Source organism: Ranitomeya imitator, chromosome 9 (genome assembly GCF_032444005.1).
Source record: "Ranitomeya imitator isolate aRanImi1 chromosome 9, aRanImi1.pri, whole genome shotgun sequence".
In the NCBI taxonomy this organism is placed as follows: domain Eukaryota; kingdom Metazoa; phylum Chordata; class Amphibia; order Anura; family Dendrobatidae; genus Ranitomeya; species Ranitomeya imitator.
Window position 1 is genome coordinate 79,040,926 of NC_091290.1, and position 72,089 is coordinate 79,113,014.

A 72,089-nucleotide genomic window follows, 5' to 3' on the forward strand; every position below is an offset into this window, starting at 1 on the left:
CAGATGGTCTCTATTTTTTGCTCGTTTCGAATTTGAGTTACGCTTTCGGCCCGGCAACAAGAACCTTAAAGCAGATGCACTGTCCAGGTCCTTTCAGCCGCCGGACACGGAAGAACGGCCAGCGTACATTATCGACCCCGCCAAAATCATGACTGTGGCACCACTACAGTTGTTTTCCCCACCTCCAGGTAAAACCCTCATCTCGGACTGCAACAAGGTGAGAGTGTTGTCTTGGGGTCATTCCTCCAAACTGGCTGGACATGCGGGTTCTAAGAAGACTTTCCTTCTCATCTCGCGGTATTATTGGTGGCCTACTCTACGCCAAGATGTCAAAGAATTCGTCGCATCTTGTCCTTCCTGTGTTAGGAACAAAGTGCCCAGACAGTTACCTTTTGGCAATCTCCTTCCTCTACCGGTTCCGTCAGTACCTTGGCAGCATATAGCCATGGATTTCATTACCGATCTACCACGTTCTTCTGGTTGCACCATCATCCTTGTCGTAGTAGACCGGTTCTCCAAGATGGCTCACTTCATTCCTCTTCCCGGTTTACCGTCTGCTCCTGAGTTAGCTAAAATATTCATCCGGAACATTTTCAGACTCCATGGCTTTCCTCTTCATATCGTCTCCGACAGAGGAGCACAATTCACCTCTCAATTCTGGAGAGCTCTGTGCAAGCTCCTTAAAGTTTCTCTGGATTTCTCTTCCGCCTACCACCCTCAAACAAACGGTCAAGCTGAGCGGACTAACCAGACTTTATCCGCCTATCTGCGACACTTCACCAATGTTCATCATAGTGATTGGGTCGATCTACTTCCTTGGGTGGAGTTTGCTTTCAATAACCATTCCAGTGAAGCTTCTACGAAGACTCCTTTCTTTGTGGTGTTTGGTCAACATCCTGGTTTGCCCCTACCAGTCTCTTCTGTCTCCGGAGTTCCAGCAGCAGACTCGTCTGCTCGCAATTTCTCTATGATCTGGGGTGAGGTTAAAAAGTCGCTCGATAGAGCATCCTTAAAGATGAAGAGGCAAGCTGACAAGAAGCGCTTGGATTCTCCTCCTTTTGTGCCCGGTGACAAGGTCTGGCTTTCTTCGAAATACATCAGACTCAAGATTCCCTCCTATAAGCTTGGTCCACGCTACATTGGTCCATTTGAGATTCTGCGTCGAGTTAACGATGTCGCCTACAAGCTGAAGTTACCTGCCTCGCTCCGTATTCCCAATACTTTTCATGTCTCTCTTCTCAAACCAGTTATCTTTAACCGCTTCCATTCTCCGTCCACTTCTTCCTCGCAACCTGTCAGTGCAGATAATATTTTCGTTGTGAAGGATATCTTAGCGGTTAAGAAAATCCGTGGAAAGGATTTTTTCTTGGTTGATTGGAAAGGTTTTGGTCCTGAGGAGAGATCTTGGGAGCCCTACGAAAACATTAATGCTCCTCGTATTCTTAACAGATTTTTTGCCCGTTTACGTAAGGGGGGTTGTAAGGAGGGGGGTACTGTTACCGCTGTTGCTGCTGCAGCTCGCCGCGGTCCCGGTGTCGGGTCTGGTCGCGTCCGCTCGTCCTCTCCTGCTGGGGTCTCTGGTCGTCCTGCGGCGCGCTCTCGCCGCTCTGTTCCTTCCCCTGCAGCGGCCCGTTCCCGGCATTCCACTTCTGGGTTCGGGTGTCCCGCCGTCTCCGCGTCACTTCTGGAGTCTTCGGTCACTGAGGGCTTGCTGACCCTGCGCAGGCGCTCTGGCTTCCACAATAGGGGCAGGCGCATCGCACCCTATATGATTCCCAGGGATAGGTCAGTATAGTCTCAACCAATCCCTGCCCCTGTCCTTGCTATATTAGGCGTCCTCCTCTGTGCCTCTTTGCCTGATTGTCTTAGCATTTCCTGTGCTTCTGGCCCTCTCTCTCTTGTGCTCGTTCTTTGCCCGCTGTTCGCCGCCTCTTTGGCGGACTGCGTTCCATTCCGTTTTCGTCCTTTGTTCTTGTGGTACCCATTTCTGTTTTGCTTAGTATTCTAACCTTCCTTTTTGTTTGTTCCACAGTCTCTCGCTGGCGTCCGTGTTCCCCTTCTGGTTTACAGTGCTGCCGGGTTTCCTTCTGTGCCTTTTTGTTCTCTTCCCTGGAGCCGTCCCTCTAGGTACTTCCACTGTGGGTAAGTGACCTCTGGGCCTGCCCCTTACGGTCCCTGTATAGGGGTCGGTTCATCCCTAGGTCTGCTCGCCCAGGGGTAGGGCTGCCCACGGTCCAGAGGGTCCACTCTTAGTTCTAGTAGTGTCCGTTATAATGGATCCCAGGGCCTGAAGGAGAGTTTCCTGGGAACCAAAGAGGATACCTTCCGATATTTGTGTCCCATTGATTTGTATTGGTATCGGATATCGGTATCGGCGATATCCGATATTTTTCGGATATCGGCCGATACAATCCGATACCGATACTTTCAAATATCGGAAGGTATCGCTCAACACTAGGGTTGAGCGAAACGGGTCGAACATTTTCAAAAGTCGCCGACTTTTGGCGAAGTCGAGTTTCATGAAACCCGATCCGACCCCTGTGCGTGGTCGGCCATGCGGTACGCGACTTTCGCGCCAAAGTCGCGTTTCAATGACGCGAAAAGCGCCATTTCTCAGCCAATGAAGGTAAACGCAGAGTGTGGGCAGCGTGATGACATAGGTCCTGGTCCCCACCATCTTAGAGAAGGGTATTGCAGTGATTGGCTTGCTGTCTGCGGCGTCACAGGGGCTATAAAGGGGAGTTCCCGCCAACTGCCATGTTACTGCTGCTGATCTGAGCTTAGGGAGAGGTTGCTGCCGCTTCGTCAGAAGCAGGGATAGCGTTAGGCAGGGTCCATTAACCACAAAACCGCTTGTGCTGTAGCGATTTCCACTGCCCAACACCACCTTCGGTGTGCAGGGACAGTGGAAGCTCCTTTTTTTTTTTTTTTCCTCAGCGCTGTAGCTCATTGGGCTGCCCTAGAAGGCTCCCTGATAGCTGCATTGCTGTGTGTATGCCGCTGTGCAAACCAACTGCTTTTTTCAAAGCACAAATCCTCTTGTTCCTTCCTTTCTGCACAGCTATCTTGTTTGTTTGTCCACACTTTTTATTTAATTTGTGCATCAGTCCACTCCTTATTGCTGCCTGCCATACCTGGCTGAGATTACTGCAGGGAGATAGTAATTGAAGGACAGTTCCTTTTTTTTTTTTTTTTTTTGTGGGAGATTAAGATTGACATTTCTGCTAGAGTGCCATCTCTGTCTGTGTCATCTCTCACTCAGTGGGCCATAGAAAGCCTATTTATTTTTTTGCTTGATTTGGGTTCCAAAATCTACCAGAAAAAATCACAACATCAATCAGTGGGAGAAAAATATTGGCCTCAGGGCTTGTGTGCCACTCCTTACTCCTGTGTGTGCCATCTCTCACTCAGTGGGCCATAGAAAGCCTATTAATTTTTTTGCTTGATTTGGGTTCTAAATTCTACCTGAAAAAATCAATAAATCAATCAGTGGGAGATTAATATTGGCCTTTGGGCTTGTGTGCCAGTCCTAAGAGTGCCATCTCTCTCTCTCTCAGATAGTGGGCCATAGAAAGCCTATTTTTTTTATTATTTTATTGGGTTTATAAATTTTCCCTGGAAAAAAAAAAAAAAGTGGGAGATTAATATTGGCCTCTGGGCTTGTGTGCCAGTCCTGAGCGTGCCATCTCTCTCACAAATAGTGGGCCATAGAAAGCCTATTTATTTTTTTGGTTGATTTGGGTTCATAATTCTACCTGAAAAAATCAATCAATCAATCAGTGGGAGATTAATATTGGCCTCTGGGCTTGTGTGCCAGTCCTGAGCGTGCCATCTCTCTCACAAATAGTGGGCCATAGAAAGCCTATTTATTTTTTTGGTTGATTTGGGTTCATAATTCTACCTGAAAAAATCAATCAATCAATCAGTGGGAGAATAATATTGGCCTTTGGGCTTGTGTGCCAGTCCTAAGCGTGCCATCTCTCTCTCTCAGATAGTGGGCCATAGAAAGCCTATTTATTATTATTTTTTTTATTGGGTTTATAAATTTTCCCTGGAAAAAAAAAAAAGTGGGAGATTAATATTGGCCTCTGTGCTTGTGTGCCAGTCCTGAGCGTGCCATCTCTCTCACAAATAGTGGGCCATAGAAAGCCTATTTATTTTTTGGGTTGATTTGGGTTCCTAATTCTACCTGAAAAAATCAATCAATCAATCAGTGGGAGAAAAATATTGGCCTCAGGGCTTGTGTGCCACTCCTTACTCCTGTGTGTGCCATCTCTCACTCAGTGGGCCATAGAAAGCCTATTAATTTTTTTGCTTGATTTGGGTTCTAAATTCTACCTGAAAAAATCATTAAATCAATCAGTGGGAGATTAATATTGGGCTTTGGGCTTGTGTGCCAGTCCTAAGAGTGCCATCTCTCTCTCTCAGATAGTGGGCCATAGAAAGCCTATTTATTATTATTTTTTTTATTGGGTTTATAAATTTTCCCTGGAAAAAAAAAAATATGGGAGATTAATATTGGCCTCTGGGCTTGTGTGCCAGTCCTGAGCGTGCCATCTCTCTCACAAATAGTGGGCCATAGAAAGCCTATTAATTTTTTTGCTTGATTTGGGTTCCAAAATCTACCTGAAAAAAATCACTAAATCAATCAGTGGGAGATTAATATTGGCCTCTGGGCTTGTGTGCCACTCCTGACTCCTGTGTGCGTCATCTGTCACTCAGTGGGCCCTAGAAAGCCTATTTTTTGTTTTATTTGTTTTCTAAATTCTCCCTGAAACAATCATTTTATTTTCTTTGGTTTCTAAATTATTCCTGAAAAAAATCATTTTTTTTGTATTTTTTTTTCTCTCAAGTCTCCCTGAAAAAAAAAAAAAAAAAAAAAATCTGTGGGAGATTCATATTGCCCCTTCTGCTTGTGTGCCAGTCTTGACTCCTGGGTGTGCCATCTCTCTCTCTCTCCCCAATTGTGGGCCATAGAAAGCCTATTAATTTTTTTGCTTGATTTGGGTTCCAAAATCTACCAAAAAAAATCACTAAATCAATCAGTGGGAGATTAATATTGGCCTCTGGGCTTGTGTGCCACTCCTGACTCCTGTGTGCGTCATCTGTCACTCAGTGGGCCCTAGAAAGCCTATTTTTTGTTTTATTTGTTTTCTAAATTCTCCCTGAAACAATCATTTTATTTTCTTTGGTTTCTAAATTATTCCTGAAAAAAATCATTTTTTTTGTATTTTTTTTTCTCTCAAGTCTCCCTGAAAAAAAAAAAAAAAAAAAATCTGTGGGAGATTCATATTGCCCCTTCTGCTTGTGTGCCAGTCTTGACTCCTGGGTGTGCCATCTCTCTCTCTCTCCCCAATTGTGGGCCATAGAAAGCCTATTAATTTTTTTGCTTGATTTGGGTTCCAAAATCTACCAAAAAAAATCACTAAATCAATCAGTGGGAGATTAATATTGGCCTCTGGGCTTGTGTGCCACTCCTGACTCCTGTGTGCGTCATCTGTCACTCAGTGGGCCCTAGAAAGCCTATTTTTTGTTTTATTTGTTTTCTAAATTCTCCCTGAAACAATCATTTTATTTTCTTTGGTTTCTAAATTATTCCTGAAAAAAATCATTTTTTTTGTATTTTTTTTTCTCTCAAGTCTCCCTGAAAAAAAAAAAAAAAAAAAAAATCTGTGGGAGATTCATATTGCCCCTTCTGCTTGTGTGCCAGTCTTGACTCCTGGGTGTGCCATCTCTCTCTCTCTCCCCAATTGTGGGCCATAGAAAGCCTATTAATTTTTTTGCTTGATTTGGGTTCCAAAATCTACCAAAAAAAATCACTAAATCAATCAGTGGGAGATTAATATTGGCCTCTGGGCTTGTGTGCCACTCCTGACTCCTGTGTGCGTCATCTGTCACTCAGTGGGCCCTAGAAAGCCTATTTTTTGTTTTATTTGTTTTCTAAATTCTCCCTGAAACAATCATTTTATTTTCTTTGGTTTCTAAATTATTCCTGAAAAAAATCATTTTTTTTGTATTTTTTTTTCTCTCAAGTCTCCCTGAAAAAAAAAAAAAAAAAAAAATCTGTGGGAGATTCATATTGCCCCTTCTGCTTGTGTGCCAGTCTTGACTCCTGGGTGTGCCATCTCTCTCTCTCTCCCCAATTGTGGGCCATAGAAAGCCTATTAATTTTTTTGCTTGATTTGGGTTCCAAAATCTACCAAAAAAAATCACTAAATCAATCAGTGGGAGATTAATATTGGCCTCTGGGCTTGTGTGCCACTCCTGACTCCTGTGTGCGTCATCTGTCACTCAGTGGGCCCTAGAAAGCCTTTTTTTTTTCCTAAATTCTCCCTGAAACAATCATTTCATTCTATTTGTTTTATAAATTCTTCTGTAACACAAATCAGTGGGAGATAAATATTTACATTTGCGCTTCAGTGACAGTCCTGCGTGTGTGCCATCTCATTTGTTGCCAACAACAACAGAGTGTGTAACATTGTGGCTGATTTTCGTTGTGGTCTCACCCACCTGTAAAGGGGTAGCTAAATCATACTGAAGTTATAGCTCACCGTGTAAGTTGTGTGACAGCAACAAATACCGTTCGTTTGGTAACGTTTTTAAAACAATGAGGAAGTCTGGTGGAAGAGGTCGTGGCCGGGGGCGTTCATTGTCAGCTGGTAATGAGGGTAGTGGTAGTGGTGGAGCATCAGCTGGTCGTCTGGCTACACAAGGCCTCGAACGCTCCCTTTTCTGGGAGTAGGAAAACCGCTTTTAAAGCCGGAGCAGCAAGAGCAAGTTTTGGCTTATCTTGCTGACTCAGCCTCTAGCTCTTTTGCCTCCTCTCGTGAAACTGGTAAATGTCAAAGCAGCGCGTCGTTAGTGGATGTTCACGGTCAGGGACAAGTCGCTTCCTTGTCCTCTTCAGCAAAAACAACAACAGAGAAGAATGCAGCAGGCGACACAACGGGTTACTCCATGGAGCTCTTTACACATACCGTCCCTGGCTTAGAAAGTGAAGCAGTTAACAGTCCATGCCCATTACAAGTTGAATCTGACATGGAGTGCACTGATGCACAGCCACAGCCAGACTACTATCCTGGTCCTTTGACTCAGACCACAACATTGCCATCGCAGGGTGCTGATCAAGAATCAGACCCTGATGAGACTATGTTGCCCCATCACGAATGCTATACCACCGACCGACACGGTGACACAGACGAAGTTGCACACGAGCTACAAGAAGAGGTAATAGATGACCCAGTTCTTGACCCCGATTGGCAGCCATTGGGGGAACAGGGTGCAGGCGGCAGCAGTTCTGAAGCGGAGGAGGAGGGGCCGCAGCAGGCATCAACATCGCAACAGGTTCCATCTGCCGGGCCCGTATCTTGCCCAAAACGCGTGGCAAAGCTAAAACCTGTTGGAGGACAGCGTGGCCATCCGGTTAAAGCTCAGTCTGCAATGCCTGAAAAGGTATCCGATGCTAGAAAGAGTGCAGTCTGGCATTTTTTTAAACAACATCCAATTGATCAGCGCAAAGTCATCTGTCAAAAATGTTCAACTACCTTAAGCAGAGGACAGAATCTGAAAAGTCTCAATACAAGTTGCATGCATAGACATTTAACCACCATGCATTTGCAAGCCTGGACTAACTACCAAACGTCCCTTAAGGTTGTAGCACCCTCGGCCAATGAAGCTAGTCAGCAACGCAACATCCCTTCCGGCAGTGTAGGGCCACCATTTTCCGCACCACCTGCAGTATCTGTGCAGGTTTCTTTGCCAGCCAAAGCCGTCAGGGTCAGGGAATCACCAGTTTCGTAGTAGGAAACACTGCATCTAGGGCACCGGTGGCAACAATACCATCTCCCACCGTCTCTCAGTCTGCCATGTCCACCGGCACCCCCGCTAGTTCCACGATCTCCAGCTCTCCAGTCCAGCTCACCCTACATGAGACTATGGTTAGAAAAAGGAAGTACTTAGCCTCGCATCCGCGTACACAGGGTTTGAACGCACACATAGCTAGACTAATCTCGTTAGAGATGATGCCCTACTGGTTAGTTGAAAGCGAAGCTTTCAAAGCCCTGATGGACTACGCTGTACCACGCTACAAGCTACCCAGTCGACACTTTTTTCCAGAAAAGCCATCCCAGCCCTCCACCAGCATGTTAAAGAGCGCATCGTCCATGCACTCAGGCAATCTGTGAGCACAAAGGTGCACCTGACAACAGATGCATGGACCAGTAGGCATGGCCAGGGACGTTACGTGTCCATCACGGCACACTGGGTAAATGTGGTGGATGCAGGGTCCACAGGGGACAGCAAGTTTGGGACAGTTCTGCCTAGCCCACGGTCTAGGAAACAATTGGCTGTAGCCGTTCGCACCCCCTCCTCCTCCTCTTCGTCCTCCTGCAGAAGCGAGAGCTCGTCCACAGACCGCAGTCGCACAACCACTCCATCCGCAGCTGCCACTGTTGCACACCAGGTCTCCCATTATGGGGCAGCTACTGGCAAACGTCAGCAGGCTGTATTGGCTATGAAGTGTTTGGGCGACAACAGACACACCGCGGAAGTTCTGTCCGAGTTCTTGCAGAAAGAAACGCAGTCGTGGCTGGGCACTGTAGATCTTGAGGCAGGCAAGGTAGTGAGTGATAACGGAAGGAATTTCATGGCTGCCATCTCCCTTTCCCAACTGAAACACATTCCTTGCCTGGCTCACACCTTAAACCTGGTGGTGCAGTGCTTCCTGAAAAGTTATCCGGGGTTATCCGACCTGCTCCTCAAAGTGCGTGGACTTTGCTCACATATCCGCCGTTCGCCCGTACACTCCAGCCGTATGCAGACCTATCAGCGTTCTTTGAACCTTCCCCAGCATCGCCTAATCATAGACGTTGCAACAAGGTGGAACTCAACACTGCACATGCTTCAGAGACTGTGTGAACAGAGGCGGGCTGTTATGTTTTTGTGGGAGGATACACATACACGGGCAGGCAGTAGGATGGCAGACATGGAGTTGTCAGGTGTGCAGTGGTCGAAGATTCAAGACATGTGTCAAGTCCTTCAGTGTTTTGAGGAATGCACACGGCTGGTTAGTGCAGACAACGCCATAATAAGCATGAGCATCCCCCTAATGCGTCTGCTGATGCAAAGTTTGACGCACATAAAGGATCAGGCGTCTGCAGCTGAGGAAGAGGAAAGCCTTGATGACAGTCAGCCATTGTCTGGCCAGGGCAGTGTACAGGACGAGGTAGCGGGCGAAGAGGAGGAGGAGGACGAGGAGGATGATGGGAATGATTATATTTTTAATGAGGAAGCTTTTCCGGGGCAACTGGAAATTGGTGACGCGGCAAGGCCGGGTTCTGGTTTTTTGAGGGACACAAGTGACGTGGATTTGCCTGAAACTGCCCCTCAACCAAGCACAACCGCAGATTTGAGAACTGGAACTTTGGCCCACATGGCGGATTATGCCTTACGTATCCTCAAAAGGGACACACGCATAACTAAAATGATGAATGATGACGATTACTGGTTGGCCTGCCTCCTTGATCCTCGCTATAAAGGCAAATTGCAAAATATAATGCCACATGAGAACTTGGAACTAATATTAGCAACCAAACAATCAACTCTTGTTGACCGTTTGCTTCTGGCATTCCCTGCACACAGCGCCCGTGATCGTTTTCACACGAGCTGCAGGGGCCAGCAGACCAGAGGAGTTAGAGGGGCAGAAATCAGAAGTGGCGTTGGCCAGAGGGGTTTTCTGACCAGGTTGTGGAGTGATTTTGCTATGACCGCAGACAGGACAGGTACTGCAGCATCAATTCAAAGTGACAGGAGACAACATTTGTCCAGTATGGTTACAAACTATTTTTCATCCCTTATCGATGTTCTCCCTCAACCGTCATTCCCATTTGATTACTGGGCATCAAAATTAGACACCTGGCCAGAATTGGCAGAATATGCATTGCAGGAGCTTGCTTGCCCGGCAGCTAGTGTCCTATCAGAAAGAGTATTCAGTGCTGCAGGTTCAATACTAACAGAAAAAAGGACTCGTCTGGCTACCCAAAATGTAGATGATCTAACCTTCATTAAAATGAACCACAACTGGATTTCGAAATCTTTTGCCCCACCTTGCCCGGCTGACACCTAGCTTTCCTATGAAAAGGTCTTGCCTGTGGACTATTCTGAATGCCTTTTCCAATCTCGTAATTTTCAGCACCTGATTGTCCAGCATACGACATGTTTACACCTCACTAAATGGCCAAACTCCCCACACGGGGCCGTGGTATCGACACTTGGCGACAGCACCCGTGAGAGTGCAGTTTGTCTGAAGAGGTGGGTGAGCCCGCTTTTGGTCGACGGCACTGCCACTGGGTCCCTCCTAGTACAATAAAGTGTCTCTGGCGGTGGTGGTGCGCACCCAACGTCAGACACACCTTTGTAATATGAGGGGCCCTGGGCCTGTACCGCCGGCCACAAGACAGTTTCCCCCCACCCCAGCTCAAACAGTGCTCTACCACTTGCAAAATTATCTCACAGCTCCACCAATGTTTAGTCTATGCGCTGACATCCTTCAATGCCTGCCACTGACAATACCATTGTATTGACATTTTTGTTATGTTAGGCCTTCGATGCCTGTCTGTGGTCACTCCTTCCACTAGGCCTCCACTGACCACACCACTGCTGCCCGTGTACCCCTGGAACCAATTTAAAATTGCCTACAGCCATGTGTTATTATTTTAGGCCTTCGATGCCTGTCTGCGGTCCATTCTTTCAACTACTACTACACTGACCAGGGCACTGCTGCCCGTGTACCCCTGGAACCAATTTAAAATTGCCTACAGCCATGTGTTATTATTTTAGGCCTTCGATGCCTGTCTGCGGTCACTCCTTCCACTAGGCCTCCACTGACCACACCACTGCTGCCCGTGTACCCCTGGAACCAATTTAAAATTGCCTACAGCCATGTGTTATTATTTTAGGCCTTCGATGCCTGTCTGCGGTCACTCCTTCCACTAGGCCTCCACTGACCACACCACTGCTGTCCGTGTACCCCTGGAACCAATTTAAAATTGCCTACAGCCATGTGTTATTATTTTAGGCCTTCGATACCTGTCTGCGGTCCATTCTTTCAACTACTACTACACTGACCAGGGCACTGCTGCCCGTGTACCCCTGGAACCAATTTAAAATTGCCTACAGCCATGTGTTATTATTTTAGGCCTTCGATGCCTGTCTGCGGTCACTCCTTCCACTAGGCCTCCACTGACCACACCACTGCTGCCCGTGTACCCCTGGAACCAATTTAAAATTTCCTACAGCCAGCCCAATTTTTTTATTTTAGGCCTTCGATGCCTGTCTGCGGTCCATTCTTTCAACTGCTACTACACTGACCAGGTCACTGCTGCCCGTGTACCCCTGGAACCAATTTAAAATTGCCTACAGCCATGTGTTATTATTTTAGGCCTTCGATGCCTGTCTGCGGTCACTCCTTCCACTAGGCCTCCACTGACCACACCACTGCTGCCCGTGTACCCCTGGAACCAATTTAAAATTGCCTACAGCCAGCCCAATTTTTTTTTTTTAGGCCTTCGATGCCTGTGTGCGGTCCATTCTTTCAACTACTACTACACTGACCAGGTCACTGCTGCCCGTGTACCCCTGGAACCAATTTAAAATTGCCTACAGCCATGTGTTATTATTTTAGGCCTTCGATGCCTGTCTGCGGTCACTCCTTCCACTAGGCCTCCACTGACCACACCACTGCTGCCCGTGTACCCCTGGAACCAATTTAAAATTGCTTACAGCCATGTGTTATTATTTTAGGCCTTCGATGCCTGTCTGCGGTCACTCCTTCCACTAGGCCTCCACTGACCACACCACTGCTGCCCGTGTACCCCTGGAACCAATTTAAAATTGCCTACAGCCATGTGTTATTATTTTAGGCCTTCGATGCCTGTCTGCGGTCACTCCTTCCACTAGGCCTCCACTGACCACACCACTGCTGCCCGTGTACCCCTGGAACCAATTTAAAATTGCCTACAGCCATGTGTTATTATTTTAGGCCTTCGATGCCTGTCTGCGGTCACTCCTTCCACTAGGCCTCCACTGACCACACCACTGCTGCCCGTGTACCCCTGGAACCAATTTAAAATTGCCTACAGCCAGCCCAATTTTTTTATTTTAGGCCTTCGATGCCTGTCTGCGGTCCATTCTTTCAACTACTACTACACTGACCAGGGCACTGCTGCCCGTGTACCCCTGGAACCAACATCAGAAAATATAAAAATAAGTATTTTGCTTACAAAAAAGAAAATACTGGAGAGATATCAAATGCAGACATTTTAACATTAAAAACAAACACACAACTAAAATCTGGTACAGTACTAAAAATGGCCACCAGCTACAATTACTTTCTCCTGCAAGTAGTTAACTGAAAGGTTTTTTAAATTGAAAACACACATATGGCATCCACCGTGTGTTGTCCTGTCGCGTCTTCTTTATATTATTGCCGAGAAGATGCAAAACAATGAAAATAATAAAATCATTAATTACCAAAATAATAGAGAAAGTCAACACCACATTGCAAATAAACATTCATTCCAAATAAAGAAGCAGGGCGCGTCCGAGGGTGAGTATATACCTAATAAGAATATAATCACCCTCGGACGCGCAATGCTTATTTCCAACAGCCTTCCTTCCTAAGAATCAGCCCTTCCGTGGTGTAGAGAGACGTTGTGTTACACTCCAAGGTGTTCCCCAGGTTGCCTTTCCTGAGCTTCGATCTTCCGGCTCTCGTTTAGTAGTTGTTGGAAACTACGCTGCATTAGGCCTTCAAATTGGGTATGGGGTGTAGAGAGATGGTGTGTTCCACTCCAAGGTGTTCCCCAGGTTGCCTTTCCTGAGCTTCGATCTTCCGGCTCTCGTTTAGTAGTTCTTGGAAACTACACTGCATTAGGCCTTCAAATTGGGTATGGGGTGTAGAGAGAGGGTGTGTTACACTCCAAGGTGTTCCCCAGGTTGCCTTTCCTGAGCTTCGATCTTCATGCTCTCGTTTAGTAGTTGTCGGAAACTACGCTGCATTAGGCCTACAAATTGGGTATGGGGTGTAGAGAGAGGGTTTGTTACACTCCAAGGTGTTCCCCAGGTTGCCTTTCCTGAGCTTCGATATTCCGGCTCTCGTTTAGTAGTTGTTGGAAACTACACTGCATTAGGCCTACAAATTTGGTATGGGGGAAACATTGGCGCATCTGCGGTCCCTCCTTCCTCTAGGCCTCCACTGACCTGTCTACTGCTGCCCGTGTTCCCCTGGAACCAATTTTAAATTGCCTACAGGCAGCCCAATTTATTATGTTAGGGCTTCGAAGCCTGTCTGCGGTCCCTCCTTCCACTAGGCCTCCACTGACCTGTCTACTGCTGCCCGTGTACCCCTTGAACCAACATCATAAAATAAAAAAAAAAAGTATTTTGCTTATAAAAAAGAAAATACTGGTGAGATATCAAATGCAGACATTTTAACATTAAAAACAAACACACAACTAAAATCTGGTACAGTACTAAAAATGGCCACCAGCTACAATTACTTTCTCCTGCAAGTAGTTAACTGAAAGGTTTTTTAAATTGAAAACACACATATGGCATCCACCGAGTGTTGTCCTGTCGCGTCTTCTTTATATTATTGCCGAGAAGATGCAAAACAATGAAAATAATAAAATCATTAATTACCAAAATAATAGAGAAAGTCAACACCACATTGCAAATAAACATTCATTCCAAATAAAGAAGCAGGGCGCGTCCGAGGGTGAGTATATACCTAATAAGAATATAATCACCCTCGGACGCGCAATGCTTATTTCCAACAGCCTTCCTTCCTAAGAATCAGCCCTTCCGTGGTGTAGAGAGACGTTGTGTTACACTCCAAGGTGTTCCCCAGGTTGCCTTTCCTGAGCTTCGATCTTCCGGCTCTCGTTTAGTAGTTGTTGGAAACTACGCTGCATTAGGCCTTCAAATTGGGTATGGGGTGTAGAGAGATGGTGTGTTCCACTCCAAGGTGTTCCCCAGGTTGCCTTTCCTGAGCTTCGATCTTCCGGCTCTCGTTTAGTAGTTCTTGGAAACTACACTGCATTAGGCCTTCAAATTGGGTATGGGGTGTAGAGAGAGGGTGTGTTACACTCCAAGGTGTTCCCCAGGTTGCCTTTCCTGAGCTTCGATCTTCATGCTCTCGTTTAGTAGTTGTCGGAAACTACGCTGCATTAGGCCTACAAATTGGGTATGGGGTGTAGAGAGAGGGTTTGTTACACTCCAAGGTGTTCCCCAGGTTGCCTTTCCTGAGCTTCGATCTTCCGGCTCTCGTTTAGTAGTTGTTGGAAACTATGCTGCATTAGGCCTTCAAATTGGGTATGGGGTGTAAAGAGAGGGTGTGTTACACTCCAAGGTGTTCCCCAGGTTGCCTTTCCTGAGCTTCGATCTTCCGGCTCTCGTTTAGTAGTTCTTGGAAACTACACTGCATTAGGCCTTCAAATTGGGAATGGGGTGTAGAGAGAGGGTGTGTTACACTCCAAGGTGTTCCCCAGGTTGCCTTTCCTGAGCTTCGATATTCCGGCTCTTGTTTAGTAGTTGTTGGAAACTACACTGCATTAGGCCTACAAATTTGGTATGGGGGAAACATTGGCGCATCTGCGGTCCCTCCTTCCTCTAGGCCTCCACTGACCTGTCTACTGCTGCCCGTGTTCCCCTGGAACCAATTTTAAATTGCCTACAGGCAGCCCAATTTATTATGTTAGGGCTTCGAAGCCTGTCTGCGGTCCCTCCTTCCACTAGGCCTCCACTGACCTGTCTACTGCTGCCCGTGTACCCCTTGAACCAACATCATAAAATAAAAAAAAAAGTATTTTGCTTATAAAAAAGAAAATACTGGTGAGATATCAAATGCAGACATTTTAACATTAAAAACAAACACACAACTAAAATCTGGTACAGTACTAAAAATGGCCACCAGCTACAATTACTTTCTCCTGCAAGTAGTTAACTGAAAGGTTTTTTAAATTGAAAACACACATATGGCATCCACCGAGTGTTGTCCTGTCGCGTCTTCTTTATATTATTGCCGAGAAGATGCAAAACAATGAAAATAATAAAATCATTAATTACCAAAATAATAGAGAAAGTCAACACCACATTGCAAATAAACATTCATTCCAAATAAAGAAGCAGGGCGCGTCCGAGGGTGAGTATATACCTAATAAGAATATAATCACCCTCGGACGCGCAATGCTTATTTCCAACAGCCTTCCTTCCTAAGAATCAGCCCTTCCGTGGTGTAGAGAGACGTTGTGTTACACTCCAAGGTGTTCCCCAGGTTGCCTTTCCTGAGCTTCGATCTTCCGGCTCTCGTTTAGTAGTTGTTGGAAACTACGCTGCATTAGGCCTTCAAATTGGGTATGGGGTGTAGAGAGATGGTGTGTTCCACTCCAAGGTGTTCCCCAGGTTGCCTTTCCTGAGCTTCGATCTTCCGGCTCTCGTTTAGTAGTTCTTGGAAACTACACTGCATTAGGCCTTCAAATTGGGTATGGGGTGTAGAGAGAGGGTGTGTTACACTCCAAGGTGTTCCCCAGGTTGCCTTTCCTGAGCTTCGATCTTCATGCTCTCGTTTAGTAGTTGTCGGAAACTACGCTGCATTAGGCCTACAAATTGGGTATGGGGTGTAGAGAGAGGGTTTGTTACACTCCAAGGTGTTCCCCAGGATGCCTTTCCTGAGCTTCGATCTTCCGGCTCTCGTTTAGTAGTTGTTGGAAACTACGCTGCATTAGGCCTTCAAATTGGGTATGGGGTGTAGCGAGAGGGTGTGTTACACTCCAAGGTGTTCCCCAGGTTGCCTTTCCTGAGCTTCGATCTTCCGGCTCTCGTTTAGTAGTTCTTGGAAACTACACTGCATTAGGTCTTCAAATTGGGTATGGGGTGTAGAGAGAGGGTGTGTTACACTCCAAGGTGTTCCCCAGGTTGCCTTTCCTGAGCTTCGATCTTCCGGCTCTCGTTTAGTAGTTGTTGGAAACTACACTGCATTAGGCCTACAAATTGGGTATGGGGTGGAGAGAGATGGTGTGTTACACTCCAAGGTGTTCCCCAGGTTTCCTTGCCATTGCTTCGGTCTTCCGACTCTCGTTTAGTAGTTGTAGAAAAGTACACTGCATTAGGCCTACAAAATGGGTATGGGGTGGAGAGAGATGGTGTGTTACACTCCAAGGTGTTCCCCAGGTTGCCTTTCCTGAGCTTCTATCTTCAGGCTCTCATTAAATTGTGGTTAAATGGAACAACTGCATTTGGCGTACTAGTTGGTTTGGGGCCTACTATCGGTGTCTGCCACTCCTTGCTGTTCTCCTGGTTTCCTGTCCTGAAATTCCATTTTCAGGCTCTCGTTAAGTAGTTGTTAATGTTAGACTGCATTTGGCCTACTAGTTGGGTTGGGGCCTACTATCGGTGTCTGCCACTCCTTGCTGTTCTCCTCCACTGAACAAAGCTGTGCCGCCTGTTTACTACGGTTGCCAATTTTGAACTGCATTTCGACTACTTACTGATTTGGCCCTACTCTCTGTGTCAGCCTCTCATTCCAGTTGTCCTCCACTGCAATGCCCCCTGGTTATTCCTGTGTTACCAATTTTGAACTGCATTTAGCCCACTTTATTCTTTGGGCCTATATCTGTGTTTCCACTTCATCGTGCCCATTGCCCAGCCAGTGATAGATGAGTCTGCTGGTACATTGACCCATAACGCAACATTCCCCGTACATGCTACACAACAACATTGTGACCCTGCTGAAAGTCAGGTTGCTCTTCCCGCATACCATACCACCTTACACGGGGACAAAGAGGAAGGTGCAGATGAAAGTGCAGGTTCCTTCATCAGGTGGGGGGAGGAATACTAGTTGGCGACGTCACTGGCACAGGGCCTCTCATAGTACGCAAAAGTGTTGCTGCCGGTGGGAGGCGCCCCCGCCGTGCAAACACACCGCTGTACTTTGAGGGGCCCTGTGCCAGTGCCAATGCCAACAAGTGGGCCCCCCCTGCTTGCTCAGGATCACAGCACTTGCAAAGTTGAAATACTTACCTCTCTCTGCTCCACTGCCGTGACGTGGTCCAGATTTCCTGGGCCCACTAATTACTTGAACCAGCCCTACCCCACACAACTTTAGCCAAATGACCCCCAATTTCAAATGCCTTCCAATTATTATAAGGTAAATTACGCTTGACAAGCTTCATTAAGAAGAATGGATGGTTTTGACATTAAAATGGGCACTCTAGGTGTTTTCCTGGCCCCCACTCACTGCCGACTATGCTGCCCCATTGACTTGCATTGGGTTTCGTGTTTCGGTCGATCCCGACTTTACGTCATAATCGGCCGATTTCACTCGACCCGACTTTTGAGATAGTCGGGTTTCGCGAAACCCGGCTCGACTCTAAAAAGGTCAAGGTCGCTCAACTCTACTCAACACTATTAACAACTACTTAACGAGAGCCTGAAAATGGAAGTTCAGGACAGGAAAGCAGGAGAACAGCAAGGAGCGGCATACACCAGGGGTGTCAAACTCCATTCCTCAAGGGCCGCAAACCATGCGTGTTTTCAAGATGTCATTAGCATTGCACAAGGTGCTGTAATCATTATGCGTGTAGGTGATTAAATTATCACCTGTGCAGTACAAGGAAATCCTGAAAACATGACCTGTTTGCAGCCCTCGAGTAATGCAGTTTGACACCCCTGGCATACACCGTTAGTAAGCCCCAACCAAACTAGTAGGCCAAATGCAGTGTAATATTAACAACTACTTAACGAGAGCCTGAAAATGGAAGTTCAGGACAGGAAAGCAGGAGAACAGCAAGGAGCGGCAGACACCGTTAGTAGGCCCCAACCCAACTAGTAGGCCAAATGCAGTGTTATATTAACAACTACTTAATGAGGACCTGAAGATCGAAGCTCAGGACAGGAAAGCAGGAGAACAGCAAGGAGCGGCAGACACCGTTAGTAGGCCCCAACCAAACTAGTAGGCCAAATGCAGTGTAATATTAACAACTACTTAACGAGAGCCTGATAATGGAAGTTCAGGAAAGCAGGAGAACAGCAAGGAGCGGCAGACACCGTTAGTAGGCCCCAACCAAACTAGTAGGCCAAATGCAGTGTAATATTAACAACTACTTAATGAGAGCCTGAAAATGGAAGTTCAGGACAGGAAAGCAGGAGAACAGCATGGAGCGGCAGACACCGTTAGTAGGCCCCAACCAAACTAGTAGCCCCACTGCATTTGTTCCATTTAACAACTATTTAACAAGAGCCTGAAGATAGAAGCTCAGGAAAGGCAACCAGGAGAGCACTTTGGAGCAGCAGACACTGTTAGTAGGCCCCAACCAAACTTGGAGCCCCACTGCATTTGTTCCATATAACAACTATTTAACAAGAGCCTGAAGATAGAAGGTCAGGAAAGGCAACCTGGAGAACACCTTGGAGAGGCAGACACTGTTAGTAGGCCCCAACCAAACTAGTAGCCCCACTGCAGTTTTAAAATTCTGATAGGCTGAAAACCTGACAATTGCAGGTCATTTTTTTAAGAGGACAGCTGTATTGAGTGGCGCAGACAGACACTGCTAGTAGGCCTTACACCACAAAGTTGGCTCGATGCAGGTTTAAAAAAGGTTACATGGGTAGACGGTCAGCATTGGTGTGGTCAGTGGAGGACAATTGGAAGGAGGGACCGCAGACAGACTTAGTAGGCCTAAAATAAAAAAAATAGGCTCCATGCACATTTAAATAGGTTCCAGGGGTACACAGGCAGCATTGGTGTGGTCAGCGGAGGACTATTGGAAGGAGGGACCGCAGACAGACTTAGTAGGCCTAAAATTAAAAAAAGTAGGCTCTATGCACTTTTAAATAGGTTCCAGTGGTACACAGGCAGCATTGGTGTGGTCAGCGGAGGACAATTGGAAGGAGGGACCGCAGACAGACTTAGTAGGCCTTACATAAAAAAAGTAGGCTCAATGCAGTTTCAAATATCTTGCAAGGGTACACAGGCAGCATTGGTGTGGTCAGCGGAGGACTATTAGAAGGAGGGACAGCAGACAGACTTAGTAGGCCTAACATAAAAAAAGTAGGCTCGATGCAGTTTCAATTATCTTGCAGGGGTACACAGGCAGCATTGGTGTGGTCAGCGGAGGACTATTGGAAGGAGGGACCGCAGACAGACTTAGTAGGCTTAACATAAAAAAGTAGGCTCAATGCAGTTTCAATTATCTTGCAGGGGTACACAGGCAGCATTGGTGTGGTCAGCGGAAGACTATTGGAAGGAGGGACCGCAGACAGACTTAGTAGGCCTAAAATGAAACAAGTAGGCTCTATGCACTTTTAATTAGGTTCCAGGGTACACAGGCAGCATTGGTGTGGTCAGCAGAGGACTATTGGAAGGAGGGACCGCAGACAGACTTAGTAGATCTAACATAAAAAAGTAGGCTCAATGCAGTTTCAATTATCTTGCAAGGGTACACAGGCAGCATTGGTGTGGTCAGCGGAGGACTATTGGAAGGAGGGACCGCAGACAGACTTAGTAGGCCTAACATAAAAAAGTAGGCTCAATGCAGTTTCAATTATCTTGCAGGGGTACACAGGCAGCATTGGTGTGGTCAGCGGAGGACTATTGGAAGGGGGGACCGCAGACAGACTTAGTAGGTCTAACATAAAAAAAGTAGGCTCAATGCAGTTTCAATTATCTTGCAGGGGTACTGTTGTGAATTCTGTTTTCGGGCTCCCTCCTGTGGTCATGAATGGTACTTCGACTGGTTCTGTCCATGGACTTTCTCTGGTGCCTGTGGGTGTTTCTGAGTTTCCTTCCACAGGTGACGAGGCTAATTCGTTAGTGGGCTGCTCTATTTAACTCCACTTAGATCTTTGCCCCATGCCAGCTATCAATGTTGTAGCATTGGTCTTGTTCACTCCGGGATCTTTCTGGTTACCTGTTTCCTCCAGCAGAAGCTAAGTTTCGCTTTGCTTTTTTCTTGTTTGCTATTTTTTCTGTCCAGCATGCTTATGTGAATTTTGCCTTGCTTGCTGGAAGCTCTGGGACGCAGAGGGGCGCCTCCGCTCCCTTAGTCGGTGTGGAAGGTTTTTTTTCCCTGCACTCTCTTGTGGCTTTTGTAGGATTTTTTGCTGACTTCAAAGTGACCTTTCCTATCTTCTGTCTGTTTAGTAAGTCGGGCCTCTCTTTGCTAAATCTATTTCATCTCTGTGTTTGTGATTTTATCTTACTCACAGTCAATATTTGTGGGGGCTGCCTTTTCCTTTGGGCAATTTTCTCTGAGGCAAGATAGGCTTATTTTTCCTATCTCTAGGGCTAGCTAGTTCTGAGGCTGTGACGAGGTGCCTAGGTCATGATAGGAACGCTCCACGGCTATTTCTAGTGTGCATGATAGGATTAGGGATTGCAGTCAGCAGAGGTTCCACTTCCCAGAGCTTGTCCTATGTTAATGTACTATCAGGTCTTTCCTGGTGCTCTAACTACCAGGTCCACTATTTGTCCCAACCACCACATCATAACAGTACAGCTGGCCAAAAGTATTGATGCATCTCAATAGAGGGATAAGTGAAGCTCTGAGACCATTTTTTTTTCTTTGCAGCGTGTTCTGTCTCACTTTTCCCCTTTACCTCTGGGTGGTTCAGAACACAGGTGTAGACATGGACATTCAAGGTCTGTCCTCTTGGATGGATAATCTCACTACAAGGGTACAAAACATTCAAGATTTTGTGGTTCTGAATCCGATGTCAGAGCCTAGGATTCCAATTCCTGATTTATTTTTTGGTGATAGATCTAAGTTCTTGAATTTCAAAAATAATTGTAAATTGTTTCTAGCTTTGAAACCTCGCTCCTCAGGTGATCCTGTTCAACAAGTAAGGATCATTATTTCTTTGTTACGTGATGACCCTCAAGACTGGGCATTTTCCCTTGCGCCAGGAGATCCGGCATTGCGTGATGTGGATGCGTTTTTTCTGGCGCTCGGATTGCTTTATGACGAACCTAATTCAGTGGATCAGGCAGAGAAAATCTTGCTGGCTCTGTGTCAGGGTCAGGATGAAGCAGATATCTTGTCAGAAGTTTAGAAAGTGGTCTGTGCTCACTCAGTGGAATGAATGTGCCCTGGCAGCAATCTTCAGAAAGGGTCTCTCTGAAGCCCTTAAAGATGTCATGGTGGGATTTCCCATGCCTGCTGGTCTGAATGAGTCTATGTCTTTGTCTATTCAGATCGATTGGCGCTTGCGTGAGCGTAAAACTGTGCACCATTTGGCGGTACTATCTGAGCATGGGCCTGGGCCTATGCAGTGTGATAGGACTTTGACCAGAGCTGAACGGCAGGAACACAGACGTCGGAATGGGCTGCGTTTTTACTGTGGTGATTCCACTCATGCTATCTCCGATTGTCCTAAGCGCACTAAGCGGTTCGCTAGGTCTGCCACCATTGGTACGGTACAGTCAAAATTTCTATTGTCCGTTACTCTGATTTGCTCTTTGTCTTCCTACTCTGTTATGGCATTTGTGGATTCAGGCGCTGCCCTGAATTTGATGGACTTGGAGTATGCTAGGCACTGTGGTTTTTTCTTGGAGCCCTTGCAGCATCCTATTCCATTGAGAGGAATTGATGCTACGCCTTTGGCCAAGAATAAGCCTCAGTACTGGACCCAATTGACCATGTGCATGGCTCCTGCACATCAGGAGGATATCCGTTTTTTGGTGTTAGATAATCTGCATGATGTGGTCGTTTTAGGGTTACCATGGGTACAGGTCCATAATCCAGTATTGGACTGGAAATCTATGTCTGTGTCCAGATGGGGTTGCCAGGGGGTACATGGTGATGTTCCATTTTTGTCAATTTCGTCTTCTACTCCTTCTGAAGTTCCGGAGTTTTTGTCGGATTATCAGGATGTATTTGATGAGCCCAAAGCCAGTGCCCTACCTCCTCATAGGGATTGCGATTGTGCAATTAATTTGATTCCTGGTAGTAAGTTTCCTAAGGGCCGATTGTTCAATTTATCTGTGCCAGAACACGCCGCTATGCGGAGTTATATAAAGGAATCCTTGGAGAAAGGCCATATTCGCCCATCGTCATCACCGTTGGGAGCAGGGTTCTTTTTTGTGGCCAAGAAGGATGGTTCTTTGAGACCTTGTATTGATTACCGCCTTCTTAATAAAATTACAGTCAAGTTTCAGTATCCTTTGCCGTTGCTGTCCGACTTGTTTGCTCGTATTAAAGGGGCTAGTTGGTTTACCAAGATAGACCTTCGAGGGGCGTATAATCTTGTGCGTATTAAACGGGGCGATGAATGGAAAACAGCATTTAATACGCCCGAGGGCCATTTTGAGTACTTGGTTATGCCATTCGGGCTTTCCAATGCTCCATCAGTATTTCAGTCCTTTATGCATGACATCTTCTGAGAGTACCTGGATAAATTCCTGATTGTGTATTTGGATGATATTTTGGTCTTTTCGGATGATTGGGAGTCTCATGTGAAACAGGTCAGAATGGTGTTCCAGGTCCTTCGTGCTAATTCCTTGTTTGTGAAGGGGTCAAAGTGTCTCTTTGGAGTTCAGAAGGTTTCATTTTTGGGGTTCATTTTTTCCCCTTCTACTGTCGAGATGGACCCTGTTAAAGTCCAGGCCATTCATGATTGGACTCAGCCGACATCTGTGAAGAGCCTGCAAAAGTTCCTGGGCTTTGCTAATTTTTATCGTCGCTTCATCGCTAATTTTTCTAGTGTAGCTAAACCGTTGACTGATTTGACCAGAGGTTCCACTTCCCAGAGCTTGTCCTATGTTAATGTACTATCAGGTCTTTCCTGGTGCTCTAACTACCAGGTCCACTATTTGTCCTAACTACCAGATCATAACAGGGTACACAGGCAGCATTGGTGTGGTCAGCGGAGGACTATTGGAAGGAGGGACCGCAGACAGACTTAGTAGGCCTAACATAAAAAAGTAGGCTCAATGCAGTTTCAATTATCTTGCAGGGGTACACAGGCAGCATTGGTGTGGTCAGCGGAGGACTATTGGAAGGAGGGACCGCAGACAGACTTAGTAGGCCTAAAATGAAAAAAGTAGGCTCTATGCACTTTTAATTAGGTTCCAGGGGTACACAGGCAGCATTGGTGTGGTCAGCAGAGGACTATTGGAAGGAGGGACCGCAGACAGACTTAGTAGACCTAAGATAAAAAAGTAGGCTCAATGCAGTTTCAATTATCTTGCAGGGGTACACAGGCAGCATTGGTGTGGTCAGCGGAGGAATATTGGAAGGAGGGACCTGTTGTGAATTCTGTGGCTGAGTTCACTTCTGTGGTCACAAGTGGTATTGCAGTCTCTGGGCTTCCTCCCTCAGGTGTTTTGGTGAGCTCGTTGGCTGCCTTGCTATTTAGCTCCACCTGAGTCTGTCTTCCTTGCTCCTTGTCAATGTTCCAGTGTTGGATCTGAGCTACTGCATCTTTCCTTGGGCCTGCTGCTCTGCTAGATAAGTGCTTCTAGTTTGTTTTCTGTTTTTTTCTGTCCAGCTTGCTATTGTCTTTTGCTGGAAGCTCTGAGAAGCAGAGGGGTGCACCGCCGTGCTGTTAGTTCGGCACGGTGGGTCTTTTTGCCCCTTTGCGTGGTTTTCGTTTTAGGGTTTTTTGTAGACTGCATAGTTCTCTTTGCTATCCTCGCTCTGTCTAGAATATCGGGCCTCACTTTGCTGAATCTATTTCATTCCTACGTTTGTCTTTTCATCTTGCTAACAGTCATTATATGTGGGGGGCTGCCTATTCCTTTGGGGTATTTCTCTGAGGTAAGTCAGGCTTGTATTTCTATCTTCAGGCTAGTCAGCTCCTCAGGCAGTGCCGAGTTGCATAGGTAGTTGTTAGGCGCAATCCACTGCTGCTTTATAGTTGTGTGAGGATAGATCAGGTACTGCAGTCTACAGAGATTCCACGTCTCAGAGCTCGTCCTATTGTTTTTGGTTATTGCCAGATCTCTGTATGTGCGCTGATTACTGCACGCTGTGTTGCCTGATTGCCAGCCATAACAGTACAAGGAGCCACACCAATGATTCCCAATAGAGGGAAAAAAGAAATCCTGACATCATTTTTTTTTCTTAGCTCTGTCTTCAGTCTTTTTTTTCCCCTAGACATTAGAGTGCTTCAGGACACAGCTGTGGACATGGATATTCAGGCTCTGTGCTCCTCAATGAATAATCTCGTTGTAAATGTACAAAAGATTCAAGATACTATTGATCAGAAATCGATGCTAGAACCAAGAATTCCGATTCCTGATTTGTTTTTTGGTGACAGAACTAAGTTCCTGAGCTTCAGAAATAATTGTAAGCTATTTTTGGCCTTGAAACCTCATTCTTCTGGTAATCCTATTCAACAGGTTTTGATTATTATTTCTTTTTTGCGCGGCGACCCACAGGACTGGGCGTTTTCTCTTGCACCAGGAGATTCTGCATTGAGTAATGTTGATGCATTTTTCCTGGCGCTCGGATTGCTTTACGATGAGCCTAATTCAGTCGATCAGGCTGAGAAAAATCTGCTGGCTTTATGCCAGGGTCAGGATGATGTAGAAGTATATTGTCAGAAATTTAGGAAATGGTCAGTACTCACTCTGTGGAATGAATCTGCACTAGCGGCTTTGTTCAGAAAGGGTCTCTCTGAAGCTCTTAAGGATGTAATGGTGGGATTTCCTATGCCTGCTGGTTTGAATGAGTCTATGTCCTTGGCCATTCAGATCGGTCGTCGCTTGCGCGAGCGTAAATCTGTGCACCATCTGGCGGTACTGCCTGAGAGTAAACCTGAGCCTATGCAGTGCGACAGGACTATGACTAAAGTAGAACGGCAAGAACACAGACGTCTGAACAGACTGTGTTTCTATTGTGGTGATTCTACTCATGCTATTTCTAATTGTCCTAAACGCACTAGGCGGTTCGATAGCTCTGCCGTTATTGGTACTGTACAGTCCAAATTCCTTTTGTCCATTACCTTAATGTGCTCTTTGTCATCGTATTCTGTCATGGCGTTTGTGGATTCAGGCGCTGCCCTGAATCTGATGGATTTGGATTATGCTAAACGTTGTGGATTTTTCTTGGAGCCTTTGCGGTGTCCTATTCCGTTGAGAGGAATTGATGCTACACCTTTGGCCAAGAATAAGCCTCAGTACTGGGCCCAGCTGACCATGTGCATGGCTCCTGCACATCAGGAAGTTATTCGCTTTCTGGTACTGCATAATTTGCATGATGTGGTCGTGTTGGGGTTGCCATGGCTACAAACCCATAATCCAGTATTGGATTGGAACTCTATGTCGGTAACCAGCTGGGGTTGTCAGGGAGTACATGGTGATGTTCCATTTTTGTCTATTTCGTCATCCATTCCTTCTGACATCCCAGAGTTCTTGTCGGACTTTCAGGATGTATTTGAAGAGTCCAAGTCTGATGCCCTACCTCCGCATAGGAATTGTGATTGTGCTATCGATTTGATTCCTGGTAGTAAATTCCCTAAGGGTCGTTTATTTAATTTGTCCGTACCTGAACACACCGCTATGCGCAGTTATGTGAAGGAGTCCCTGGAGAAGGGACATATTCGCCCATCGTCGTCACCATTGGGAGCAGGGTTCTTTTTTGTAGCCAAGAAGGATGGTTCGCTAAGACCGTGTATTGATTACCGCCTTCTTAATAAGATCACTGTTAAGTTTCAGTATCCCTTGCCATTGATTTCTGACTTGTTTGCTCGGATTAAGGGGGCTAGTTGGTTTACTAAGATTGATCTTCGTGGTGCGTATAATCTGGTGAGAATCAGGCAGGGAGATGAATGGAAAACGGCATTTAATACGCCCGAGGGTCATTTTGAGTATCTGGTGATGCCGTTCGGACTTGCCAATGCTCCATCTGTTTTTCAGTCTTTTATGCATGACATTTTCCGTGAGTATCTGGATAAATTCTTGATTGTTTACTTGGATGACATTTTGATCTTCTCAGATGATTGGGAGTCTCATGTGAAGCAAGTCAGAATGGTTTTCCAGGTACTGCGTGCTAATTCCTTGTTCGTGAAGGGATCAAAGTGTCTCTTCGGTGTGCAGAAAGTTTCATTTTTGGGGTTCATCTTTTCCCCTTCTACTATCGAGATGGATCCGGTTAAGGTTCAGGCCATCCAGGATTGGACTCAGCCGACATCTCTAAAAAGTCTGCAGAAATTCCTGGGCTTTGCTAATTTTTATCGTCGCTTCATCTGTAATTTTTCTAGCATTGCCAGACCATTGACCGATTTGACCAAGAAGGGTGCTGATTTGGTTAATTGGTCTTCTGCTGCCGTGGAAGCTTTTCAGGAGTTGAAGCGTCGTTTTTGCTGTGCCCCTGTGTTGTGTCAACCTGATGTTTCTCTTCCGTTCCAGGTCGAGGTTGATGCTTCTGAGATTGGTGCAGGGGCGGTTTTGTCACAGAGAGGTTCTGGTTGCTCAGTGTTCAAACCATGTGCTTTCTTTTCCAGGAAATTTTCTGCTGCTGAGCGTAATTATGATGTGGGCAACCGAGAGTTGCTGGCCATGAAGTGGGCATTCGAGGAGTGGCGTCATTGGCTTGAGGGTGCTAAGCATCGCGTGGTGGTATTGACTGATCATAAGAACTTGACTTATCTCGAGTCTGCCAAGCGCTTGAATCCTAGACAGGCCCGTTGGTCGTTATTTTTTGCTCGTTTTGATTTTGTGATTTCATACCTTCCGGGCTCTAAAAATGTGAAGGCGGATGCTCTGTCTAGGAGTTTTGTGCCCGACTCTCCGGGGTTATCTGAGCCGGCGAGTATCCTCAAGGAAGGAGTCATTGTGTCTGCCATCTCCCCTGATTTGCGGAGAGTGTTGCAGAAATTTCAGGCTAATAAACCTGATCGTTGTCCGGCCGAGAAACTGTTCGTCCCTGATAGGTGGACTAGTAAAGTTATCTCTGAACTTCATTGTTCGGTGCTGGCCGGTCATCCAGGAATCTTTGGTACCAGGGAGTTGGTTGCTAGATCCTTCTGGTGGCCATCTCTGTCACGGGATGTGCGTGCTTTTGTGCAGTCCTGTGGAATTTGTGCTAGGGCTAAGCTCTGCTGTTCACGTGCCAGTGGGTTGCTTTTGCCCTTGCCGGTCCCGAAGAGGCCTTGGACACATATTTCGATGGATTTCATTTCTGACCTTCCCGTTTCTCAAAAAATGTCGGTCATTTGGGTGGTCTGTGATCGCTTTTCTAAAATGGTCCATCTGGTGCCCTTGGTTAAATTGCCTTCCTCCTCTGATTTGGTGCCTTTGTTCTTCCAGCATGTGGTTCGTTTACATGGCATTCCTGAGAATATTGTTTCTGACAGAGGTTCCCAGTTTGTCTCGAGGTTCTGGCGAGCCTTTTGTGGTAGGATGGGCATTGACCTATCTTTCTCCTCGGCCTTCCATCCTCAGACTAATGGCCAGACCGAACGAACCAATCAGACCTTGGAAACATATCTGAGATGTTTTGTTTCCGCTGACCAGGATGATTGGGTGTCATTTTTGCCGTTGGCTGAGTTCGCCCTTAATAATCGGGCCAGCTCGGCTACCTTGGTCTCTCCATTTTTCTGCAATTCTGGGTTCCATCCTCGTTTCTCTTCAGGACAGGTTGAGTCTTCGGACTGTCCTGGTGTGGATTCTGTGGTGGACAGGTTGCAGCAGATCTGGACTCAGGTAGTGGACAATTTGACCTTGTCCCAGGAGAAGGCTCAGCTTTTCGCTAATCGCAGACGCCGTGTGGGACCCCGACTTCGTGTTGGGGATTTGGTTTGGTTATCTTCTCGTCATATTCCTATGAAGGTTTCCTCTCCTAAATTTAAACCTCGTTTTATTGGTCCGTATAGGATTTCTGAGATTCTCAATCCGGTGTCTTTTCGTCTGACCCTCCCAGACTCCTTTTCCATACATAATGTATTCCATAGGTCGTTGTTGAGGAGATACGTGGCACCTATGGTTCCATTTGTGGAGCCTCCTGCCCCTGTTTTGGTGGAGGGGGAATTGGAGTATATTGTGGAGAAGATTTTGGATTCTCGTGTCTCTAGACGGAAACTCCAGTATCTGGTCAAATGGAAGGGTTATGCTCAGGAAGATAATTCCTGGGTTTTTGCCTCTGATGTCCATGCCCCAGATCTTGTTTGTGCCTTTCATGTGGCTCATCCTGGTCGGCCTGGGGGTTCTGGTGAGGGTTCGGTGACCCCTCCTCAAGGGGGGGGTACTGTTGTGAATTCTGTGGCTGAGTTCACTTCTGTGGTCACAAGTGGTATTGCAGTCTCTGGGCTTCCTCCCTCAGGTGTTTTGGTGAGCTCGTTGGCTGCCTTGCTATTTAGCTCCACCTGAGTCTGTCTTCCTTGCTCCTTGTCAATGTTCCAGTGTTGGATCTGAGCTACTGCATCTTTCCTTGGGCCTGCTGCTCTGCTAGATAAGTGCTTCTAGTTTGTTTTCTGTTTTTTTCTGTCCAGCTTGCTATTGTCTTTTGCTGGAAGCTCTGAGAAGCAGAGGGGTGCACCGCCGTGCTGTTAGTTCGGCACGGTGGGTCTTTTTGCCCCTTTGCGTGGTTTTCGTTTTAGGGTTTTTTGTAGACTGCATAGTTCTCTTTGCTATCCTCGCTCTGTCTAGAATATCGGGCCTCACTTTGCTGAATCTATTTCATTCCTACGTTTGTCTTTTCATCTTGCTAACAGTCATTATATGTGGGGGGCTGCCTATTCCTTTGGGGTATTTCTCTGAGGTAAGTCAGGCTTGTATTTCTATCTTCAGGCTAGTCAGCTCCTCAGGCAGTGCCGAGTTGCATAGGTAGTTGTTAGGCGCAATCCACTGCTGCTTTATAGTTGTGTGAGGATAGATCAGGTACTGCAGTCTACAGAGATTCCACGTCTCAGAGCTCGTCCTATTGTTTTTGGTTATTGCCAGATCTCTGTATGTGCGCTGATTACTGCACGCTGTGTTGCCTGATTTCCAGCCATAACAGGGACCGCAGACAGACTTAGTAGGCCTAAAATAAAAAAAAGTAGGCTCTATGCACTTTTAAATAGGTTCCAGTGGTACACAGACAGCATTGGTGTGGTCAGCAGAGGACTATTGGAAGGAGGGACCGCAGACAGACTTAGTAGGCCTAAAATAAAAAAAAAGTGCAGTTTCAATTATCTTGCAGGGGTACACAGGCAGCATTGGTGTGGTCAGCAGAGGACAATTGAAAGGAGTGTCTGACACAGTTAGTACTCCAAAATAATACATAGATGTTATTGTCTCACAAAAAACAAAACCAAAAAAAAGGTGGCATACTTATGTACAGGGGTGGGCTCCTCTGCTAACTTTCAGACATTGTTATTTGGCGCAAAGTATTTACTGGTATAAATGGAGGACAGGGCCACTGAATATTTTAACTAGCATCATACATGTAAACAAATTGGTATTGTCAGTGCCAGGCATTGAAGGATTTCACCGCAGAGACTAAATAACGGTGGAGCAGTGAGAGATAACTTTGCAAGTGGTAGAGCACAGTTTGAGCTGGGGGTGGAGGCACTCTCTCATGCCCGGCGGTACTGGCCCAAGGCCCCTCATGTATGTTACAATGGTGTGTCTGACGTTGGGTATGCGCCACCCCCGCCAGAGACACTTCATTGTACTATGAGGGACCCGTGTTGTGAATTCCGCTCTTGGGCTCCCTCCGGTGGTTGTAAGTGGCACTTTTGTGAGTTCTGCTCTTGGGTTCCCTCCGGTGGTTTTAAGTGGAATGGCTGCTCCTTGGATTTAGCAGTCAGCAGCTGCTTCCACTGATTGTCTATTCTGCTCGGCTATTTAGCCTCCCTCTTTCCTTCAGCTTGTGCCACTTGTCTATGGTTCCTGGTCACATCTCTTTGGATTTCCCTGTTATCCTGACCAGTTCAGCAAAGTTAAGTCCTTGCTTGCTCTTTTCTGTCCACAGGTTGTGGACTTATCCGTTCTGTGCTTTCTATGTTTGTCCAGCTTGTCAGTATGAATTAATTCAGTGAAGTTGGAAGCTCTGGGAAGCAGATTTACCCTCCACACTTTTAGTCAGGTGTGGAGATTTTTGTAAACTCTGTGTGGATTTTTTGTAGTGTTTTATACTGACCGCACAGTATTCTATCCTGTCCTATGTATCTAGCTAGACTGGCCTCCTGTGCTCATCCTGGTTTCATTCTGTGTATGTCTTTTCCTTCTCCACTCACAGTCATTACTTGTGGGGGGCTATCTATCCTTGTGGGATTTTCTCTGAGGCCTTTTCCTGTTTCTATCTTTAGGGGTGTCACGCTCACGCCCTGACTGGTGGGCGTGAGCTCGGGGGGTTTGTGGCCCCACTGTGCCACAAACCAGACTACCCTGGAAGGGGCGTGACTATGACAGCTGCCTGGGTTTTCACTGGAGCCTCTGATGGTGAGGTCAGGCTTGTGCAGCAGGCAGCTGCCAGGTGCTACTCCAGGGTGGTGTCTGGCTGTGGCTGCTGATCTCACTTGGGAGACAGGAACACCAGGATTGCTGCGGGCATTAGGCAGGACTGGCAGAAGAGCACGGCTGGAACTCAGACGAGTAGGCTGGCAGAGACACGGCAGAGAACACAGGACTGGCTAGGACAGCAGGAACACAGGACTGGAAGGCAGGGCAGGAACGGCAGGAACACAGGATTGGGAGGCACTGTAGAGAACACAGGACTGGAAGGCAGGGCAGGAACGGCAGGACTGGCAGGAACACAGGATTGGTTCATGTGGTATATGAAGGAACAGGTAGGGGCCTGTTCACACTGGAGGTGCAGGTACAGATATGTAGTTTGGAGGAACAGGTAGGGACCTGTTCATACTGGAGGTGTAGGAACAGATATGTAGTTTGGAGGAACAGGTAGGGACCTGTTCACACTGGAGGTGCAGGTACAGATATGTAGTTTGGAGGAACAGGTAGGGACCTGTTCACACTGGAGGTGCAGGAACAGATATGAAATATGAAGGAACAGGTAGGGACCTGTTCACACAGGAGGTGCAGGAAAGGAAACAAGCAGAAAGGAATGAGGAATGGAGAAACAGCTTGGGACCTGTTCACACAGGAGAGGAGTGCAAGACTGCAGATAGGAGTGGAAAAGCAGCAAGAGATAGCGTAGCAACAAAAGCTGAGCAGAGCCACAAAGAATGTGGAGAGAAGCTGCAGCAAGAGATACTGCAGAAGCTAAGCAGAGTGGAACCGCAAGGATTGCAGAGAGGAACTGCAGCAAGAGGTTTCTGGAGCAGAGTAGAACGGACCAGAACGCAAGAGTGCGGAGCAGCGGTAAAGCCACCAAGATACAGAGCAGGCAGAGCCGCAAGAGTGCGGAGTGTAAGCAGACTGAGAACACAAGGAAAGACACAGCAGGGAAGGAAGCCACAGACAAGGAGACAGAGGTATGACAAAGTACAGACAAGGCAATGGAACAAGACACAGGGACAAAGACACAGGGACCAGGATATTCTGCCTCCTGGAGGGCGGACTACAAGATCAAGGCAAAAGCACAGAGAAAAGCCTCCAGAGAGGGAGTAACTCAGAGCAAGGCCAGGCAAACTCAGCAGCTAAACACTAACTGAGCTAACACATTGCACAGGCCCAGACCACAGGGTGGAGCTGCACTATATACAGGAGGCCTCTTGATAATTGGTCAGGAACTGATTAGACAGATGCACCTGATTCCTATAAGAACCAGAGAGTTCAGGCGCCGCCCCCCTATACACATAGCCATGAGGCATGCAGAGAGCAGAGACACAGAACATGGAGCTGGCATGAAACAGAAACCACATCATGACCTGGAGCAGTTGGTAAGATAGTGTGAGAGATGTGAGGCCATGACGTGATGCCAGCAGAGTTGTTACAAGGGGTAGTTAGAGCTTAGGCTGTGACGAGATGCCTAGGGAGTGTCAGGAGCATCCCATGGCTACTTCTAGTGTTGTGTTGAGCTTAGGGACTGCGGTCAGTACAGGTACCACTTGCTTCAGAGCTCGTCGCATGCTGCTCCTAAACCACCAGATTATAACAGACCCGGTGCCAGTGCCGTCGACCAAAAGTGGCCACACCCACCTCTTCAGACAAACGGCAATCTCACGGGTGCTTGCGCCAAGTGGAGAGACCACGGCCCCGTGGGGGGAGTCAGCCCATTTAGGGAGGTGTAAACATGTCGTATGATGGACATACAGCAGCTGCAAATTAAGAGATTGGAACAGTCAGTAAGACCAGTCCAAAAGCAAGAACTTTTTACAGGAAAGCTAGGTGTCAGCCGGGAAAGGTGGGGCAAAATAATTAGAAATCCATGAGTGGTTCATTTTAATGAAGGTTAGATCATCAACATTTTGGGTAGCCAGACGAGTCCTTTTTTCGGTCAGTACTGAACCAGCAGCACTGAATACTCTTTCTGATAGCACACTAGCTGCTGGGCAAGCGAGCTCCTGCAATGCATATTCGGACAATTCAGGCCAGGTGTCTATTTTGGATGCCCAGTAATGAAATGGGAATGACAGGTGAGGGAGAACATCGATAGGGGAGGAAAAATAGTCAGTTACCATACTGGACAAATGTTGTCTCCTGTCACTTTGAATTGATGCTGCAGTACCTGTCCTGTCTGCGGTCATTGCGAAATCACTCCACAACTTGGTCAGAAAACCCCTCTGTCCAACGCCACTTCCGATTTGTGCACCTCTAACACCTCTGCACTGTTGCCCCCTGCAGCTCGTGTGAGAACCATCACCGGCACTGTGTGCTGGGAATGCCTGAATCAAACGGTCAACAAGAGTTGCTTGTTTGGTTGGCAATATTTGTTCAAGGTTCTCATGTGGCATGATATTTTGCAGTTTCCCCTTATAGCGTGGATCCAGGAGGCAGGCCAATCAGTAATCGTCATCGGTCATCATTTTTATAATGCGGGGTCTCTTTTTAGGATACGCAAGGCATAATCCGCCATGTGGGCCAATGTTCTAGTTGTCAATTCACTGCTTGTGCTGGGTTGAGGAGCACTTTCGGGCAAATCAACGTCACTTGCCTCCCTCAAAAACCCTGAACCTGGCCTTGCAATGCTACCAGTTTCTATTGCCCCCTGAGAAGCTTCCTCATCCAAAAAATACTCATCCCCATCATCCTCCTCATCCTCCTCCTCTTCGCCCGCCACCTCGTCCAGTAGACTTTCCTGACCAGACAATGGCTGACTGTCATCAAGGCTTCCCTGGTCCTCGGCTGCAGATGCCTGCTCCTTTATGTGCGTCAAACTTTGCATCAGCAGACGCATTAGGGGGATGCTCATGCTTATTATGGCATTGTCTGCACTAACCAGCCGTGTGCATTCCTCAAAACACTGAAGGACTTGACACAGGTCTTGTAGCTTCGACCACTGCACACCTGACAACTCCATGTCTGCCATCCAACTGCCTGCCCGTGTATGTGTATCCTCCCACAAATACACAACAGCACGCCTCTGTTCGCACAGACTCTGAAGCATGTGCAGTGTGGAGTTCCACCTTGTTGCAACGTCGATGATTAGTCGATGCTGGGGAAGGTTCAAAGATCGCTGATGGTTCTGCATACGGCTGGACTGTACGGGCGAACGGCGGATGTGCCAGCAAAGTCTGCGCACCTTCAGGAGCAGGTCGGGTAACCCCGGATAACTTCTCAGGAAGCACTGCACCACCAGGTTTAAGGTGTGAGCCAGGCAAGGAATGTGTTTCAGTTGTGAAAGGGCTATGGCAGCCATAAAATTCCTTCTGTTTTCACTCACTACCTTGCCTGCCTCAAGATGTACACTGCCCAGCCATGACTGAGTTTCTTGCTGCAGGAACTCGGACAGAACTTCCGCGGTGTGTCTGTTGTCACCCAAACACTTCATTGCCAATACAGCCTGCTGACGCTTGCCACTAGCTGTTCCATAATGGGACACCTCGTGTGCAACTGTGGCAGCTGCGGATGGAGTGGTCATGCGACTGCGGTCTGTGGATGAGCTCTCGCTTCTGCTGGAGGACGAGAAATAGGATGAGGGGGGCGAACGCCTACAGCCAACTGTTTCCTAGACCGTGGGCTAGGCAGAACTGTCCCAATATTGCTGTCCCCTGTGGACCCTGCATCCACCACATTAACCAAGTGTGCCGTGATGGACACGTAACGCCCCTGGCCATGCCTACTGGTCCATGCATCTGTTGTCAGGTGCACCTTTCTACTCACAGATTGCCTGAGTGCATGGAAAATGCGGTCTTTTACATGCTGGTGGAGGGCTGGGATGGCTTTTCTCAAAAAGAAGTGTCGACTGGGGAGCTCGTAGCGTGGTACAGCATAGTCCATCAGGGCTTTGAAAGCTTTGCTTTCAACTAACCGGTAGGGCATCATCTCTAACGAGATTAGTCTAGCAATATGGGCGTTCAAACCCTGTGTGCGTGGATGAGAGGATGAGTACTTCCTTTTCCTAACGAGAGTCTCTTGTAGGGTGAGCTGGACTGGAGAGCTGCATATGGTGGAATTAGCGGGGGTGCCGGTGGACATGGCAGACTGAGAGAGGGTTGGTGATGGTATTCTTGCTGTTGTCCTACATACAGTGTTTCCTACCAAGAACCTGGTGATTCCCTGACTGCTTTGGCCTTGCAACGAAACCTCCACATTTGCTGCAGGTGGTGTGGTAAACGGTGGGCTTACAGTGAGGGAAGGGATGTAGCGTTGCTGACTAGCTTCATTGTGAGAGGGTGCAACAACGTTAAGGGACGTTTGGTAGTTAGTCCAGGCTTGCAAGTGCATGGTCGTTAAATGTCTACGCATGCAACTTGTATTTAGATTTTTAACATTCTGACCTCTGCTGAAGGTCCTTGAGCATTTCTTACAGATGAGTTTGCACTGATCATTTGGATCTTGGTTAAAAAAATGCCAGACTGCACTCTTCCTACTATAGGATACCTTTTCAGGCATTGCACACTGAGCTACTTTAACCGGATGGCCACGCTGTCTTACAACTGTTTTTGGTTTTGCCACACGTTTTTGGCCAGATACGGGCCTGCCAGATGGAAACTGTTGCGATGTTGATGCCTGCTGCGGCTCCTCCTCCGCTTCAGAGCTACTGCCGGCTGCACCCTGTTCCCCAAATGGCTGCCAATCAGGGTCAACAACTGGGTCATCTATGACCTCCTCTTCTATGTCCTGAGCACCTTCCTCTGTGTCACCGTGTAAGCCGGTGCTATAGCGTTTGTGACGGGGCTCCATAGTCTCATCAGGGTCAGATTCTGGATCAGTACACTGCGAGGGCAATGTTGTGATCTGAGTCAAAGAAACAGCATAATAATCTGGCTGTGCATCTGTGCACTCCATGTCCGATTAATCTTGTAATGGGCATGGCCTGTTAACAATTTCCCTTTCTAACCCAGAAACGGTATGTGTAAAGAGCTCCATGGAGTAACCCGTTGTGTCGCCTGACGCATCCTTCTCTGTTATTCTGGGTAAAGAACGCAAGGAAGTGACTTGTCCCTCACCGGGAACATCCACTGACGACGCGCTGCTTTTACATTTTGCACTTTCTGAAGAGGAGGCAAAAGAGCTAGAGGCAGAGTCAGCAAGGAAAGCCAAAACTTGTTCCTGCTGCTCCGGCTTTAAAAGCGGTTTTCCTACTCCCAGAAAAGGGAGTGCAGCGCCCCAGAGATCTGGTCGTTGCAGTATGACACTCTGCCGCAAAGGGGAGTGGTGGTACGTCTGATGGCACTGAAGGAATTCTACTGACCAGGTATCACCAGCACACATTACACTTCACACTCTGGCCACTAGGGGGAGCAAAAGGCTTTATTTATTTTGCCACTCCTCACACTGGTAAAACTAGGGGTTGGATAGGAAGTTAGTCAGAAGCTGACTGGGTTGGATTCAGGCAACATCCCGGCAGGGGGTGTTGCAGGGAAAAGACACAGGGGGGTCCCTGTCAGGCGTGGGAACCTGGCAGGTGCCTAGCGAACAGAGCAGAACGTAACGGAACTGCGCCTGCACACCCCGCGGCGGTATCCAAGAGAGAGACACAAAGGGAAGGATATTGTGGAACAGTGAGAAAGAGATCAAGCACAAAGGAGAACCAGTAGGAGTCGTGCCGTGAGACCGAGGCAACATCCTACTGAGGTGCGTAGCCGGTGGCCGGAACACCGCGGGAGTAACTGACTCTATGCCTTACTTCGAACTCCGCAGGACAGTTAATTATAGGTTGGCTGTCTACCTTAAATTTCCTACAACGACATAGGGGGCAACGCGTGGAGAGGGGCATCTCTAGGGTCCCGGAAGAGCTCCGAGCCTTCCCGTCATACAGGTGCGTCCTAGCCATAACCTACTGGGCGATGAGAAACTAGTAACATCTGGAACAAGCGAGAGAGAATTAGAAAGAACGAACGAGAACAGAAGTTGTGAGGACTATTCCAAATGCTCAGCAGGGTAGCACTACAACACACAGGCGCTAGTGGTAGGCACTGATTTCCACCTGCAAAGGGAACTCTGGATGTGCCCATTGGACCGGCCTGTCTCAGATAGCCCTGTTAAGCATGCTCTGGATTGAGGATCCTGAAGTCTACAGTAAAAAGGAAAAGAGACTGCAACCCTGTGTCCTCGTTATTGACTGCACCTCACACCATCACCATCCTCCTTACTGGGAAGCACCTGTGGGAAGGTATACCATCCAGCTGCCATTCCATCACCCCAGCGGACCCCACAGCAGCGTCGGTCACCCTGACCGAACACCACAGGTGGCGTCACGAATCCCTGATAGACTGTAACACCTTTACTGGATGCCCCTTAGCAGGGTCGCGGACCGGGTCTAGCCACCGTGACAGCCTCGGAACCGAACCAGAGAGGCCCGGTACTGAGAACTCGTGGCCCTGTGTCTGGGGGCGCTCCAACTTGGTGTCACGAACAGGATCGTACTTAAGCCTGAGAAGCAGGTCATGTGTGCCTTGGAATTGTGATTGAAACGTGTTCGGACTGTGATTTATTGCAAAACTGCCACCATTGCCGCGCCACGAGGAGCGCAGGAGAAGAAGAAGGGCCTGGAAGTGGGCGTGAAAGAACTGAAGGGCGCGAAAGATAATGGCCACCCAGTCTAAATATTTCTGTACCTTGAGGACGTGTCTGTCAGCAGCTGAGATCTGCCTCCTGATCGTCAATGGAGGGCGGAGAAACAAGAAACGAAACCACCCACGAAGGAGAGAGCGGGAGAGAGACCAGGGAGTGACCCACGTGGAGGACGCCATGGCCGGCCACTTAGACCCAGACTGCGGGGTTGAAGCAGAGGGCTCCTTCTGCTACCCGGACGAGCACAGCCTCACATCTGGGACCGGTCTCCTGCAGGGTGAGATGGAGGATCTGGTGGAGCAGCTTCTCAAGTGGCGGCTAGAGACCAAGGCCTCGTGCAAGGAGGCACCGGCGGAGGAACCCCCGACCCCAGATCCTTTACCATCATCGGAGTCGGCTGCAACGGAGGAAGACGCATCGGCCGGTGAGTCTGCTGACCCCGTCCCGAAGGTGGAGGACCTGCTGATAGGCCTCGTTGCGGCACCCCCTTCCCCCGGGCCTCATGCTCGCAGGCCCCTTCCACACTGGGACCGGGCCACCGGTATGGAGAATTTCCACAAGGCCCCGATCTCGCCGATCACCATGCCAGGCGAGGTCTACGCCGAGCACACCATATGCCGCTGGGTGTACCCGGGATCGAACATCATGGGGTTCCCCGGGATGAAGACGCAGGAAGGGGAGATGGTGGAGGCCCTTAACTGGAAGGAATACCAGGCCTAGCTGGATCGGCAGTGGGAAGAGGAGGAGAGGTAGCACCAGGCCCAGCGAGAAGCTCACTACCAGTGGGACCTCGCGATAAAGGACCGGGCCCTCAAGGACCACACCACCCACCAGGCCCCGCGCAGGCAGGGCACCGTTGTGGATTTTAAGCTCCGTGGGGGATGGGACTTCATCAAGGAGCCGGACCTGTACTCCGAGATCTTTTTCAATCGGAGAGATGTTGAGTCCCATCTCAGAGAGGGCCACCCGGACCGGGATCTCTACCCGGGGGACGAGGTCACCTACACCCAGCACTTTGGGGAGAGGGGGTTGTTCGCCCTGAACGTACGCATGCGGCCAGTCCCCATGACATCGCCAGACAAAGCAGCGGAGAAGCCGTCCCCCGTAGCGAGGGTGCCCCCTTGTGACCGGACCACGACCATCAATAAGACTACTGTAGTGACCCCTATGTGCACCATCGTGAAAACCACTACCTGTACCGTGGACACTACCACTACAGTGGTGGCAGAAAGCCCAGCCTCGGGAGTGGTTGGTACCTCGGTTGCAAGGAGGTTCAGAACCATTGACACACAGACTCCGGACTGGAGCCCGGGATCTCCTGTGACCACGCCGAGTGCCCGCGAGTATCCGGCAGGGTTGGCCCCGCCCTCTGCTGCCGGTGGAGTTGTCACAACCACCAACATCGCAGAAATAAACCTCGAGGAACCGAGTATGTAAATAGTTAACTGTTTCCTGTTTTGCTGCTTTAAACCCGTCCACGGTTAACTCTTAAAGGGGTCCCTTTGTTTACCCGGGATCCCTCTTCTTTTTTGTTTGTTCATCATTGTTTCAAAGACTGCCGGATCATGGACGGTGAATGATTCCAAAACTGTTTTGTACATAGTTTGCACCTTCTTAAAGGTGCTCCCTACTGGTTTTACAAGAGAAAGAAAGAAGACTTTGCGAAGATAATGCTTTTGGACATGACGCAGAAGGTCTTGCTTTCATTGGACTTGCAGACAGAGAGAATCTGCACTACCTCCTAGAGACTCGGCTCCCTCTTAAAGGGAATGTTTACATGTTGCCTTAGGAAAGGTTGAAATGTTGATAATGTTGAAATTTAGAAAAGTTAGAAAATTTTGATAGAGATTGAGGACAGGAAAGATTGAAAGTGAACCCGTAGGGGTTAGAGAGAGAGTCCTTCTGAGAACCGTAGAACGACAGCTGGTTGTTGAAAGAGAGACAATGACAGTAGGCCCAGCCCAGGAGCTGGGCGGTCCTGCATTGGAGAAGCTAGAAAGGAAAGACAAGTTGAGTTATTTTATAGTATTTTATGGTAGGCCTTAAGTGGGTTCAGCGTATACGCCCTTAAAAGAAAAGTTAACTTATTGTTCAAAATTTGCACTTAGTAGAATACCCGGCTGGGTGAAAAGAGTTATTTATAGTCATAATGTTATTTAAAAATATTTAATCCTGTTTTTGTTTGTAACGTTTAAGTGTCCTCACCTCCCATAAAGGAAAGCATTGTTCTATTTACTTGTTTTAAGCATTTCAAAAATTTTGTATGTCTTTTGCTGAAATGTATTGTTGTTCTTCTTCCCAGTCCAGGAGTACTGGATTTAACCGGGGGGGAGTGCAGTGCCCCAGAGATCTGGTCGTTGCAGTATGACACTCTGCCACTAAGGGGAGTGATGGTACATCTGATGGCACTGAAGGAATTCTACTGACCAGGTATCACCAGCACACATTACACTTCACACTCTGGCCACTAGGGGGAGCAAAAGGCTTTATTTATTGTGCCAATCCTCACACTGGTAAAACTAGTGGTTGGATAGGAAGTTAGTCAGAAGCTGACTGGGTTGGATTCAGGCAACATCCCGGCAGGGGGTGTTGCAGGGAAAAGACACAGGGGGGTCCCTGTCAGGCGTGGGAACCTGGCAGGTGCCTAGCGAACAGAGCAGAACGTAACGGAACCGCGCCTGCACACCCCGCGGCGGTATCCAAGAGAGAGAAACGAATGGAAGGATATTGTGGAACAGTGAGAAATGAGATCAAGCACAAAGGAGAACCAGTAGGAGTCGTGCCGTGAGACCGAGGCAACATCCTACTGAGGCGCGTAGCCGGTAGCCGGAACACCGCGGGAGTAACTGACTCTAGGCCCTACTTCGAACTCTGCAGGACAGTTAATTATAGGTTGGCTGTCTACCTTAAATTTCCTACGAAGACATAGGGGGCAACGCGTGGAGAGGGGTGTCTCTAGGGTCCCGGAAGAGCTCCGAGCCTTCCCGTCATACAGGTGCGTCCTAGCCATAACATACTGGGGTACGAGAAACTAGTAACATCTGGAACAAGCGAGAGAGAATTAGAAAGAACGAACGAACGAGAACAGAAGTTGTGAGGACTATTCCGAATGCTCAGCAGGGTAGCACTACAACACACAGGCGCTAGTGGTAGGCACTGATTTCCACCTGCAAAGGGAACTCTGGATGTGCCCATCGGACCGGCCGGTCTCAGATAGCCCTGTTAAGCATGCTCTGGATTGAGGATCCTGAAGTCTACAGTAAAGAGGTAAAGAGACTGCAACCTTGTGTCCTCGTTATTGACTGCACCTCACAAAATCACGATCCACCTTACTGGGAAGCCTTGGGGACATACTTCACCTGTGGGAAGGTATACCATCCAGCTGCCATTCCATCACCCCAGCGGACCCCACAGCAGCGTCGGTCACCCTGACCGAACACCACAGGTGGCGTCACGAATCCCTGATAGATTGTACCACCTTTATTGGACGCCCCTTAGCAGGGTCGCGGACCGGGTCTAGCCACCGTGACAGCCTCGGAACCGAACCAGAGAGGCTCGGTACCGAGAACTCGTGGCCCTGTGTCTGGGGGCGCTCCAGGAGCATTCGAGGCCTTGTGTAGCCAGACGATGATGGTGGCTGAACAACTCGAGACTTAGGTGCTATATTGCTTTTCCCATGACCACCTGATGCTCCACCACCACTACCATCATTATCAGCTGGCAATGACCGCCCACGGCCACGACCTCTACCACCAGACTTCCTCATTCTTGGAAATATGTAACCAAACTAACAAACGGTATTTGGTACTGTAAAACCAGTTACAAGGTGGACGCAAACTTGTTGTGAATTTAAATCTCCCTTTATAGGTGTGTGAGACTGCAGGGAAAATCAGGCCCACTGTATTACAGTCAGGGCCGTATTTACCACTAGGCACTTGAGGGCACGTGCCTAGGGCGGCAGGATGCGGGGGGGCGGCACCTGAACAAGGTTTTGTTTATTTTTATTTTTTTTATTTTTTTCTTCAATGGTCCGGGGCTTGCCCGCCCTCCTCCGCCCACCTCCGCCCTGCTCCCTCCACCCACCTATGTCTTCTTGTTGCGGCGGGTCTCAGATCACACGCAGTTAAATGTACTGCACAGGGAGCCAGAAGCAGAAACCCGTCACTTCATAGGCCCCGCCCCCTCCTCGCTAAGGCGCCAAATTCAGTAGCTGCCTGACAGTCCACCCGCCCACCTCAATGTCCTGGCTGCTGGGGATCACGTCCCTCTGCTGTAACCTGGCCGGACTGCTGGTGCCTTGACCCGGGGATTGGAAAGGCCAAAAGCCCGCTCTGCCCATCAGGACCTGCGAGCGGCTGGCAGTGGGGGGCGCTGGTGGTGGGGAGCGCCATCCTGGGCTGTGGGAGAAGAGCAGCTGAAACCTCTGGAGTTAGTAGGAGAAGCCTCCACCTGGATCCCGGCAATTTCCTGTGAAGTGCTGAAGCCCAGGACAGCGGTCAGCAGAGCAGCACAGACCTGGCACCAGCATGCGTCTCTCCAGGAATCCAGGCTGGGTGATCCTGCCCATCACGCTGCCAGCCTTCTCTTTACCAGGACCTGGATAGTGTAAGTGCACGGCAGGGGCTCGGGGCTGCTCTGTGATGGGGGCGGTATAGCCGGGGAGCACTGATCAAAGGAGTCTGTGTGTTGGAGAGAACGCTAATGATGTGTGAAAAGTCTTGGGGGAGGAATGGGGCTGATACTGATCTGTGCACCTCCAGGGGATGCCATGGTCCCAACAATGCCTGCAAGTCCTGGCACCTTCATCATGTCACTGTACTGTCAGCAGATGGTCTGCAGCCGCCTGTCATGTAAGGGTATGTGCACACGCTTCGGATTTTGCTGCGGATCCACAGCATTTCCCATGCATTTACAGTACCATGTAAAGCAATGGGAAATGAAATCCGCAGTGCACATGCTGCGGAAAAGAGCGTGCGGAAACGCAGCGGTTTATTTTCAGCAGCATGTCAATTCTTTCTGCAGATTCCGCTGCGGGTTTGCTCCTGCTCCAATAGAAAACTACAGGTGAAAACCCGCAGAAGAAACCGCAAAAGAAACCGCGGTAAATCCGCAGTAAAAAACGCAGCGGTTTTTCACTGCGGATTTTGCAAATCCACTGTGGAAAATTCCGCAATGGAATCCGCAGCGTGTGCACTTAGCCTAAGGGTCACTATGGGGGAAAATACTAGGTGGTCCCTAGAAGGTCATAGGTCCAATATGAGCACTGCCATCCATAATGACACTACCCTGGGGTTGTCACTACGACTGTGGGGTTGTCAGCATTTATGACTGATTGTTATTGTGACAGTTCTGATATTTAGCAGCACTATTTTCTTTTAGGCAGCGCAGTACATATTGGGGATGGGATGTATGGAACTGTTAAGGTACCGTCACATTTAGCGACACTGCAGCGATCCAGACAACGATCCCGATCGCTGCAGCGTCGCTGTGTGGTCGCTGGAGAGTTGTCACAGACAGCTCTCCAGCGACCAACTATGCGAAGTCCCCTCGTAACCAGGGTAAACATCGGGTTACTAAGCGCAGGGCCGCGCTTAGTAACCCGATGTTTACCCTAGTTACCAACGTAAACGTAAAAAAACAAACACTACATACTTACCTACCGCTGTCTGTCCCCCGGCGCTCTGCTTCTCTGCACTGTCAGTGCCGGTCAGCCGTAAAGCACAGCGGTGACGTCATCGCTGTGCTTTATGGCCGGCGCTGACAGCCAGTGCAGGAAAGCACAGCGCCGGGGGACAGACACCGGAATGTAAGTATGTAGTGTTTGTTTTTTTACGTTTACGCTGGTTAGTAACCCGATGTTTACCCTGGTTACCAGTGAAGACATCGCTGAATCGGTGTCACACACGCCGATTCAGCGATGTCTGCAGGAGTCCAGCGACGAAATAAAGTTCTGGCCTTTCTGCTCCGACCAACGATCTAGATCGCTGCTGCGTGTCAAACTCAACGATATCACTACCAGGACGCTGCAACGTCACGGATCGCTAGCGATATCGTTCAGTGTGACGGTACCTTTCATCTATGTTCACATGTTGCATTTTTTTTATGCAAATTTAAAGCTGCATTTAAGCTGCCTACAAAAAGCAGTTTTTGCTGTGTTTTGTTGTCTTTCGTGCATGTTGATAAAGTTTAGTGCCCCTCCACCTCCCCAAAAAAGTCTGATTTAACTCTAAGGTTTTTACACCAAAAACTGCTACTTGCGATTTCTGCTGCGTTTTTAAAAAGTGCAGCATGTCACTTTCAGCATTTTTTATGCTTTTTTTTTTTTTTTTTTTTTAAACAAGGGCATAAAAACCGCTGAAAGTGACATGTTGCAGTTTTGAAAAACACAGTAGTTTTCCAAATCAGTCAGGGAAATAAAACCAAAGTGTGTGCATGAGATTTCTGAAATCTCATACACTTTCCCGAAAATACTGTAAAACGCAGCTTACAACTTGCATAAAAAAGCAGCAAAAAACCCTGCAAAAATACAACACATGAACACAGTCTTATTAGTAATGTTTTAGGGTAAGTTCACACAATGGCGGCGTTAATGGACTACGTTACACCGCGTTATGCCACGGTGTAACGTAGTCCGTTAAACGGGTTCACATAACGTGAACCTAGCCTTTGACACGCTGTCATGTGCATGACAGCGCAGCAAACACCGCTTCTGATCGGCGGTGAAATCGTCCCGGCGGGTCAGTGAGCCGCGGTTCCCACAGTGTCAGGAGCCAGCGGCATGACAGGGAGTCAGAGAACTATTTCAGTCCCTCCCCTTATGAAAAAATGGACCCTCAATGAAAATATGTCTACTACAATGGTGAGACCAAACCATTTTTTATCTTGAGCACTGGTATGCACGAGCACTTTATACACGTGGTTTTCTTTGTGTCTTTTTTGCCCATGATTTTAGTGTTGTATAAAAAGTTATGTTTTAATAATAAGGGAGACTCTCCTAGCTAAACTCAGTTATGCCATACAAATTCATCAGATTAAGAGAGCTGCTGTAAAAATACAGCAGGTGTATGGGCTGTACGGTCTGGGTCCAGGTGCACGCGCAGTCCTCATATTGAAGCTGGCCCGTGCTGGCCGTACACCTGATAAGCCCCCACAATGCACCGGACCAGAACTGATGTCCGGCTGCACGTCATACTATGAGGAGGAGGCGGGAATTTTAACATAGGGGGCGAGAAAAGAAGGAATGATGACGCCCAGCGGGGCGTGATAAGAGCAGCGAGGGGGAGAGATTGGAGACCCGGAGACTACCCGTCCCATTCTACGCCATAACCTGGAGCCTCATTATCAGAGGAATATGTCAGTTAAATTGTTTTTCTAAAGCTTTATAGTGCAGTTTTAGATCAGAGGGGTTGTTAGGGATGAGCTTGCAAGGTGCAGGGACAGGTAGTTATGGCTACTTGCGGACATGTGCGGCACTTGCAGTTTTGCACTTGTGGTGAGACAAAAAAACAATGCTAACCGGATCGTGGCAAGTGCCACACATGTCCGCAAGTACCATATTGAATGAATGAGGCCGAACACAGTGTTGCCGTAAGTGATCCGTTACGTGGCAGATGCAGAAAAACTGCCGGATCATCCGCAAATGGCAAAAATTGCTGATGTCAAAGTAGCCTAAGTCACCATCGACAGTATCTGCATTAGTCATACCAATGGGGGAGGCAGCACGAAAAGTGCCTAGGGCAGCATAAAGTCTAAATACGGCCCTGATTACAGTACACAGCTTCAGTGGCAGACAGTGGCTGACAGATATGCCACTAACAGGACTGACGCAGATGCACACACTGGAAACAAAAATCTCCCCTTCTTTTTTTTATATGGAAGACTAGTGAATAAATCTGGCCCACTGTATTACAGTATACTTTCTGTGGCAGAAAATGACTGACAGATACAGATACCACCGACTGGACTGGCACAGATGCACAGATTTGCCAATATTAATCTCCCCTTCTTTTTTTTATGGGAGACTAGTGAATAAATCTGGCCCACTGTTTTACAGTATAGTTTATGTGGCAGAAAATGACTGACAGATAACACAGACTGGACTGGCACAGATGCACAGATTTGCCAATATTAATCTCCCCTTCTAATTTTTTATGGGAGACTAGTGAATAAATCTGGCCCACTGTTTTACAGAATAGTTTATGCGGCAGAAAATGACTGACAGATAACACAGACTGGACTGGCACAGATGCACTGATTGGCAATATAAATCTCCTTTTTAGGTGTGGGACAGTGCAGAAAAATACAGGCCCACTGTTTCACACTACACAGTTTCAGGGCCAGAAAGTGGCTTGAAGATATATATATATATATATATATATATATATATATAAAATTGTGACGCCCAGGAGACCGGGATACCCAGCACCGGACCAATGGGGTCTGTCCCTTAAGCGGGATGTCACGGGTGGCTTGACCCGGTGCTGTGGCCTCAGGCAATGCACAGTGTAAGGGGTATCGTGAGGGGACAGGCACTTACTTGATCAGCAGCAGGTTCTCCCAGCGGCAATGATCCCGATCCTGGATAGATAGCTATTGTCCAAATGAAAGTCTGAGGCACTGAAACGTTTAACCAGTTTACTTTAACATAAAGGGATTTACAACTAGTCCTGTCACCGGAGTCTGTATGGGAACTCTGAGTTACTTTGACCCTGCCGTGGTCTTCGCCTCTTATTGTACGCAATATCTGTGTGGCCCTGCTGCTGTATGTGAACTGGCTGCCGGCCCAATCTGTCCCCTCCGGGTCCTGGTTCGACGGGCAACCCGAGTCCTTTTATCAGCTTACCCCCTCCGGGAGTACCGCTGAACTCTGTGTCTGTTTCTGCGTCCGGCCCTAGTGAAGCTGATATCACCTCACGTTTTTCCGGTTGCTGTATTATATATAATGAATACAGCCACGGATCCGGTATCCGTCTTTGCGCCTGTTCTGGGTAGTGATTAATGCTACCCGGTTCTCACAATGTCCTTTTTCATAGGGCTGTTAGAAATTCAGCTGTATGACCTCTCACTTTCAGCTCCTTAGCCCAACTGCCATTTCTTCTCTCAGACCAGAATGGATCAAGGGGAGTCTCTGGAGCTCCCCCTTCTGGCCGGAGGTGGTAGTGCAGTCTTGCTATTTTAGTATTTGTATTTACTGTCAGTAACTAATTTTGTGGCAAATACCCCTAGGGGTGCCACATTCCCCCTTAGTTAAGAACAGTACTCCGGGACTGTGGGACGATAACATTTTGAAATAACAATTAATATGTACAGAGTCTTAAAAATGAAAAGTTACAAAAACCACTCAAGGAAACAAAAATAGAGTTCTATAAAAAGTCACTTCAAATAGCGTCCATTAATACAGTCCTATCCTTGAAGGTACTAGGAAAGGCACTGCACTTTGTGTCCAGGAATTTAGTTCCATTTTTCCAACGAAGTTGTCAATATAAAGTCTAAAGAAAGTTCAAAAAGAGCAAAAAGCAAAGTTCAAAAAGCAGTCTTTCCGGAGCTTTGATTTAGTGCCTCCGGGCTGATAACAAGTTCAAGAATATGCAAGAAGTTCATACAGACAAGTCTCTGTAGGTACTGGGCTTAAACGTTGCAGAATGATAACAATGACTATAGTTTTATAATTGGTAATCTGCATACCTGGCCGGTAATTGACCCTGGGTGCTATGCTGTGATCTACGTAATAGCGGTATCTCTTCATGTGGTGTACTACTGTCTACTGCGGATGTAGTATCTGCCCGCTCTGCTAAAGATAATTCCATGACTATGGAGTTGGCAAGTCCACCGTGAATGGGATTACTCTGATCAGGAATCTGTTCTTCCTGGCCTGGAACCTCCTGTAGTACGGGGTCAGCCTCTTCCTGTCTTGGGACTTCTGGTATTGGGTTCGGTGTTGGGTAAAAGGCCACCATGGGAACCACTACTGCACCATGGTATGTTAGTAGGGTTTTGGGAAAGTCTCCTATACAGGTGTGATACATTTCCTCTTCTTTTTCCTTTACTGGTTGAACCTGTATGGGTTGAATAACTTCTGATTCTGGCTGGACAACTTCTGGCTCTTTCAATGCTTCCGGACACAATTTAAGATTGTCTCTTGACACTAATACAGATGTTAAGCCTCCGTTTTTGCTAATGAGACACATTTTAGGATTATCCATTCTTGTTGGTAAAACTGTGTAGGGTACGGCTTCCCACTGATTGTCTAGTTTATTGGTTCGACGGTTTCTCTTGAGCACTTGATCACCCGGTCTTAATGGGGTCGCTAGAGCATTCTGGTTGAAAGTTCGCTCTTGTCTTTCTCTAGTTTGCTGAAGGCTTCTTTCCACACTCTCTTGCACTTGGCGATACTGCTTTTGCCGTATGATATCCCAATTGGAGTCTTGAACTTCTGCGTCTGGTTTCAGAATTCCCATTTCTAGATCGATTGGTAATTGGCCGGGTCTTGCACGCATAAGGTAAGCTGGGGTGCAGTTGGTGGAGCTCACCGGGACATGATTATACAGATCCACCAAGTCAGGCAATTTCTCTGGCCATTGATTCCTTTCTGTCTCAGGTAAAGTCTTTAGTAGGTCTATTACAATATGGTTCATCTTCTCGCATAAGCCGTTTGTTTGTGGATGATAGGCCGTCGTCCGGATCTTTTTGCAACCATACATATTACAGAATTCTCTGAAGATCTCTGATTCAAAGGCTGTACCTTGGTCGGTGAGAACCTGTTCCGGATATCCATGGGGTCTACAAAAGTATGTTTGGAACGCTTTGGCTGCTGTTTTTGCTGTCAGATCTTTTACGGGTACTACTACCAAGAAGCGTGAATAATGGTCCACGATGGTCAAGGCATAGACATAGCCGGACCGGCTTGGTATTAACTTCACGTGGTCCATGGCTACAAGTTCAAGTGGTTGTTTGGTGATTATGGGCTGCAGTGGTGCTCTTTGGTTCTTTTGATCGTTTCTTCTGAGGTTGCACGGGCCACAATTTCTGCACCACTGTTCGATTGATTTTCTCATCCCGACCCAATAAAATCTTTCTCTTAGAAATACTTCTAACTTTTTCCAACCGAAGTGACCAGCACCATTATGGTAAGCTTCGAGGACCATCTTCACATCTTGTTTAGGCACGATAATCTGCCAAACCAATTCATGTGTTTTCGGATTGGTGTACCTTCTACAGAGCTTCCCTTGATACAGGAACATTTTGCCTCTCTCTTTCCAGAGTTGATGCGTCTCTTCTGGGGCATCCTCATCGGGATATGCACTTTGCTCAGTTAACAGTTCCTTCACCAACTTCACAGCCGGATTGCTGTCTTGGGTGTCAGCCCATCTATGGTGTGCTAACGGATTAAAATTCACCTCTTGTTGTTTCTGATAGGTACTTGACTGATGATGTTTCGCCTTGGGATGATGGAAGGCTGGTAGTTCAATTTCTTCAAGCTCCCCCGTTTCTTCTTCTACATCTCTCAAGTGTGGCATCCGGGATAGGGCATCGGCATTTCCATTCTTGCGACCTGCTCGATACTTGATCTTGAAGTTGTAATTAGATAACCGGGCTATCCATCGCTGTTCTAACGCACCTAATTTGGCTGTGTCCAGGTGGGTCAACGGATTGTTGTCAGTGTAGACAATAAATTCTGCAGCGGCCAGATAGTGTTTGAAACGTTCAGTGACAGCCCAAACTACTGCCAGTAGTTCCAATTTGAAGGAGCTATAATTTTCTGGATTTCTTTCAGTAGGCCGGAGCTTTCTACTTGCAAAGGCGATGACTTTCTCCCGACCTTCTTGCTTTTGTGACAGCACCGCTCCTAGTCCCACATTGCTGGCATCGGTGTAGAGGATGAAAGGCTGATGGTAATCTGGGTATGCCAGAACCTCCTCTCCGGTTAGTGCCTTCTTTAGTTGTTCAAAGGAGTCTTCCCTTTCGTCGTTCCACTGGAAAGGAGGGTTTCGGTTTGAAGGTTTCTTCGTCTGCCCTACCAAGGCGTCTTGCAATGGTGCTGCCAACTTGGTAAATCCTTTTATAAATCTGCGATAGTAACCCACCAATCCCAGGAATTGCCTCACTTCTTTTGTGCTGGTAGGTCTCGGCCAATCCCTTATGGCGCTTATTTTCTCGGGATCCGGTGCTACTCCCTCCGAACTCACAATGTGTCCCAGGTACTGTACCTTTGGCTTGAGAAGGTGACATTTGGATGGCTTGATTTTCATGCCATACCTGGATAAGGCTTCGAACACTTCTGCCAGGTCTTTTAAGTGTTGTTCGTAAGTCTTTGAGTAGACGATCACATCATCTAGGTACAGGAGGACGGTCTCAAAGTTCTTGTGTCCGAGGCAGCATTCCATCAGCCGCTGGAAGGTACCGGATGCATTGCAGAGTCCGAACGGCATGCGATTAAATTCACTTAGACCCATTGGTGTGGTGAATGCCGTCTTTTCCTTATCTCTCTCAGCCACAGGGACTTGCCAATACCCGCTTGTTAAGTCTAAGGTGGAAAAATAATTAGCAGATTTCAAAGCGGTCAAGGACTCTTCTATCCTAGGCAAGGGGTAGGCGTCTTTATGGGTGATGTTATTAATCTGCCGGTAGTCTACGCACATTCTCATGGTTCCGTCTTTTTTTTTGACAATCACTAGAGGGGCCGCCCAGGGGCTACAGCTGTCTCTTATTACCCCGGCCTGTTTCATCTCCCTCAGCATATCTTTTGCACATTGATAGTGAGCGGGCGGTATGGGTCTATATCTTTCTTTTATTGGGGGATGGTCACCGGTGGGGATTGTGTGTTCTACCCCTTCTATCCGTCCGAAGTCCAATGGGTGTTTACTGAAGACTTGTTCATATTCCGTCACTAGCCTATACACCCCTTGTTTTTGATGGGTAGGTGTTGAATTTATGCCCACGTGTAGCTGTTGGCACCAATCCTCCATTTCTCCATCTGAGCCATTGCCTTCCACCTGACAGGTTGGTTCTAAGGGCTCAATGGTTGTGATGGCATTGTTGTCAACAGTATATAGCTTTGCCACTGTAGCATACCTTGGCAAAGTGACCTCTTCCTCTCCACAGTTCAAAAGTCGTACCGGCACCCGTCCTCGGTGTACCTCGACTATCCCTCGTGCTGTGAGTATAGTGGGCATGCTGTTGGTGTACACTGGTTCTGTTAAGGCTTGATAATCTCGTCCCTTAGTACCAATGGCTGCTCTACACCATACCAGCATTTCTGTTTTTGGTGGGATTACAATAGACGTTGGATCACTTACCCTCACACTGCCGATTTCTCCACCTGCAACTTCTACCTGTTGCCTTAACATCAATACTTTTATTTCCCTCCGGAGAACTCTCTGCTGGCAGGATTGGGCAGTTTCAGCAATTTGCTGTAAGACAGAAATGACTTCGGAAAAGCAGTTCTCTAACACATTCATTCCTATCAATACAGTTGGTTCACAGTTCCGCCGGTCAACATCAACAACAATTATACCCTGTTTCTTCAATTCTACTTTACCAATCTTTATGGTCATCTCCCTGAAACCTAGTTTCGGTACCAACTTACCATTACTGGCCCATATATCTAGTTCAACATCAGAGGGCCCTTTATCAATATCTGCATCAGCCCAGTACCTCTTATAAAGGATATACGGTATAGATGAATCCCTGTTGTTGAGGTGCCTCTGCCATGGGTTGCGCAGGATCCTGATCCCGAGGTGCCTCTGCCAGCTGGAGACGTATAGCGCTCTCCTTTAATTGGGCAAATGTCAATTCAGGGTTCTTAAAAACAAGCATGCTCACATGCCCCCGGTGAGAAGGGGTGTAGAGTCCCTCAATAAATTGATCTCTTAGCAGTTTATCCGCTCCGGTGTTAAAAATGGGTTCAGCCAGTGTAAGTGATTTAAGGGCTTCCTGCAGGTTTAAGGCAAAGTCTCTCACGCCCTCATTAACTTTTTGTTTGCAATTAAAGAATCGTACTTTAGCTTTGCTGCTGGCAGTGGTTTCAAATGTAGCTTTTAATCCAGCAAATATGCGTTCAACAGTGCCTTTCAGATCAGCTGCCCATGCTGTGACTTCTCGCTTAGCATGGCCACTTAACTGCATCATCAGGAGACTAACACGCTGAACTTCACCCACGGGGAACATGTTAAAATGGGCCAGCAACTTTTCTCTGAAATCGTCAAGGGTATTAGGCTCACCTTCATACATTGGAAGCCATGGGCCACCCGGGGTATATGGCATCAGCACCGGCATGATGGGCGCCACTCCTTGCAACGCTGCGCTACCGGACTCTCTATCGACACTCTGTCTTTCAGCTGCATTAGCGTCGCCGGGTGCTGCGGCATCTCCGTGGTGCGACATACTGTGCCCCCTTAGTTAATCCGGACCCTTCCGGTCCTCCGCTTCCGTCGGGATAGTGTAGATTCGTTCCGCTGTGCAGCAGGATCGGTTTTCCCCTTGCTCTGACGTCAGAGCGCTCAGCTTGGTGCCGCCCACAATGACACGCCCCCTGCTGCTCCCGCCCGCCACGCGCTCTGTAATGGCGGATTCTGAAGTTTTTCAGTCAGACTGGGGTGCAGGTGATGGCGTAGCTCAATTAACAGTCTCGTGCCTAACGGTTATGAGGTGATTACCTCAGGGGATGGCGGCCATCTTTACTCCATTATAACCAATGGGGAAAAGTCACTTTCAATAGTTTTCAATGGCGAATGGATTTTTCTTTAATAAAGTCAATTTTCAAGATTTTTCATCCAAGTTTTCACAGTTTTGGGCTCCAATCACGGCACACAATACCCGGTATACGGGCTGGCTAGATCCTGTTCGTGACGCCAATTGTGACGCCCAGGAGACCGGGATACCCAGCACCGGACCAATGGGGTCTGTCTCTTAAGCGGGATGTCACGGGTGGCTTGACCCGGTGCTGTGGCCTCAGGCAATGCACAGTGTAAGGGGTATCGTGAGGGGACAGGCACTTACTTGATCAGCAGCAGGTTCTCCCAGCGGCGATGATCCCGATCCTGGATAGATAGCTATTGTCCAAATGAAAGTCTGAGGCACTGAAACGTTTAACCAGTTTACTTTAACATAAAGGGATTTACAACTAGTCCTGTCACCGGAGTCTGTATGGGAACTGTGAGCTACTTTGACCCTGCCGGGGTCTTCGCCTCTTATTGTACGCAATATCTGTGTGGCCCTGCTGCTGTATGTGAACTGGCTGCCGGCCCAATCTGTCCCCTCCGGGTCCTGGTTCGACGGGCAACCCGAGTCCTTTTATCAGCTTACCCCCTCCGGGAGTACCGCTGAACTCTGTGTCTGTTGCTGCGTCCGGCCCTAGTGAAGCTGGTATCACCTCACGTTTTTACGGTTGCTGTATTATATATAATGAATACAGCCACGGATCCGGTATCCGTCTTTGCGCCTGTTCTGGGTAGTGATTAATGCTACCCGGTTCTCACAATGTCCTTTTTCTCTGTCCCTCTTCTCCTCAGGCCGGTGATTTGGGCCTGGAAACAGTCACAGGACTGTTAGAAATTCAGCTGTATGACCTCTCACTTTCAGCTCCTTAGCCCAACTGTTGTGAATTCTGTGGCTGAATTCACTCCTGTGGTCACAAGTGGTACTGCAGCTTCTGAGCTTCCTCCCTCAGGTGTTCTGGTGAGCTCGTTAACTGCTTCATTACTTAACTCCGCCTGATGCTGCTATCCTTGCTCCTTGTCAATGTTTCAGTGTTGGATCTGAGCTTCTCCTGATTGTTCCTGTGACCTGCTGCTCCGTATAGCTAAGTGCCTTTTGCTTTTTTGTTGCTTTTTTTCTGTCCAGCTTGTCTTTTGTTTTGCTGGAAGCTCTGAGACGCAAAGGGTGTACCGCCGTGGCGTTAGTTCGGCACGGTGGGTTTTTTTTGCCCCCTTTGCGTGGTTTTGCTTTAGGGTTTTTTGTAGACTGCAAAGTTCGCTTTACTGTCCTCGCTCTGTCCTAGAATATCGGGCCCCACTTTGCTGAATCTATTTCATCCCTACGTTTTGTCTTTTCATCTTACTCACAGTCATTATATGTGGGGGGCTGCCTTTTCCTTTGGGGAATTTCTCTGGGGCAAGTCAGGCCTATTTTTCTATCTTCAGGCTAGCTAGTTTCTTAGGCTGTGCCGAGTTGCCTAGGTAGTTGTTAGGCGCAATCCACAGCCGCTTTTAGTTGTGTTTAGGATAGGATCAGGTGTGCAGTCTACAGAGTTTCCACGTCTCAGAGCTCGTTCTTGTATTTTTGGGTATTTGTCAGATCACTGTGTGCGCTCTGATCGCTATGTACACTGTGTTTCTGGATTGCCTTCATAACACCTGTCATTAGCAAACATAACAGTACAAGGAGCCAAACTAATGATTCTCAATAGAGGGAAAGAAAAAGTTCTGACATCATTTTTTTTTTTTTCTGCTCTGTGTTCACTTTTTTTTTTTCCCCTAGACATTTGGGTGATTCTGGACACAGGTGTGGACATGGATATTCAGGGTCTGTGCTCTTCAATGGATAATCTCGTTATAAATGTACAAAAAATTCAAGATACTATTGATCAGAAATCTATGTTAGAACCAAGAATTCCTATTCATGATTTGTTTTTTGGAGATAGAACTAAGTTTCTAAGTTTCAAAAATAATTGTAAGCTATTTCTGGCCTTGAAACCTCATTCTTCTGGTAATCCTATTCAACAGGTTTTGATTATTATTTCTTTTTTGCGCGGCGACCCTCAAGACTGGGCATTTTCTCTTGCGCCAGGAGACCCTGCATTGAGTAGTGTCGATGTGTTTTTCCTGGCGCTCGGATTGCTGTACGATGAGCCTAATTCAGTGGATCAGGCTGAGAAAAATTTGCTGGCTTTGTGCCAGGGTCAGGATGATATAGAAGTATATTGTCAGAAATTTAGGAAATGGTCAGTACTCACTCAGTGGAATGAATCTGCGCTGGCAGCTTTGTTCAGAAAGGGTCTCTCTGAGGCTCTTAAGGATGTCATGGTGGGATTTCCTATGCCTGCTGGTTTGAATGAGTCTTTGTCTTTGGCCATTCAGATCGGTCGACGCTTGCGCGAGCGTAAATCTGTGCACCATTTGGCGGTACTGCCTGAGGTTAAACCTGAGCCTATGCAGTGCGATAGGACTATGACTAGAGTTGAACGGCAGGAATACAGACGTCTGAATGGTCTGTGTTTCTACTGTGGTGATTCCACTCATGCTATTTCTGATTGTCCTAAGCGCACTAAGCGGTCCGCTAGGTCTGCCGTCATTGGTACTGTACAGTCCAAATTCCTTCTGTCCATTACCTTGATATGCTCTTTGTCGTCGTTTTCTGTCATGGCGTTTGTGGATTCGGGCGCTGCCCTGAATCTGATGGATTTGGATTATGCTAAACGTTGTGGGTTTTTCTTGGAGCCTTTGCGGTGTCCTATTCCATTGAGAGGAATTGATGCTACACCTTTGGCCAAGAATAAACCTCAATACTGGGCCCAGCTGACCATGTGCATGGCTCCTGCACATCAGGAAGTTATTCGCTTTCTGGTGTTGCACAATCTGCATGATGTGGTCGTGTTGGGGTTGCCATGGCTACAAACCCATAATCCAGTATTGGATTGGAATTCCATGTCGGTATCCAGCTGGGGTTGTCAGGGGGTACATGGTGATGTTCCATTTTTGTCGATTTCGTCATCCACCCCTTCTGAGGTCCCAGAGTTCTTGTCTGATTATCAGGATGTATTTGAAGAGCCCAAGTCTGATGCTCTACCTCCGCATAGGGATTGTGATTGTGCTATCAATTTGATTCCTGGTAGTAAATTCCCTAAAGGTCGATTATTTAATTTATCCGTGCCCGAACACGCCGCTATGCGCAGTTATGTGAAGGAATCCCTGGAGAAGGGACATATTCGCCCATCGTCATCACCACTGGGAGCAGGGTTCTTCTTTGTAGCCAAGAAGGATGGTTCGCTGAGACCGTGTATTGATTACCGCCTTCTTAATAAGATCACTGTTAAATTTCAGTATCCCTTGCCATTGTTATCTGACTTGTTTGCTCGGATTAAGGGGGCTAGTTGGTTCACTAAGATAGATCTTCGTGGTGCGTATAATCTGGTGAGAATCAGGCAAGGAGATGAATGGAAAACTGCATTCAATACGCCCGAGGGTCATTTTGAGTATCTAGTGATGCCGTTCGGACTTGCCAATGCTCCATCTGTGTTTCAGTCTTTTATGCATGACATCTTCCGTGAGTATCTGGATAAATTCCTGATTGTTTACTTGGATGACATTTTGATCTTCTCAGATGATTGGGAGTCTCATGTGAAGCAGGTCAGAATGGTTTTTCAGGTCCTGCGTGCTAACTCTTTGTTTGTGAAGGGATCAAAGTGTCTCTTCGGTGTGCAGAAAGTTTCATTTTTAGGGTTCATCTTTACCCCTTCTACTATCGAGATGGATCCAGTTAAGGTCCAAGCCATCCAGGATTGGATTCAGCCGACATCTCTGAAAAGTCTGCAAAAGTTCCTGGGCTTTGCTAATTTTTATCGTCGCTTCATCTGTAATTTTTCTAGCATTGCCAAACCATTGACCGATTTGACCAAGAAGGGTGCTGATTTGGTTAATTGGTCTTCTGCTGCTGTGGAAGCTTTTCAGGAGTTGAAGCGTCGTTTTTGTTCTGCCCCTGTGTTGTGTCAGCCAGATGTTTCTCTTCCGTTCCAGGTCGAGGTTGATGCTTCTGAGATTGGAGCAGGGGCGGTTTTGTCACAGAGAGGTTCTGATTGCTCAGTGATGAAACCATGTGCTTTCTTTTCCAGGAAGTTTTCGCCCGCTGAGCGTAATTATGATGTGGGCAATCGAGAGTTGCTGGCCATGAAGTGGGCATTCGAGGAGTGGCGTCATTGGCTTGAAGGAGCTAAGCATCGCGTGGTGGTATTGACTGATCATAAGAACTTGACTTATCTCGAGTCTGCCAAGCGCTTGAATCCTAGACAGGCCCGTTGGTCGTTATTTTTTGCCCGCTTCGACTTTGTGATTTCGTACCTTCCGGGCTCTAAAAATGTGAAGGCGGATGCTCTGTCTAGGAGTTTTGTGCCCGACTCTCCGGGTTTATCTGAGCCAGCGGGTATCCTCAAGGAAGAAGTCATTGTGTCTGCCATCTCCCCTGATTTGCGGCGGGTGCTGCAAAAATTTCAGGCGAATAAACCTGATCGTTGTCCAGCAGAGAAACTGTTCGTCCCTGATAGGTGGACTAATAAACTTATCTCTGAACTTCATTGTTCAGTGTTGGCTGGTCATCCTGGAATCTTTGGTACCAGAGAGTTAGTGGCTAGATCCTTCTGGTGGCCATCTCTGTCACGGGATGTACGTACTTTTGTGCAGTCCTGAGGGATTTGTGCTAGGGCTAAGCCCTGCTGTTCTCGTGCCAGTGGGTTGCTTTTGCCCTTGCCGGTCCCAAAGAGGCCTTGGACACATATTTCGATGGATTTCATTTCTGACCTTCCCGTTTCTCAAAAGATGTCAGTCATTTGGGTGGTCTGTGATCGCTTTTCTAAAATGGTCCATCTGGTGCCCTTGGCTAAATTGCCTTCCTCCTCTGATTTGGTACCTTTGTTCTTTCAGCATGTGGTTCGGTTGCATGGCATTCCTGAGAATATTGTTTCTGACAGAGGTTCCCAGTTTGTTTCAAGGTTTTGGCGAGCCTTTTGTGGTAGGATGGGCATTGACCTATCCTTTTCCTCGGCTTTCCATCCTCAGACTAATGGCCAGACCGAACGAACCAATCAGACCTTGGAAACATATCTGAGATGTTTTGTTTCTGCAGACCAGGATGATTGGGTGTCCTTTTTGCCGTTGGCTGAGTTCGCCCTTAATAATCGGGCCAGCTCGGCTACCTTGGTTTCTCCATTTTTTTGCAATTCTGGGTTCCATCCTCGTTTCTCTTCAGGACAGGTTGAGTCTTCGGACTGTCCTGGTGTGGATTCTGTGGTGGATAGGTTGCAGCAGATCTGGACTCAGGTAGTGGACAATTTGATATTGTCCCAGGAGAAAGCTCAACTTTTCGCTAATCGCAGACGCCGTGTGGGTCCCCGACTTCGTGTTGGGGATCTGGTTTGGTTATCTTCTCGTCATATTCCTATGAAGGTTTCCTCTCCTAAATTTAAACCTCGTTTTATTGGTCCGTATAGGATTTCTGAGGTTCTCAATCCTGTGTCTTTTCGTTTGACCCTCTTAGACTCCTTTTCCATACATAATGTATTCCATAGGTCGTTGTTGCGGAGATACGTGGCACCTATGGTTCCATCTGTTGAGCCTCCTGCCCCGGTTTTGGTGGAGGGGGAATTGGAGTATATTGTGGAGAAGATTTTGGATTCTCGTGTTTCTAGACGGAAACTCCAGTATCTGGTTAAATGGAAGGGTTATGCTCAGGAAGATAATTAATGGGTTTTTGCCTCTGATGTTCATGCTTCCGATCTTGTTCGTGCCTTTCATGCGGCTCATCCTGGTCGGCCTGGGGGCTCTGGTGAGGGTTCGGTGACCCCTCCTCAAGGGGGGGGTACTGTTGTGAATTCTGTGGCTGAATTCACTCCTGTGGTCACAAGTGGTACTGCAGCTTCTGAGCTTCCTCCCTCAGGTGTTCTGGTGAGCTCGTTAACTGCTTCATTACTTAACTCCGCCTGATGCTGCTATCCTTGCTCCTTGTCAATGTTTCAGTGTTGGATCTGAGCTTCTCCTGATTGTTCCTGTGACCTGCTGCTCTGTATAGCTAAGTGCCTTTTGCTTTTTTGTTGCTTTTATTCTGTCCAGCTTGTCTTTTGTTTTGCTGGAAGCTCTGAGACGCAAAGGGTGTACCGCCGTGCCGTTAGTTCGGCACGGTGGGTTTTTTTTGCCCCCTTTGCGTGGTTTTGCTTTAGGGTTTTTTGTAGACTGCAAAGTTCGCTTTACTGTCCTCGCTCTGTCCTAGAATATCGGGCCCCACTTTGCTGAATCTATTTCATCCCTACGTTTTGTCTTTTCATCTTACTCACAGTCATTATATGTGGGGGGCTGCCTTTTCCTTTGGGGAATTTCTCTGGGGCAAGTCAGGCCTATTTTTCTATCTTCAGGCTAGCTAGTTTCTTAGGCTGTGCCGAGTTGCCTAGGTAGTTGTTAGGCGCAATCCACAGCCGCTTTTAGTTGTGTTTAGGATAGGATCAGGTGTGCAGTCTACAGAGTTTCCACGTCTCAGAGCTCGTTCTTGTATTTTTGGGTATTTGTCAGATCACTGTGTGCGCTCTGATCGCTATGTACACTGTGTTTCTGGATTGCCTTCATAACACCTGTCATTAGCAAACATAACACCCAACTGCCATTTCTTCTCTCAGACCAGAATGGATCAAGGGGAGTCTCTGGAGCTCCCCCTTCTGGCCGGAGGTGGTAGTGCAGTCTTGCTATTTTAGTATTTGTATTTACTGTCAGTAACTATTTTTGTGGCAAATACCCCTAGGGGTGCCACATATATATATATATATATATATATATATATATATATATATATATTGTAGCGTGGCTAGAGGTTGTATGGTCGACGGGAGGTATGTATCACAGAGAGGGCTTGTCGCTGTGATGTAACCCGGAGTGTTTTCTTTAATACACATAAAGCAATAAGGAATTGTTTAGTATATTTGGGTCCGGGTTACGAGTAGCTATGAGAGTTGGGAGGGTCTGGCTACCCATATACCTCACCCCTGGGTAAGTGGCATAACCATGCCAATCTATGTTTGTTTCAGGACCTGTGGTGATGTCATAACCACATGTCTAATCATGTGACGTTACCTCACCAATGGATGTGGTCTCAGGCTACATAATGGAAGTGTGTAGCACATGGTGTGAGTGTGTTTGGGAGTCTGCAAGAGTGGACAGATTTCCATGTGTCCTGGCTGGACACTGCAGAGTGGCCTGTGTGTTGGACGGTTCTAAGTGGGGACAGACGTCCTGAACAGCACACAGAGACCATATTTAGGCTGGAGAGCCTACGTGCTGGACATGGCACAGCCTGTATGCCTACAGGTCTGAGAGAGAGCGGAGCTCTAATATGGACATTGAGGATTCAACTGTCTGAAGTAAGACTGTTTACCTGTTGTTCCTGTTGCTATGTGGTTTATGGAGCAATAAACCTGTGAACTTTTAATGAAACATGCCTCCAGAGTGTCATCCGCCGCACCTGAGCGAGTACAATCCCTACAATATATATATATATATACTGTATATAAAATGGGACTGTACTACAATTACTATCTCCCTACAGTAATCTCAGAAAAGTATGGTAGGCAGCAATAAAAAGGACTGCTGCACACAAAAGTGTGGACAAACAAACAAGATAGCTGTGCAGAAAGGAAGGAGCAACAGGATTTAACAGGATTTGTGCTTTGAAAAAAGCAGTTGGTTTGCACAGCGGCATACAAACAGCAATGCAGCTATCAGGGAGCCTTATAAGGCAGCCTTATAAACTACAGAGCTGATGCACAGAAATCTAGCCTCCACTGTCCCTGCAAGGAAAAGGTGGTGTTGGACAGTGGAATTCGCTACAGCACAAGTGGTTTGGGGGTGTATATTCCCTGCCTAACGCTATCCCTGCTTCTGGCGAAGCGGCAGCAACCTCTCCCTATGCTCAGATCAACATAGAAAGCAGCGGTATATCACCAGTCAAATAGATATGTATCAAAGCAGGGTGTGACTAATAACTAAAAATTAACTTTTAATATGTAATGCTAAAATTGGTATAATCAACCACATAAAAACAGACAAAAAGGACTCACAGAACAAATTCCCATTTATAGGGAATCTACAAATAATCAAATCCCTAAGACTGTCCACATAGACGCCTCAGTGTCAGTCTGCCAAGGGAAAAAAAAAACAAAAAAAAAACAAACACCTCCCCAAAGGAGCATGTATAAGTAATTACTCTCACCGCATATAATGAGTTCCCGTCAATCTTGTGGGAATGCAGTAAAGATGTCCTGTCTCTGTCCCTCATGCAGAGACATGCACAGTATGTGAAAAAAATGGAACGATCTCACCTCTGGTTTTCTTATCTTGTGACGGCAAGATCACTCACATCCACAGCATCTGGGAGGGAGGGAGGGGGGGGTCCACAGTTTTGACCACACACGCACCCATCCACGCTGTCAGGAGTGCAAATTAACCCCAGAATACCTAACACATTTTTTCCCTACGCGTTTCGTTTTATGAACTCATCAGGGGAAACCAATGTATAATCCCTCCACGTCCATGGGCCTACGGACCTACCCTTCTTGAAGGTGATCCTCGGGGAGTCCCCCACCATCTCTCCAATGTCCTCATCCATGAACATGAACATGGATGAGGACATTGGAGAGATGGTGGGGGACTCCCCGAGGATCACCTTCAAGAAGGGTAGGTCCGTAGGCGATAGACTTGTACACAGCCACTACTCCCCGCCTGTGAATGACACATGGCTCCCAAAACCACCTAAGGGATGCTACAAGTGTAGTGGGTGTGTAGCATGTCCTGTAATTACAGTGGGCCCAAAGTTCAAAAGTGGAGTGACGGGGAAAGAATACGAGATCTGCCACTTCATAAATTGTAGGTCCAAGGGAGTAATTTATAGAGCAGTCTGCCAATGCGGGCTAGAATACATTGGCAAAACAATACGTGAACTTAGAAGACGCGTTGGGGAACACCTGAGAGACATTGCCCTGAATAGGGATACACCCTTGGCCAGACATATCAACACGGAACATAGTGGCGATAGTCGAGGGCTTAAGTTCATGGGGATTGACAGGATTGGTGCACCCAAGAGGGGAGGGAAATGGAATCAAACGCTGTTGCAATGCGAGACAAGATGGATCTTCCGTCTGAAAACACAAACACCAGGAGGCCTAAATGAGATCTTGACATACAGCTGCTTTCTGGATAGTTAAATACATGCACATTGATCTTTCCTTCCTTCCCCCCCCCCTTTGTCTTTTCATTAGGGCCTGGTAGGATAATTAATAGGGACAGCTGCCGCGGAATGGGGGCGCCAATCTTGTGTTTCTGTCCTAGGGTGCCAACCTCCATTGTTAGGTAGGCCTTGGAGGATAGGAGCCTGGTTAGGGAACTTGGGGGGACACACAACACTATCCCTCTTCCTGATTTTTTTCCTGTGCACCATTCCTGTCACCAGTTCCTGCTCCCACCCCCATCTCTCCATGAGGCCCTGTCCATGCTTTTTCTGATTATGATATCTAATTAGTCCTCCTCGGTCCTTCATTAGGACCCCCTTACTTTTTCAGGACGACCTTCGACAAATGATTGGGTCTTTTTTCTTTGCCCTCCGGTATAGGTGTCTTCCCCCCCTATAGGATTTAGTCAGCATGTCCCAAGGTTATGATCCTCCCTTCCGAGAGAAGGTTATGGTAGGATCGATTGTTTTGAGTTCAGAAGTGGCCCGGCATGGAGAAACAGTGTAGCATGCTATGATTGGCATGTGTAACATCTGGGAAGGGATTATCAAACTTCTCCTTTACATGACGCTGCAGATGGGTCTTTACACAACCTAACGCAGCGCTACTCCGGGACTCCAAACGCTAGCACACAGCAGGGTCGCCTGGACCTGTGGTTACGGTCGGGTGTCGCGCTGCTATAGCAACCGGACAGGTGCGCTACACCGGAAGTGACGCGCACGGCGCAATGAGACGCCACAATACCTGTGGTTTTTATGGGCAGTGTGCTGCCATGGTAACTGGACAGCGCGCATCATCGGAAGTGACGCGTGCGGTCCAAGACCTGCGCTCCATGAGGGCGCACAGGATATGACGTCAAACAGCCCAGTCCCAGGTAACACGGGGCGGGTTATTTAAGCAATAGGAACGCCGCTACACAGCGATTACTGGTATACCCCAAGGTTGAGGGACCCCCACGGACGTGGAGGGATTATACATTGGTTTCCCCTGATGAGTTCATAAAACGAAACGCGTAGGGAAAAAATGTGTTAGGTATTCTGGGGTTAATTTGCACTCCTGACAGCGTGGATGGGTACGTGTGTGGTCAGAACTGTGGACCCCCCCTCCCAGATGCTGTGGATGTGAGTGATCTTGCCGTCACAAGATAAGAAAACCAGAGGTGAGATCGTTCCATTTTTTTCACATACTGTGCATGTCTCTGCATGAGGGACAGAGACAGGACATCTTTACTGCATTCCCACAAGATTGACGGGAACTCATTATATGCGGTGAGAGTAATTACTTATACATGTTACATGCTCCTTTGGGGAGGTGTTTGTTTGGTTTTTTTTTTCTGTTTTTTTTCCCTTGGCAGACTGACACTGAGGAGTCTATGTGGACAGTCTTAGGGATTTGATTATTTGTAGATTCCCTATAAATGGGAATTTGTTCTGTGAGTCCTTTTTATCTGTTTTTATGTGGTTGATTATACCAATTTTAGCAATACATATTAAAAGTTAATTTTTAGCTATGCTCAGATCAGCAGCAGTAAGATGGCGGTCGGCGTGCACGCCCCTTTATAGCCCCTGTGATGCCGCAGAAAGCAAGCCAATCTTTGCCATGCCCTTCTTTAAGATGGTAAGGACCGAGAACTATGTCATCACGCTGCCCACACTCTGCGTCCTCCTTCATTGGCTGAGAAATGGAGCTGAACGCGTCATATGAAACACGACTTTGGCGCGAAGGTCGCCGACTGCGTGGCCGACCCCACACAGCGATCGGGTCAGGTTTCATGAAACCTGACTTTGCCAAAAGTCGTCGACTTATGAAAATGACCGATCCGTTTCGCTCAACCCTATTCCTGAGGGCAACACTGGTCCATTTGGTTACCATGCAGACTTTTGAGTTTCTTCAGTGGGAACTGACCCAATCCATCTTTGCTTCGTTCCCGGGCATGGCTACGGAACTCTAGACCTGACTTTACCTGACTCTTTGGCCACGCCGATGATTTATTTTTAAGTGAGGTTGGAGAACTATATACAATGAAGGTCCTGACCACACGGTTCTGTGGCCCAATTGTCCTTCAACAAGTAAAATAGAGTGCTTCAAAAGTTCTTACAGAGTCTCTGTAGGTTCATTCGCTTAACGGTTGCAATTATAACTTATACATTTCAACATATTTACATTACTAAAACAGTGGCATTTTAGCCCCTATACCTGGCTAGGATCTGACCTTTGGTACTACAAGTGGATCTACGCAGTACAGGTACCTCTGATGACCTAGCCTGGTCTGATGCGTCTGCTGTTGTGGACCCACTAGTGTCTGTGCTACTTGTAGGCCTGCATTGTATTGGTAAACTGGGCAACCGTCTGCGACTTCTTAAACTCACGATGGATCTGACATATTCACTGTTAGCAGGGGTAGATTCTCTTGCTTCTCTGCTGGTGTGACATCTGTTGCTTGAGCTGACGGATCTAGAGTCTCTGCTGCTTCAGGTGCAGTAGGTTGGAGAAAGATCAGGACCGGTACTACAGTGGCTTGGTTTACCTATGTCCGTCCATGAATGGGGAAAGTCTCCAAGAACGGTATGGATTTTCTCTTCCTCCTCCTCTATAGGTTGAGGGGCATCTTGGTCTTCCTCTTTGTTTCTTAATTATTAACGGCATATCTTCAGATGATCTATTGATACTGCTGCTGAGGTTTCTCCTCCTTCTTTACTTATGAGGCACACCTTGGTGTTATCAAAGTTTGATTGCATGACAGTGTATGTTTGAGCCTCCCACTGATCATCCAGTTTGTGCATCCTCCTTTTCCTTTTGAGGACCTGCTCTCCAGGTACTAAAGGAGAAGCTGAAGCTTGTTGGTTGTAGCTTTTTTCCTGTCTTTGCCTGGCTTGAGACAAACTTCGTTCCACACACTCTTGCACTTTGCGGTATTGCTGCTGCTGCTCTGTATCCCAGTCTGCATCTGGTGATGTAGTTTCAGGTGCTAAGACCCCATGTCCAAGTCAATGGGTAACTTGTCAGGAATCGCTCTCATTACATAGGCGGGTGTACAGTTGGTGGAGTTCACTGGGATGTGGTTGTACAGATCTACCAAATTCGGCAACTTCTCTGGCCACTTGTTTCTCTCTTCCAGGGGTAAGGTCTTCAGCAGGTCAGTTACCACCTGGTTCATTTTCTTTCACATGCCATTTGTCTGTGGATGATATGGCATTGTCCTGATATTCTTGCAGCTGTACAGGTTACAGAACTCCTGGAACACTTCTGCCCCAAAAGCTGGACCTTGGTTGGTGAGCACTTGTTCAGGGTCACCGTGCGGCCGACAAAAGTGTTCTTGGAACGCTTTGGCTGCTATCTTTGCTGTTTAGTCTTTAGCAGGCATGACTACCAGGAACCTTAAGTAATGGTCCACTATGGGGAGGGCGTAGACGTAGCCTGACTGGATTTGGGTCAGTTTCACATGGTCCAAGGTTACCAGTTCAAGTGATTGTTTGGTGATTATTGGCTGTAATGGGGCTTGCTGGCTGTTGCGGTCTTTCCTGCGCAGGTTGCATGGACCAGACTCTCGGCACCACTTCTCAATGGCTCTTCTCATGCCAATTCAGGAAAATCTCTCATGAAGTAGGACCTCCAGCCTCTTCCATCTGAAATGTCCTGCTCCATCGTGGTATGCTTCCAAGACCATTGGTGCATCCCGCTTTGGGACTACCACCTACCAGACCAGTTCATGAGTGCATGGATTGATGTTCCTCTGATATAGCTTACCCTCATAGATGAACAGCTTCCCCTTCTCTTTCCACAATTGTTGGGTTTCTTGTGGGGCGTCTGGACCAGACTGTGAATCAGCTTGGGTCAGTAGCTCCTTCACTTGGTGGACTGCTGGATCGCCATTCTGCGCCTCTGCCCACTCATGGTGGGTCAATAGGTTTAACATGGCCTCTTGCATGATGCAGCACTTGTTCTTTACCCCTTGGGAGCGTTGGGCTGCAACTGGGCAATGGAAAGATGGCAACTTGATTTCTTCGAGTGCTTCCGGATGTTGTCCCTAGTCTGGTAAATTGGGCATCCTGGACAGCGCATTAGCATTAGCATTCTTATGTCCTGCTCGGTACTTGATAGTAAACTCATAAAAGGACAGCCAGGCCATCCATCGCTGTTCCAGTGCACCTAGCTTTGCGGTTTCTAAGTGGGTCAATGGATTATTGTTTGTGAAGACGGTAAACTTCGCTCAAGCCAGGTAATGTTTGAATCACTCAGTCACAGCCCAGACTATGGCGAGAAACTCCAACTTAAAGCAACCCAAAACAACTGTTCAGCACATTTAACTCTCTCCTCCGCCCGCCACTGCCACCTCCAACTCCCCTCATTTCTTCTGAGGACTTTGCCACCTACTTCAAAAACAAGATTGATCAAACATTTACTGATCCATCACCCCAACCACTCCAAATACCAGACCTCTGCCTTTCACCAATATCTTCCCTCTCCAACATGACTGAAGGAGAACTTACTCGCCTCCTTTGCAAATCACACCTCACCACCTGTGCACTTGACCCCATCCCTTCCCACCTGCTCCCAAACCTCACTAACACTCTCATTCCATCCCTAACCCATCTCTTCAACCTATCGCTATCTTCTGGAACTTTCCCCTCTGCCTTCAAACATGCCACCATCACACCCATCCTCAAAAAATCTAACCTTAACCCAACTGCTATGCCCAGCTATCACCCCATATCACTGCTCCCGTTTGCTTCCAAACTCCTTGAGCAGCATGTCTATGGTCAACTTTCCTCCCACCTATCATCTAACTCTCTCCTTGACAACCTCCAATCTGGCTTCCGCCCTCACCACTCCACCGAAACTGCTCTGACTAAAATTACTAATGAATTACTCACAGCCAAAGCTAACAGACAGTTCTCCATCCTCCTCCTTCTCGACCTGTCCTCTGCTTTTGACACAGCCGACCACTGCCTACTGCTACAGATTCTTTCTTCCCTCGGCATCAAAGGCCTTGACTTGTCCTGGATTGCCTCATACCTTTCTGACCCCACATTTAGCGTTTCCTACTCCCACACAATCTCCTCACCCCGCCCCCTCTCTGTTGGAGTCCCTCAAGGCTCTGTCCTAGGACCTCTACTTTTTTCCATCTATACCCTTGGCCTAGGACAACTCATTAAGTCCCATGGCTTCCAGTACCACCTATATGCGGACAACACTCAGATCTACCTCCCTGGCTCAGATGTTGCCTCTCTTCTGTCCAGAATCCCAGAGTGTCTATAAACCATATCCTCCTTCTTCAACTCTCGCTTCCTAAAACTCAATGTATAGAAAACTGAACTCATCATCTTTCCCCCATCTCGCATATCCCCCTTACCTGATCTATCTATTATGGTACACAGCATCACACTCTCTCTCGCATCTGAAATACGCTGACTCGGGGTAACTCTCGATTCTGCCCTGTCCTTCAAACCTCACGTCCAAACTCTTGCCACCTCCTGTCACCTCCAACTCAAAAATATTGCCAGAATCCATTCCTTTCTCAGCCTACAATCTACTAAAACTCTTGTGCATGCCCTCATCATCTCCCACCTAGATTACTGCAACACCCTTCTCTGTGGCCTCCCCGCTAACTCCCTTGCACCACTCCAGTCTGTCCTCAACTCTGCTGCTCGGCTAATCCACCTTTCTCCTCGCTACTCCCCTGCTTCACCCCTCTGCAAATCCCTCCATTGGCTTCCAATTCCCCAACGAATCCAGTTCAAACTACTAACACTGATCTACAAAGCCATCCACAACCTGTCCCCTCCCAATATCTCTGAACTAATTTCCCACTATCTTCCCGCATGTAATCTTCGATCCTCCCAAGACCTCCTACTCTCCTCCACACTTATTCGTTTCTCACACAACCGCCTCCAAGATTTCTCCCGAATATCCCCCGATTGTCCACTACCCTTGGATCCTTCAGATGGAACCTGAAAACCCATCTCTTCAGGAAAGTCTACAGCCTGCAATAACCATTTTACCGCCTCACCAACCACCCGAGCTGCCGCCTCACCAACCACCTGAACTGCCCCCCCACCAACCTCCTGAGCCGCTGCGGCCCCACCAACCATCTGAGCTGCTGTATCGCCACCGCCAGAGCTGCAGCCTCACCAACCACCAGAGCAGCCGCCTCACCACCACCAGTGCTGCAGCACACCGACCTCCTGTCTCTTCCCCATTATCCAGAAGAATGTAAGTCCGCAAGGACAGGGTCCTCTCCCCTCTGTACCAGTCTGTCATTGTAAATTTGTTTACTGTTAACGATATCTATAACCCTGTATGTAACCCCTTTTCACATGTACAGCACCATGGAATTAGTGGTACAAAATAATAATAATAATAATAATAACAACTATACAGAAAAAAATAGCAAGTGCGTTGAAATTGCAAAAAAAAGTGCAATTTCACAATTTATTTTTTTTCTCAATTCTTCATGTTCACTGTAAGCAAAACTGACTTGGACCTGGCAATATGATCCTCCAGGTCAGTATTATTACGGAGATACCAAAAATACATAGTTTTTGTTATTTAACCCCTTAGTGACGGAGCCAAATTTTTTATATCTGACCAGTGTCATTTTATGAGGCAATAACTCTGGAATGCTTCAACAAATCCCAGTGATTTTGAGACTGTTTTTTTCATGACACATTATACTTTATGATAATGGAAAATTTAAGTCGATATGTTTTGTGCTTATTTATAAAAAAATATCAGAAATTTGAGAAAAATGTTAAAAAATTAGCAATTTATAAACTTTGAATGGTTATCCCTTTAATCCAGATAGTCATACCAAAGCAAAACATTTCCCACATGCATGCTTTACATCAGCACCATTTGTAAAATGTTGTTTTATTTTGTTAGCATTTTAGGAGGTTTAAAATGTAGCTATAGTTTTTCATTTTTTCAAGGAAACCCTCAAAAGTGATACCATTTAAAAACAGCACCCCCTGTCATATTTAAAACTGCAGTCTGGTAGTTTATTAACCCTGTGGCATGACAGAAATGAAAATGTGTATTTTTACCACCTAAATGCCACTAACTTCTGAACAGGCCGCTGTAGCCGGCCGACTCTAAAGGTACCTTCACACATAACGATATTGTTAACGATATCGTTGCTATTTGTGACGTAGCAACGATATCGTTAATGAAATTGTTATGTGTGACAGCGACCAACGGTCAGGCCCCTGCTGGGAGATCGTTGGTCGCTGAATAAAGTCCAGCACTTTATTTCGTCGCTGGATCTCCCGTGGACATCGCTGGATCGGCGTGTGTGACACCGATCCAGCGATGTCTTCACTGGTAACCAGGGTAAACATCGGGTAACTAAGCTTAGTAACCCGATGTTTATCCTGGTTACCATGCTAAAAGTAAAAAAACCAAACACTAGATACTTACCTAACGCTGTCTGTCCTCCAGCACTGTGCTCTGCACTCCTCCTGTACTGGCTGTGAGCCGGAAAGCAGAGCGGTGACGTCACCGCTCTGCTTTCCGGCTCCCAGCCAGTACAGGAGGAGAGCAGAGAAGCAGAGCGCAGCGCTGGAGGATAGACAGCGGTAGGTAAGTATCTAGTGTTTGTTTTTTTTTACTTTTAGCATGGTAACCAGGGTAAACATCGGGTTACTAAGCGCGGCCCTGCGCTTAGTTACCCGATGTTTACCCTGGTTACCGGCATCGTTGGTCGCTGGAGAGCTGTCTGTGTGACAGCTCTCCAGCGACCAAACAGCGACGCTGCAGCGATCCGGATCGTTGTCGGTATCGCTGCAGCGTCGCTTAATGTGAAGGGGCCATAAGGCCACTATTTGGTCATGAATTGCCATCACAAACATCAAGACCACATAATCATGATCTGAGGGCATCAATTGGGATAAAGAGGAAGCCCCCACACTGTTAACCATTTATATGATGTAGGCACTATTGAAAGCCGCATCTAAGGGGTTAAACAGATTTGGATGGTGCCAATACTGATCGTGGCTGATGCACCAAGTTGTCAGCTATAGTGGACAGCCGACAGCTGCTGGATTGTCACCTGTATGGGGATGCTCTTCTCTTATATCTCAGGTCAGTGAAAAGATGTTTTGACAATCATTAAGGGGTTAAGTGGTAAAAAAAATTCTGAAATTTGTAAAAAAAAAAAAATTTTGCTTGTGTTGTTATTGTCCGAGATCCGTAACGCTTTCAATTTTTGCAATATGGAGCGATTTGAGGGCTTATTTTTTGCACCCTATGCTTATGTTTTTATTGATACCATTTTGGGGTGGATGCAAAATTTTGATCGCCTCTTATTGAATTTTATTACAATGTTGTGGAGGACGAAACCATAGCTCTGGCATTTTGATTTTTTTTTCATTATGCCATTTACTGATTGGATAAATTTATTTTATATTTTGCTGGATAGTATTTTTACAAATGCAGAAATAGCAAATATGTGTATTTTTGTTATTGTTTTATTTTTAAAGGGACAAAAGGGTAAGATTTTAACTGTTTTTTATTATTTTTTTTCATATTTTTAGAAACTTTTTTATTCAATTTTTAATGTATTTAATAGTCTCCTTATGGGACTTGAAGCTGCAATCATCTGATCGCTTGTGCTATACGCAACAGTGTATTTGCACTGCTATGTATAGAGAAAATCATGATCTCCTATGTATGCCATCTAAAAATCGGTTTTCACAGGAGAATCCTCATAACAAGCATGGAGGTCTACAGCAGACCTCTAGCTCTCATGGCACCTTATTGGCACCCCGCGATCATGTCACAGACATATCAGTGGGGCACATGGAGTGATGTGACCCCCTTCTTGGCCAGTGTTAAATGTCGTTGTCAAAGATTGACAGCGGGATTTAACAGCAGGGGCAGAACACTACTCCATCGTTGCTGTTAAAGGTATATGATGGCTGATCAAATCAGCCTGTAAGCCCACATCAAAGGCAGGGACATGACATATGATGCCCATGTATGTCATACGCCATGAAGGGGTTAAAAAACATGTAACTCAAATATTTCAATTTTATTGAGCACAATTGCTGTTATAGAAGGACAATCACTTTTTCACACAGAGCCCTGTAGGTTTGGATTTCTTTTTCCCTTAATAATAAAGACCTTCATTTAAGAATTGCATTTTGTGTTTACTTGTGTCACCTTTCTGTAATATAGTATAAACCTAAAAACATGATACACAACCAATATGTATGGAAACATATATAACATTTATTAGCAAAATAATTAAATCAAAATATTTACATCACATGATTAATAAACACAAAAAGGAAAAGCCACCAGGGGGCAAAAGGGTACAGGGTTCCACAAAAGGATATGGATCATTAAATACACTTAGGCTGCCGTCACTCTAGCAGTATTTGGTCAGTATTTCTCATCAGTATTTGTCAGCCAAACCCAGGAGTGGGCGATAAATGCAGAACTGGTGCATATGTTTCTATTATACTTTTCCTCTAATTGTTCCACTCCTTGTTTTGGCTTACAAATACTGATGTAAAATACTGACCAAATACTGCTAGTGTGACGGCAGCCTTACTCAGTAAAATAAGTTAGACAAATAAATATACAGAAAAAAATTATATATTATTATTAATTATTATTTATTATTATAGTGCCATTTATTCCATGGCGCTTTACATGTGAGGAGGGGTATACATAATAAAAACAGGTACAATAATCTTGAACAATACAAGTCACAACTGACTTTATTATTTTAAAGAATATGTAGTAATAATGCAGCTGCAGAGAAATAAACATAATCTACGAGCACGCCCAAGATACTCGGAAAACACCCAAACATGTTCGGAAAATCCAAGTAACGAGCAGACTCGCTCATCACTATTAGGACGTTATAAGGTGTAAGAGTTGACCAGTGATTTCTCATTTTTACAACAACATTTACAAAACCATTTTTCTTAGGGGCCGCATCACATTTGAAGTGACTTGGAGAGGACTATATGACAGAAAATACCCCCAAAAAACGCCATTCTAAAAACTGCTCCCCTCAAGGTGCTCAAAACTAGGGTTGAGCGACCTTGACTTTTTTAGAGTCGAGTCGGGTTTTGCAAAACCCGACTATCTCAAAAGTCGGGTCGAGTGAAATCGACCGATTATGTCGTAAAGTCGGGATCGACCAAAACACGAAACCCAATGCAAGTCAATGGGGCAGCATAGTCGGCAGTGAGTGGGGGCCAGGAAAACACCTAGAGTGCCCATTTTAATGGCAAAAACATCCATTCTTCTTAATGAAGCTTGTCAATCTTAATTTCCCTTACAATAATAGTTAGGCATTGGAAATTGGGGGTCATTTGGCTAAAGTTGTTGGGGGTAGGGCTGGTTCAAGTATTTTGTGGGCCCAGGAAATCTGGACCACGTCACGGCAGTGGAGCAGGGCGAGGTAAGTATTTAAACTTTGCAAGTGCTGTGATCCTGAGCAAGCAGGGGGGGCCCACTCGTTAGCATTGGCACTGGCACAGGGCCCCTCAAAGTACGGCGGTGTGTTTGCACGGCGGGGGCGCCTCCCACCGGCAGCAACACTTTTGCGTACTATGAGGGGCCCTGTGCCAGTGACGTCGCCAACGAGTATGCCCCCCCACCTGATGATGGAACTTGCACTTTCATCTTCACCTTCCTCTTTGTCCCCTTGTAAGGTGGTATGGTATGTGGGAAGGGGAACCTGAATTTCAGCAGGGTCAGATTCTGGCTGTGTAGCGTGCAAGGGGAATGTAGTGGTCTGGGGCAATGTACCAGCAGACTCATCTATCACTGGCTGGGCAATGGGCAGGATGAGGAGGAAACACAGATATAGGCCTGTGGTGCACTGACTAATGTTAAAGCCAGGGGGCGCTGTATCTGCACTTCAAGATGCACTTGGAGACATAATTGTGTTGAAACAACGACTGGTCATGTGATTGGTGGACGGTATTTGTCGCAGAGGGAGTCTGCGTGGTAAGTCTGATGTAATGTGTTTATTTTGGGACCTGTAGTCCCTCAACAGTTGGTGTAGTGTTGTATAATAGGCAAGGGTGACTTACTAGG